Here is a 72,089-nt window from a genome sequence, read left to right as displayed (position 1 = left end):
CACCTATTGTCTATTGTCTATTACCTATTGTCTATTGTCTATTGTCTATTATCTATTGTCTATTACCTATTGTCTATTGTCTATTGTCAGCCTCCGATACTCACCACCCTGACTTGGAATGATACCTCTGTTCCTTCACTGTCACTGGGTCAAAATCCTGTAACTCCCTTCTTACCGGCACACTGTGGGTGTACCTGCACCACCAGGGCTTTAGCAGTTCAAGATGGCAGCTCCCCACCACCTCCTCCGAGATAACTGGGGATGGCCAATAAATGGTGGTCCAGCCAGCGTTGCCGTCACAAATTTAAAACAAAAGCCAATCTAATCCTTCAGCCATCGCCAGTCCAACACACGCCAGCATCTGCACAGACTTAATAGCCATTTCAGACTCCATTGAATTTACATGAAATTAAGTCATCCTCCATCTTGAGGCACTGCCAAAGATCAGTGAAATGGATAGTAGCCAAGATGACACACTTTCCTTTGTATCATAGAAACAGCCATTACATTAGAGAGCCTCTATTTTTCTACAGCAACAGTTGACGTGGCACCTTATCCATTGCCTTCTGGAAATCCAATCTACAATATGTCTACGACTCCCACCCCACCACCTTATCTACAGGGCGTATTACTCCTTCAAAGAACTCAAACAATTTGGTTTTACATGATTTCCCTTTTAAAAAGCCATGCTGACTCTTCCCAATTGTATTGAGTTTGTTTTTAAAAGTGTCCAGCTATATCTCTTCAACAGTCAATTCTAACACCTTTCCGAGGACAGCCATCAAAGGAACGAACCTATCATTTTCATGTCTCACTCCTTTCTCTGATGGAGGAGTTAAATTAGTTGTTTTTGAAGCTGATGGAAGCTCTCTTGAAATTTAGGGAATTTTGAATAATTAACATCAATACATCTACTGCTTTATTTGCATCTTTTTTAAGACATTAGGAAGAAGTCAATCTGGACCCAGAGAATTGCCACATCACAGTTCCAACCAGTTTGCTCAGTATCATTTCCATAAGATCATAAGGCGAGAGGAAAGAGATTTTTAAAAAAGACATGAGGGGCAATTCTTTTACACAAGAGGGTGGTTCGTGTGTGGAATGAACCTCCTGAGAAAGTGGGCACAATTGCAACTTTTAAAAGACATTTGGATGAATGGGAAAGGTTTGGAGGGAAATGGGCTGGGAGCAACCAGGCAGGACTAGTTTAGTTTGGGATTACATTTGGCATGGACTGGTAAGAACAAAGGGCCTGTTTCCGTGCTGCGTGACTCTATGATTCTACATAGGAGTAGAATCAGGCCATTTGGCCCATTGGGTCTGCTCCAACATTCGATCATGGCTGATATCCCCATTCTCCTGCCTTTTCCTATAACTTTTGATCCCTTTTACTAATCAAGAACCTCTTTCTGAAAGATACTCAATGCCTTGGTCTCCACAGCCTTCTGTGACAATAAGTTCCACAGATTTATCACCCTCTGGCTGAAGAAATTCCTCCTCATCTCAGTTCTAAAGAGTCGTCCCTTCCCTCTGAGGCTGTGCCCTCAGGTCCTAGTCTCTCCTGCGAAGTTGGTACATCTTCTTCACATCCACTCTATCCAAATAAAAACTGAAAGAACTGTAGATGCTGCAAATCAGAAACAAATATTAGGAAGGGTCACTCTGATTTCTCTCCACAGATGCTGCCAGACCTCAAGCATGAGCTTTTCTAGCAATTTCTATTGATGTTTCACTCTATCCAGTTCTCTCAGTATTCTGTAAGGTTCATTGAGCTTTCTCCACCTCCTTCTCAACTTCATTGAGTACAGACCCAGAGTCCTCAATCACTCTTCATGTGACAATTCCTTCATCCCCAGGATCTTTCTTGTAAACATCCTCCAGAAATCTTCCAACACCAGCACATCCTTTCAGTACCTGTCCCTCCACACCTCTTTGTGTCATCTCTAATCTTAGCAACAATGGCCTCAGTGCCTTCATCCAGATCGTTAATGTGTAACATGAACAGAACTTCACTAGTCACTGGCTGCCAACTGAAAAAGTCCCCTTTATTGCCATTCTGCCTTCTACCAGCAAGCCAATCATCTATCCATGCCACAAATGCCATGGGATCTTGTCTTATTTTGCTTCAAATCGTGACCCCACTCCATTCCTTCCCTTTCTTTTAGCTTTACTTGTTACATTCTCTGTCACCGTGTCCTCTGAGGTGTTCTTTGAAACATTCCGCAAGTAGGCGGCCTGTTTCCCCACTTGGGGAACGTTTCAGAGAACACTCTGGGACACCCCAACCAACCCAACCGAGGCTGAACACTTTAACTCCCCCTCTCACTCCGCCAAGAACATGCAGGTCCTTGGCCTCCTCCATCGCCAGACCATGGCAACATGACGCCTGGAGGAAGAGCTCCTCATCTTCTGCCTAGGAACCCTCCAACCACAAGGGATGAATGCAGATTTCTCCAGCTTCCTCATTTCGCCTCCCCCCACCTTATCTCAGTCCCAACCCTCGGACTCAGCACCGCCCTCTTGACCTGCAATCTTCTTCCCGACCTCTCCACCCCCACCCCCTCTCCGGCCTATCACCTTCACCCTCACCTCCTTCCACCTATCGCATTTGCAACGCCCCTCCTCCAAGTTCCTCCTCCCTACCTTTTATCTTAGCCTGTGTGGCACACTGTCCTCATTCCTGAAGAAGGGCTTATGCCTGAAACTTCGATTGTCCTGCTCCTTGGATGCTGCGTGACTTGCTGTGCTTTTCCAGAAAAACATTTTTCAGCTCTGATCTCCAGCATCTGCAGTCCTCACTTTCTCCTTTCCAAATACATGTTCATCCTGTCCCTCAGGATTCCTCCAAAACTTGCCAACCACCAATGTCAGGCTCACCGGTCTATAGTTCCCTGGCTTGTCCTTACCACCCTTCTTAAACAGTGGCACCACATTAGCCAACCTCCAGTCTTCTGGCACCTCACCTGTGATTATCGATGATACAAATATCTCAGCAAGGGGCTCAACAATCACTTCTCTAGCTTCCCACAGAGTTCTAGGGACCTGATCAGGTCCTGGACATTTATCCTCTTTTATGCGTTTCAAGACATCCAGCACTTCCTCCTCTGTAATCTGGACGTTTTGCAAGATATCACCATCTATTGCCCTACAGTCTATATCTTCCATATCCTTTTCCACAGTAAAGACTGATGCAAAATACTCATTCAGTATCTCCCCCATTTTCTGTGGCTCCACTCAAAGGCCGCCTTGCTGATCTTTGAGGGGCCCTATTCTCTCCCTAGTTACCCTTTTGTCCTGTATGCATTTGTAAAAACTCTTTGGATTCTCCTTAATTCTATTTGCCAAAGCTATTTCATGTCCCCTTTTTGCCCTCCTGATTTCCCTCTTAAGTATACTCCTATTGCCTTTATACTCGTCTAAGGATTCACTCAATCTATCCTGTCTATACCTTACATATGCTTCCTTCTTTTCATTAACCATTTAACAAAGCACCCATTCCCTGACCAGGAATTGAACCCAGGCCACGGCGGTGAAAGCACAGAATCCTAACCACTCGGACCACCGGGGAGTGTTTGTGCGGCTATAACACAAGTTTTGTCAGCATGAATTCACTGTAACGCAATTGACGAGTTGGGGATACTGTTTCTAAAGCATTAACTTTTTTAAAAGTGTTTCAGCTGTAACACGATTATGTCACAACATTTTAAGCATTTTTTCTAAAGTGCGATTTTTCTAAAACGTGGGATTGTACAAGAATGCAACCATTGCATTATAGAAGAACTGACTGTAGGTGTATTATCTTTCAATTGTTCATTAGCTTTCCCTAAGGGTGCCTCACCTTTTTAGGAAGGTCTTAGTTACCTCTCGCAGAAAAACCTGGAGCCCTCACCTTTGAATAAAGGAAGAGAGGAAGCTAACCAGGAAGATAAACATGAATAGCAAGAGCAAATACAGGTATTTTAAAGTTAAAAATCACACAACACCAGGTTATAGTCCAACCGGTTTAATTGGAAGCACTAGCTTTCGGAGCGCTGCTCCTTCATCAGGTGGTTGCAGAGTACACAATTGTAAGACACAGAGTTTATAGCAAAAATTTACAGTGTGATGTAACTGAAATTATACACTGAAAAATACCTGGATTGTTTGTTGAGTCTTTGATCTGTTTGAATACCATGGTAGTTTCACTTCTTTCATATGTAAATCACAAAACACTTCCGTAAAAGTTGCATTCTCAGGTTAACTGTGACAATTGGTGATAGCTAGACAATATATTGAAGGTGTTAGCCCCCTGTGTGCTCTGTCTGTGCCATGGTGTTTGGATTGATTCTAATCTAAAAAGTGAGATAACAGGGTCTTACATGAATTCATGCAGTTTTTGAGCAAAGTACAATGTAACTCTGCAAGTACAAATTCACCTCACATACATATATGTATATGTGGGTCTTTGTGTGTGTGTGTGTCTGTCTGGGTTGAGGGGTTGTGAATGTGAAAGAGAGTGTATATGTGTGTGTGTATGTGAGTGTAGAATGTCTTAAGTCTGTGAGAGGGTGCATGTGCGGGTGTGGGAGTGTGTGTGGCTGTAAGGGTGTGTGTGAGTGTCTGTGTGCGTGAATGTGTATATGTGTGTCCGTGTGTATAGGAGTGCCTGTATGTGTGTGTGTGTGTAGGAGTGTCTGTGTATGTGTATATTGCAATGGTGGCCACCTGTAGTGTGACATGAACCCCAGGCCCTCCCTATAGGTACGGAACTTCGCTATCAGCCTCTGCGCAGCTACTTGGGTGGCACAGTGGTTAGCACTGCTACCTCACAGCACCAGAGACCTGGGTTCAATTCCCACCTCAGGCAACTGTCTGTGTAGAGTTTGCACATTCTCCCCATGTCTGCATGGTTTCCTCCCACAGTCCAAAAACAATGTGCAGGTTAGGTGAATTGGCCTTGCTAAATTGCCCATAATGTTAAATGCATTAGTCAGGGGTGAATGTAGTGGAAGGGGTGTGGGTGGGTTGCTCTTCAGAGGGTCGGTGTGGACGTGTTGGGCTGAAGGGCCTGTTTCCACACTGTAGGGAATCTAATCTAATAATTTACTATGGGTCTGGAGTCACATGTAGGCCAGACTAGGTAAGGACAGTAGGTTGCCTTCCCTCAAGAACATTGGTGAACCAGATGAGTTTTCACAATAATTGGCAATGATTACATCGCCATCATTCAAGTAACTTTCTTCCCCTCCCCCTAGTCTCTTTTGAATTGAATTCAAATGTCACCCATTTGCTACAATGGGAGTTGACTTCATGCACCTGGGGTTGAAGACTAGTAAACCAGTGATATTGTCAATTTGCCAACACCTCCTCTGTTGCCAACCAGACTCATGGTGCTAAGTAATGTGAAACTGTTTTCACTGGCTAAAAGATTAATCAGTAAATTTGCAGATGGCGGTGCTGTTGATAGTGAGGAGGATGATCTGGGATGGAAAATTTAAGTTACAAGGAAAGGTTGGTTAGGCCTCCGTTATTTTCATTGGAGCTGAGATGATTGAGAGGCTATCTGAATGAGGTGTACAAGATTATGAAGGGCGTGGATAGAGGGGATAAGGAGCAGCTGTTCCCCATTATTGAAGGGTCAGTCATGAGGGAATAGAGGTTCAGGGTGAGGGGTAGGAGGTTTAGGACAGTGTATTCCAGATGGCCACGACCCTCTAGGATAAAAGCTTTTTGTAACAAACATTTCTATATAATACACCTGTTTAACGTAATTATTTTAGGAGAAAGTGAGGACTGCAGATGCTGGAAATCAGAGCTGAAAATGTGTTGCTGGAAAAGCGCAGCAGGTCAGGCAGCATCCAAGGAGCAGGAGAATTGACGTTTCGGGCATGAGCCCTTCTTCAGGAATGAGGAAAGTGTGTCAAGCAGGCTAAGATAAAAGGTAGGGAGGAGGGACTTGGGGGAGGGGCGTTGGAAATGCGATAGGTGGAAGGAGGTTAAGGTGAGGGTGATAAGGTGAGGGTGATAGGCCGGAGTGGGGGTGGTGGTGGAGTGGTCAGGAAGAAGATTGCAGGTTAGGAAGGTGGTGCTGAGTTCGAGGGATTTGACTGAGACAAGGTGAGGGGTGGGGAAATGAGGAAACTGGAGAAAACTGAGTTCATCCCTTGTAGTTGGAGGGTTCCTAGGCGGAAGATGAGGCGCTCTTCCTCCAGCCGTCGTGTTGCCATGGTCTGGCGATGGAGGAGTCCAAGGACCTGCATGTCCTTGGTGGAGTGGGAGGGGGAGTGGTTGGGTTGGTTGGTCCGGGTGTCCCAGAGGTGTTCTCTGAATGTTCCGCAAGTAGGCGGCCTGTCTCCCCATAATAGAGGAAGCCACATCGGGTGCAGCGGATGCAGTAAATGATGTGTGTGGAGGTGCAGGTGAATTTGTGGCGGATATGGAAGGATCCCTTGGGGCCTTGGAGGGAAGTAAGAGGGGAGGTGTGGGTGCAAGTTTTGAACTTCTTGCGGTTGCAGGGGAAGGTGCCAGAAGTGGAGGTTGGGTTGGTGGGGGGTGTGAACCTGACGAGGAAGTCACGGAGGGAGTGGTCTTTTCGGAACGCTGATAGAGGAGGGGAGGGAAATACATCCCTGGTGGTGGGTAACGTAATTATTTTACCCAACTAGTTGCTAGGATCTTGAATGCGTTGTCTGTAAGGGTGGTGAAAGCAGATATAATAAGAACGTTTGAAGGGAATCGCACAGGCACTTGAGAAAGTACAAGCTGTTGAGCAATATTGAAGGAGCAGGCAAGTCGCATTATTGGACAGCTGTTTCTGTTGTGTAAGGGCTTCAAGATCCTGGAGCAACCTTGTGATGATGTCGCAGACCTGCACATCACTGGGCATAAATATGTGTGGGTGGAGTTAGAAAGCACTAGTAGGGTACATTCTGGAAGAAACACAGATGGCGAATGAACTTTTTCTTTACAGATTCATAGGATGAGAGCATCGGTGGCTGTACCAATATTTAATACCCATCCTTAAATACCCAGAGGGCGGGTATCACATTGCTGTGGATCAGGGAGTCACAAGTAGGCCAGACCAGTTAGGGATGGCAGTTTCCTTCCCTAAGGGTCATGAGTGAACCAGATTGGGTCTTCCCCCAACAACAGCAATGGATTCAGACACTAATTCATGATTTTTATTGAACTCAAATTCCACTATTTGCCATGGCAAGATTCAAAGCCTGGTCCCCAGAACATTACACTGGATTAAAAGTCCACCAATGATACTACTAGGCTATCATCTTCCCTAACCATAAGCACACAAAGAAGATACATTAGTCCTTACTTAAAGTAACTATAAATCAGAGCTTGATGGATCAAGGATGACCTTGTTTAGTAGTATTTACTAATAAACAGTGTTACTTTGAAGAATAAGCCGAGAGGCAGTTCTTGATTTTGCCTTCTGTAAAGAACCCAAACTCATTGTGCAACATCCAACCACACAATTGAAGAGTTTCTAGAGGCTAATATGAAAGGCAAAATGATCTCCGTTTAATTCTCACTCCAAATGATGAGTCCCTAGGCAGCTAAGTGCCTGAAGTGATCCAGAGAAGCTGAATAAATTTTCCTTTTAATTGTAATTCCCTCTCAGGCCATGGTAGCAGAGCTGTAAGAAGCAATTACAAACTCTTACAGACCATTGAGCCTAATCAGTTCATGACAAATGTTATGGCCCACCCCAGCCTCCTCCCCTTCATTTCTCTATCAGGTTCTTATCTAACTTTCCCGTAAATTACAGCATTGCTGCTTATCACAACCACACTCTCTGATAGCAAATTCCATATTCAGTAAACACATAGAATCCATACAGTGTGGAAGCAGGCCATTCAGCTCATTAAGTCCACACCAACCCTCCAAAGAGCATCTAACACAGACCTACCCGCTAACCCTGAATTTCCCAAGGCTAATCATCTAGCCTGAACATCCCTGTGCACTATAACATGGTAAAAAAAAATCTAATCTGCACATCTTTGGGAGGAAACCAGAGCACCTAGAGGGAACACATAGAGAATGCGCAAACACCACACAGATAGTCACCTGGTGGTGGAATTGAACCTGAGTCCCTATCTCTGTGAGGCAGCAGTGCTAACCACAGAGCCACCATGCTACACCATTTCTCCTGAAATCTTTCCTAATCTGTTTAGTGACGGTCTTATTTTTACAAACCCATAGATTCTTAGAATGGTCACATCATGAAAAAAGGTTTCACCAACCTTCTCTGACACCTCACTAAAAATACTGCACCAATTTAGTTCCTTATGATTTGCCATGAATGCTGGCTTTCCTGAATTAATCTGCATTGGTCCAAATAACTGCTAATTTTGGCCCAGGTCTTCATTTCTAAGTAACACCAGGGGCCCGAACATTTTAGACCACTGCTAGACCACTGTGAAAGATGCCTACTGCTCCATTCCCCACCCTCGTTCCGGGAACTCCGACCACAATGTCGTGTTTCTTCTCCCGGCTTACAGGCAAAAGCTCAAGCAGGAGACCCCCTCGTGGATACAGGTCCAGTGCTGGTCGGAGGAGGTAGAGGATCAACTCCGGCACTGTCTGGAATCAGCTGATTGGACCATGTTCAATCAGTTTGCAGATACCTTGGACGAGTACGCCACCACCGTCACAGACTTTATCAGCAAGTGCGTGGAGGACTGCATGCCGAGGAAGTCAGTCCGGATATTCCCAGTAGGAAACTCCTGGATGAGTCAAGACATACAGAACCTGCTAAAAACCAGGCATGAGGCCTTCAGATCAGAAGACCCACTCAAATATAAGGAATCCAAGTATGACTTTGGCAGACCCATTAAGACAGCCAAGGACCAATACCAATCCAAATTAGAGACCCAGACAGACACCCAGCGACTATGGCAAGGACTGAATGACGTCACAGGTTCTAAAAAGAGACAGTGCAAGATAGCAGATGATGACACATCCCTCCCAGATTGTCTCAATCCCTTCTATGCTTGCTTTGAGCAGAATTTCGGCGGAGAGGTAGTACCTATTCCGACAAGACCTGATGAACCTATCCCAACAGTCACTGCATCAGAGATCAGATCAGTTTTCTTTTGTGTGAATCCAAGGAAAGTGATGAAACCAGATGGAGTACCAGGCCATGCACTCAGAGCATGCACCGAGAAACTGACAGAGGTCTTTTTGGACATCTTCAACCTCTCCCTGCAGCAGGCCACTGTCCCTGCCTGTTTCAAGAGGGCTAACATCATCCCTGTGCCTAAGAAGGCTCATGCAGCATTTCTCAATGACTACGCCCAGTGGCCCTAACTTTGGTGGTCATGAAGTGATTTGAAAAGCTGGTCATGGCATTAATCATCTCAAGCCTCCCTCCTACTGTTGACCCACTCCAATTTGCCTATCAGACAACTGATCCATGTCAGATGCCATATCAGTTCCCCTTCACTCCCCCAGAACATCTTGACACCAAGAACAGCGATGTAAGAATCCTATAATTGACTACAGTTCAGCCGTTAACACTATTATCCTCTCAAGACTGATTATTAAACTCAGTGATCTCGGACTAAGCGCTACTCTCTGAAACTGGATCCTCAGTTTCCTGACCCACAGGCCACAATCAGTGAAGATTGGGGACAATATTTCATCACCATTAACACTCAACACTGGAGTCCCCCAGGGGTGCGTACTCAGCCCCCTACTGTACTCACTGTATACCTATGACTGAGCTGCCAGAGGATGTGGTGGAGGCTGGTACAATTGCAACATTTAAGAGGCATTTGGATGGGTATATGAATAGGAAGGGTTTGGAGGGATATGGGCTGGGTGCTGGCAGGTGGTACTAGATTGGGTTGGGATGTCTGGTTGGCATGGACGGGTTGACCAAAGGGTCTGTTTCCATGCTGTACATCTCTATGACTCTATGACTGCATCGCCAAAGCCACATAAATGCCATTTACTAGTTCACTGACGAACCACCATAGTCAGTTGAATCTCAGATGGCGACGAAACAGACTACACACGGGAGGTGGAAGATCTAAAAAAATGGTGCACTAAGAACAACTTAGCTCTCAATGCTGGCAAAACCAAGGAACCTATTATTGGTTTCGACAGGATGTTACTCATGCCCACCTACACATTTACAGCACAGAGGTGGAACGAGTGGAGAGTGTCAAGCTCATGGGAGTGGTCATCCACAACAAACTTTCCAAACTCTTCATGTGGATGCACTGGTTACAAAGGCCCACAACCAGATCTTCTTCCTCAGACAGCTGAGGAAATTTGGCATAACGGCGAATACCCTTGCCAACTTTTAAGGTGCGCCATCGAGAGCATTCTGTTTGGATGTATCACTACCTGGTCTGGTAACTGTACCATTCGAGATCGGAGACGGTTACAGAGAGTGTTGAACTTGGCCCGGACAATCAGAAAGGCCAACCTCCCATCTATAGAATCCATCTACCAGGCCCGCTGTCAAGGAAAGGCCGCCAGCATTCTCAAAGATCCATCCCACCCTGGCAATGTTTTTCTACAACCTCTATCGTCGGGGAGAAGGTACAGAAGCCTGAACACATGCACCAGCTAGTTTCGAAACAGTTTCTATCATACTGTTGTTAGAATACTGAATGGACTCACAAACTCTTAACATTCACCTGTACCTGTGTTTTTGTTTTTGCCACTGTTTACCTATGATTTACTATCTATGCCACTTAACTCTGTGATCTGCCTGTATTACTCACAAGACAAAGCTTTTCACTGTGCCTCGGTACACATGACAATAAATTCAGTCCACTCCACTCCACTTCACTAACAGTGATGCATTTTCATCCACCACTGAGTTGGGAAGGGGGAGTAGCATAATTTGGGAAACAAATCCCATAGAAAGTACCATTTCTGCTCCAAGTCAGATGGACAGCTGACTCCGAGATCAGAGCATTCACAAGGCTACCTAGTCCCAAGTTGGGGTATTTAACATAGAGTCATAGAGATGTACAGCACGGAAACAGACCCTTCGGTCCAACTTGTCCATGCTGACCAGTTATCCTAACTAATCTAGTCCCATTTGCCAGCACTTGGCCCATATCCCACTAAACCCTTCCTATTCATATAGCCATCCAGATGCCTTTTCAATGTTATAATTGTACCAGCCTCCACCACCTCCTCTGGCAGCTCATTCTATACACCTACCACCCTCTGTATGAAAAAGTTGCCTTCTCACCCTAAGCCTATACCCCCTAGTTCTGGACTCACCCACTCTGGGGAAAGACATTGTCTATTTATCGTATTCATGCCCCTCATGATTTTATAAACCTCTATAAGTTCACCCCTCAGCCTCCGATGCTCCAGGCTAAACAGCCATAACTTATTCAAACTCTCCCTATAGCTCAAATCTTCCAACCCTGGCAACATCCTTGTAAATCTTTTCTGAACCCGTTCATGTTTCACAACATCTTTCCGATAGGAAGGAGACCAGAATTGCACTCAATATTCCAACAGTAGCCTAACCAAACTGCTGGCTTTTCCTGAACTATTTACTCAGGAGTGCATGATATTCATTCAAGGCCGAATACTGCAGATGGTGGAGGTCTGAAATTGGTTTTAAAAAAGGGATAGAAACATAGAAAATAGGTGCAGATACAGGCCATTCGGCCCTTAGAGCCTGCACCATCATTCAATATCATGCAACTTGTGTATCCCACTCCTGCGTTCTCCCCATACCCCTTGACCCCTTTCGCCTCAAGAACCACATCCAGCTCCCTCTTGAAAGTATCTAACAATCTGCCCCCAGCAGCTTTCTGTGGGAGAGAATTCCACAACTCTCCGAGTGAAGAAATCCTTCCTCATCTCAGTCCTGAATGGCTTACCCCTTATTCTTTGACTGTGACCCTTAGTTCTGGACTTGCCCAACAGCAGGAACATTCTTCCCGCATCCAACCTGTCCAGTCCCTTCAGGATTTTATAAGTTTCTATGAGATCCCCCTCATTCTTCTAAATTCCAGTGAGTACAAGCCCAGTCAATGCAGTCTTTCTTCATATGTCAGTGCTGACATCCCAGGAATCAGTCTGGTGACCTTTCACTAGATTCCCTCAATGGCAAGAATGTCCTTCCTCAGTCTAGGAGACCAAAACTGTAATACTCAGGGTGTGGCCTCAGCAAGGGCCAGTAGCACTGCAGCAAGACATCCCTCCTCTGATAGAATACAATATCCCTTACTGTCACATGTACTCAAGTACAGGAGTGCAGTGCAAGTTTACAATGTCTCCTTTTATGGCACCATCTTAAGCACAAAGTACTGGAATACAAATCTTAGACACAAAAGGAGGAATAAAGCAAAAAAATGTTGCATTACCTTACAGTAGTACATAGTATAAGTTAGAAATAAGACATAATTAAAAGGATAAACGTTACAGTAGATAAACATATTACAGATAAACATTACGTTGCAGTAGCTCAGAGCAGGGGCTTCCATATATGGTCTGACCACCCACACCAGACCCCAGTCCAACAACCGTGCCCATTCCGCTCCTGGACTCCAACCCGCTCTGCTCCATGTTTCAGTCACTCCTGGACTCCAACCCGCTCTGCTCCACGTTTCAGTCACTCCAGGACTCCAGCCCGCTCCACTCCAGGTTTCAGTCACTCCAGGACTCCAGCCCGCTCCGCACACACTGAAGAATGACTTGATTCGAAGTGTTAACTCTGTTTTTCTCTCTCCGCAGGTTCTGCCAGGCCTGCTGAATTTCTCCAGCACTTCCTGCTTTTATTTTCGATCTAATCCTGTCCCCTATGGAGCTAGGGGACAGTTGTCTTCCCAATTCCCAGGTGGTAAATCACACCTGCAGCTCACCAGCCTTATTTTTTGCAGAATTGGAAATTGCTGGAAAACTTCAGTGGGTCTGGCATCATTTTGGAGAGAAGGCAGTGTTAACGGTGACTGCAAAGATCTGAACCTTCTTTTGTGCATTTGCACCCTTGCAGAGTAAACCTACGTTATACACTTTTAGTCTGATCTCACCTATTAACCTTAGATTTAAAAGGCATCTGGATGGGTTTATGGATAGGGAGGATTTAGAGGGATATGGGCCAAATTCTGGTAAATAGGACTAGATAAAATTTCGATATCTGGTCGGCATGGACAAGTTGGACCGAAGGGTCTGTTCCCATGTTGTTTAGCTCTATGACTCTCTCTGAATTTTTTTTCACCTTATTTCTTCATGTTCATTTCTTGTGAATTGAATTGAGTTTATTGTCAGTTTAGTTTAAACCTTTTCCAACCGCACGAGTGACCTTCCTGCGAAACATTGATTCTGGTTCTGTTGAAGTCCATTCCATCAGGAATTTACAAGGCCCACCTCTTACAAAACCGAACCTCCCCTCCCCCAGGAATCTCAAGCCCTCCTTCCTGCATACCCCTAGAGCTACTTTCCATCAGTCCTGACTGATGTGAAGAGCAGTTTTCATATTGCAATAATTCCAATCATTCGTAGATTTGATCTTCTCATGTGTAGATTTTGTCATTTATATAAATGATTTGGCTGTGAACATAGGAGGTATTGTTAGTAAATTTGCAGATGACACCAAAATTGGAGGTGTACTGTACAGACAAGAAGGTAAGGCAGCATCCGTGGTACTGGAAAATCGATGTTTCGGGCAAAAGCTCTTCATCAGGAATGAGGCTGGGACCCTCCGGGATGGAGAGATAAATGGGAGGGGGTGGGGCTGGGGAGAAGGTAGCTAAGAGTGCAATAGGTGGATGGAGGTGGGGATGAAGGTGATAGGTCATAGAGGAGGGTGGAGCGGACAGATGGGAAGGAAGATTGGCAGGTAGGACAGGTCATGAGGATGGTGCTGAGCTGGCAGGTTGGAAGTGGGGTAAGGTGGGGGAAGGTGAAATGAGGAAACTGGTGAAGTCCACATTGATGCCCTGGGGTTGAAGTGTTCCAAGGCGGAAGATGAGGCGTTCTTCCTCCAGGCGTCGGGTGGTGAGGGAGCGGCGGTGAAGGAGGCCCAGGACCTCCATGTCCTTGGCAGAGTGGGAGGGGGAGTTGAAATGTTGGGCCACGGGGCGGTGTGGTTGATTTGTGCAGGTGTCCCAGAGATGTTCCCTAAAGGGCTCTGCTAGGAGGTGTCCAGTCTCCCCAATGTAAAGGAGACCGCAACAGGCCCTAAAGTGCTCTGCGAGAAGGCGTCCAGTTCCAACCTGCCAGCTCAGAACCATCCTCATAACCTGTCCTACCTACCAATCTTCCTTCCCATCTATCCGCTCCACCCTCTTCTCAAACCTATCACCTTCATTCCCACCTCCATCCACCTATTGCACTCATAGCTACCTTCTCCCCAGCCCCACCCCCCTCCCATTTATCTGTCCACTCCACAGGCTCCTAGTCTCAATCCTGATGAAGGGTTTTTGCCCGAAACGTCGATTTTTCTGCTCCTCAGATGCTGCCTGACCTGCTGTGCTTTTCCAGCATCACTCTAGTCTTGACTCTGATCTCCAGCATCTGCAGTCCTCACTTTCACCTGTACAGACAAGAAGCTTACCTCAGAGTACAATTGGATCTTGATCAGATGGGTCAGTAGGCCGGGAATAGCAGATGGAGTTTAATTTAGATAAATGCGAGGTGCTCTTTTTTGGGAAAGCAAACCTTAGCAGGATTTATACAGGTCATTGGTTAGGCCACTGTTGGAATATCATGTGCAGTTCTGGTCTCCGTCCTATTGGAAAGATGAAAGGATGTGAAACTTGAAAGGGTTCACAAAAAAATTACAAGGATGTTGCTAGGGTTGGAGGATTTGAGCTATAGGGAGAAGCTGAACAGGCTGGGGCTGTTTTCCCTGGAGTGTCCAAGGCTGAGGGGTGACCTTCCAGAGGTTTTTAAACCCTGAGGGGCATGGATAGGGTGAATAGACAAGGCCTTTTCCCCAGGATGGGGGAGTCAGGAACTAGAGGGCAGAGGTTTAGGTTAAAAGGGGAAAGATTTAAAAGGGACCTAAGGGGTAACCTTTTCACACAGACGTTGGTGAGTGTGTGGAATGAGCTGCCAGAGGAAGTGGTGGAGATTGGTACAATTACAACATTTAAAAGGCATCTTGATGGCTCTATGAATAGGAAGGGTTTACAGCTATATGGACCAAGTGGTGGCAAATAGGATTAGATTAGTTTAGGATAACTGGTCAGCAAGGACAAGTTGGACCGAAGGGTCTGTTTCCGTGCTGTACATCTCTATGACTCTATGACCTGTGCTTACCCTATTACCCTTTCATGATTTCAAAGGTATGACTCAGCTTCCTCTTCTACAGTCACAGAGTCATAGACCTGTACAGCACAAAAACAGACCATTCGATCTAACTCATCCATGCCAACCAGATGTTCTAAACTAATCTAATCCCATTTGCCAGAATTTGGCCCATATTGCTCTAAATTCTTCCTATTCATATACCCATCCAGATGCCTTTTTAATGTTGTAATTGTACCAGCCTCCACCACTTCCTTTTGCAGCTCATTCCACACATGCACCACCCTCTCTGAGAAAACATTACCCCTGAGGTGCTTTTCATATCTTTCAGCTCTCACCTTAAACCTATATCCTCAAGTTTTGAACTCACCTAACCTGGGAAAACGACTTTAATTGTTCACTCTATCCATGCCCCTCATGATTTTATAAACCTCTCTAAGGTCAGCCCTCAACCTCTGATGCTTCAGGAAAAATACTTCCAGCCTGTTCACCCTCTCCCTTCAGATCAAATCCTCCAACCCCAGCATCATTCTTGTCATCTTTTCTGGACCATTTTAAGTTTCACAACATATTTCCTACAGCAGGGAGACCAGAATTGAATGCAATGTTCTAAAAGTGGCCTAACCAATGCCCTGTACAACTACAACATGACATCCCAACTCCTGTACTCATGCACTGCCCAGTAAAGACGAGTGAACCAAATGTCTTCCGGATCAAGGGGCCTGAGCCCTGTTCAATGTTTCCTGAGGTCAATAACCAGTCATTTATGGTATTCTGGAGAAGACTTATATCAGACTCATAACTTCAAAATCACTTCTTGTCTTTTCAATTCTGCTCAGACCTTTTTGTTGTCTTGCTGAAAGGGTTAATACTAATTAGTAGCTTAAGCAACACCCACTCTTAAGATGCCAGATAAATTAGGTGAGAGAACAGCTTAGAATCTGTATGCCCTCCATTCCATATATACATCATGGATTCAATAACAATATATATTAGGGTAATAGGTATTTCATTACTAACATTCAATAAACTACATCTTAGAGTCATAGAGATGTACAGCACGGAAACAAACCCTTTGGTCCAACCTGTCCATGCCGACCAGATATCCCAACCCAATCTAGTCCCACCTGCCAGCACCCGGCCCATATCCCTCCAAACCCTTCCTATTCATATACCCATCCAAATGCCTCTTAAATGTTGCAATTGTAACAGCCTCCACCACATCCTCTGGCAGCTCATTCCATACACGTACCAGCCTCTGCGTGAAAAGATTGCCCCTTAGGTCTCTTTTATATCTTTCCCCTCTCACCCTAAACCTATGGACTCTAGTTCTGGACTCCCCGACCCCAGGAAAAAGACTTTGCCTATTTATCCTATCCATGCCCCTCATAATTTTGTAAACCTCTATAAGGTCACCCCTCAGCCTCCGACGCTCCGAGGAAAAAAACCCCAGACTGTTCAGCCTTTCCCTGTAGCTCAGATCCTCCAACCCTGGCAACATCTTTTCTGAACCCTTCCAAGTTTCACAACATCCTAACCAATGTCTTGTATAGCCGCAACATGACCTCCCAACTCCTGTACTCAATACTCTGACCAATAAAGGAAAGCATACCAAACACCTTCTTCACTATCCTATCTACCTGCGACTCCACTTTCAAGGAGCTATGAACCTGCACTCCAAGGTCTCTTTGTTCAGCAACACTCCCTAGGACCTTACCATTAAGTGTCTAAGTCCTGCTAAGATTTGCTTTCCCAAAATGCAGCACCTTGCATTTATCTGAATTTAACTCCATCTGCCACTTCTCAGCCCATTGGCCCATCTGGTCAAGATCCTGTTGTAATCTGAGGTAACCCTCTTCGCTGCCCACTACACCTCCAATTTTGGTGTCATCTGCAAACTTACTAACTGTACCTCTTATGCTCGCATCCAAATCATTTATGTAAATGACAAAAAGTAGAGGGCCCAGCACCGATCCTTGTGGCACTCCACTGGTCACAGGCCTCCAGTCTGAAAAACAACCCTCCACCACCTCCCTCTGTCTTCTACCTTTGAGCCAGTTCTGTATCCAAATGGCTAGTTCTCCCTGTATTCCATGAGATCTAACCTTGCTAATCAGTCTCCCATGGGGAACCTTGTCGAATGCCTTACTAAAGTCCATATAGATCTCATCTACTGCTCTGCCCTCATCAATCCTCTTTGTTACTTCATCACAAAACTCAATCGAGTTTGTGAGACATGAGGTATAAAGCCATGTTGACTATCCCAAATCAGTCCTTGCCTTTCCAAATACATGTACATTCTGTCCCTCAGGATTCCCTCCAACAACTTGCCCACCACCAAGGTCAGGCTCACTGGTCTATAGTTCCCTGGCTTGTCCTTACCACCCTTCTTAAACAGTGGCACCACGTTTGCCAACCTCCAGTCTTCCGGCTGTGTCTATCAATGATACAAATATCTCAGCAAGAGACCCAGCAATCACTTCTCTAGCTTCCCACAGAGTTCTCAGGTAAACCTGATCAGGTCCTGGGGATTTATCCACCTTTAACCATTTCAAGACATCCAGCACTTCCTCCTCTGAAATCTGGACATTTTGCACCATCTATTTCCCTCCTGTCTATATCTTGTTTTAGTTAAGAGCCTCTTTTCATTAGATTAGATTTTTTTCCCTCTACCAGAAACCTAAATGACAGTGGTCTATGGTGAGGATTGCTCGTGCAGCACTTTTATAATCCAGCACTCCTAGCTGCTAAGGAAAAGAAATACGTCACTAGAGGAGAAGCAGAGGGGATGGGAGAAAGTTTTATTTTCATCCCTCGTGATGCCAAGTGAACAGTGACAATTGTAGGAAACACTTGTCAGGAAATTGTCAATCCTCAATCCCTAACTTTTCACGAATGAGGGCTGAGAAAGCTTCACCTTCAGTTTAACTCACAAAATCAGTTTACATCAGAGTAGACTTACCAGTTATACAGAGTCAGAGAGATGTACAGCACAGAAACAGAACCTTCGGTGCATCTCGTCCATGCCGACTAGATATCCTGAACTAATCCAGTCCCATTTGCCAGCATTAGGCCCCATATCCCTCTAAACCCTTCCTATTCATATACCCATCCAGATGCCTTTTAAATGTTGCAATTCTACTAGACACCACCATTTCCTCAGGCAGCTTATCCCATAAGCCTACCATCCTCTGTGTGATTGCCCTGATCTGGAGTTGGCAGGATCCTGCTCCAAACAATTCAAAAGAAAATAAAGGTGCAATGAACAAACTGACAAACTTTTTTTAAAAAACAGAGTCCTTTTATTAGTCATAAATGTATTGGAGAGGATGAGGGAGGGAATTTATTTTTAACAACAAGTCATTTGATAACCTCATCTGTTCACATGTAGTTCCAGTTAGCATGAGAAACTGGGGGAGAACATGTTCAGCAACTCTTGCAGGAGATGGGCCCGAAGCAGGAAGACTTGCAAATGTGACAGCTCCAGGAATATGACCAATGAAGTTGCACATGATGTGATGGTGCTGATGTTGGACTGGGGTGGACAAAGTTAAAAATCAGTCAAAATTAGAGTGGCACTGGCAAAGTACAGCAGATCAGGCAGCATCGGAGGAGCAGAAAAATGGACAAACGTCCCTCAATCAGGAGAGTTAAAAATCACATAACACAAGATTATGAAGTTGGAGGCATATGCATGTGTACTTTGGGATATGAAGGACGCACTCTGCACAAATCAGCTCTTGACTATGTGTCTCTTATGAAGTTGAAGAGAAGTTTTACGAGGAATTAAACTCAGACCTCTCGTTGCCTATATTTGCTTCGTCACTCTGGGGGCAAAAGGCTAATGCAGCTTTTATACAGTATTTCAATCGCAAACATCGCGCACAGAAGGGTGGGTCACCATCTCTCCGCCCTCTGCCAGATAAAGAAAATAAGTGCCGTGGGTGGGGAGAGTGACATGTCCTTCTAAATTAGGCCATCCGTGCGAGCAACGCCTGCACTTCGCGAAGGGGGTCAAAGGAGGGCTATTGTAGTTCCCAGCCTCCGCGCGGCCGCTGACTTTCAATGGGGACCGGGCTCCAAATGGACTACAAGTCCCAGAGCGCGGGGCGGTGAGCATGCGTATTGGAGCCACCGCCCTCCCGATGATTGACAGGCGATTCCTGGGCAGGGGTTCTATTACATTTGGCTGCGCTGCGCTGGGGAGACGCGGCTTCCCTACAGGCGGTGGCAATGGCTGGGTGCAGTTCGTTTTCCCCGGCTCTCCTGCACCGAATCGGCAAACAGTGTTGGAGGCAGCGTTTTCAGTGCGGCGGTCTCTCCTCCTCTGTCCGGGAAAAATGCATGGCCAGCGACCCGCTGCCGGAGCCGGCACCGGCACCGGCACCCAATGGGGAGGCTGCAGGAGTGAGTTTGCAAAGTTTTGTTTTCTATTTATAATCCTTCTCTCGTGTGTATTATTGGGTCAGGGGTTGGATTGCCCTCTCCCCTTTGATCTGCGTCCCTCTTAGCCCTTTAAATGCACAGCTCCGAGACTCTGCTGCTCCAATAGACAGACATATAGTTGAGTATCTCAACCAAACAGAAAACAAAAAAGGCAACGCGTTGGAGAGAGAAACAAGAGTTAGTGTTTGGGGTTGTTGAGGAGCTGGAGTAACAGATCAAGTTGTGACAAATGCGAAGCTCGTCCAAAGGTAGGAGGCTGCAGGGCAAAAAGAAAGGGAAAGGTATGTGATAAGTGGGAGAGAATCAACTGATTAAAGAGTCAAAGTGCAACCAACATATTGTAATGGTATGTGACAGTAAATGAGTCCAGAAGAGCAATAGAGTTGGACAGCACGGAAACCGACCCTTTGGGTCAATTCGACCTGCCGACCAGATAGCCCAATCCGACCCCGTCCCATTTCAGAATCACGACCCTAGTATGTAAACAGGCCATTCGGCCAAATAGGTCCACACGAACTCTGAACAGCATCCCACTCTCACCCGGCCCATATCCCTCCAAACGCTTCCTCTGGCAGCTCATTCCATACACACACCACCCTCTGTGTGGAAAAAGTTGCCCTTTAGGTCCCTTTTATACCTTTTCCCTCTCATTTTACACCTCTACCCTCTAGTTTTGAACTCCCCCACCCTAAGAAAAAGAACTTGCCTATTAACTCTGTCCATGCCCCTCATGATTTTGTAAACCTTTTAGAAGGTCACCCCTCAGTGTCGGGGGGAGGGGGGGGGAAACAGCCCCGGCCTATTCAGCCTCTCCCTGTCTAAACAGCCTCAAACTGTCCAGCCCCGGCGATATGTTTCTAAATCTTTCCTGCATCCTTTCGAGTTGAACAACATCCTTCCTATACAAGGGTGACCAGAATTGTATGCAGTGTTCCAAAAGTGGCCTAACCATTGTCCTGTACAGGTGCAACATGACTCCCAGCTCCTATACTCGATGTTATGACCAATGAAGGCAAGCGTTCCAAACTCCTTTTTATCATCCTGTCTACTTGCAACTCTACTGTCAATGAACTATGGTCCTAATCCCCTCGGTCTCTTTGTTTGGCAACTCTCCCCAGGGCCCTAGCATTTACTGTATAAGCCCTGCCCTGATTCGCCTTTCCAAAATGCAGCACCTCACATTTATCTAAATTAAACTCCATCTGCCTCTCCTCAGCCCATCTGATCAATATCCTGTTGAAAACCACCTTCACTGTCCACTATCTCACCTATTTTGGTGTCATCTACAAACTTACTAATTATATCTCCTATAATATCACCCACAATCATTTAAATAAATAATGAAAAGCAGTGGACTCAGCACTAATCCTTGTAGCACATCACTGGCCACAGACCTGCAGTCTGAAACACATCTCCTCTGCACCACCCTCTGTCTCCTACCTTCAAACCAATTTTGTATCCAGTTGGCTAGCTCTCCCTGTATTCCTTGTGAGCTAACCTTGCTAACCAGTCTAGCATGTGGAAACTTTGCTGAAATCAATCTTCTTTGATTTTTTTTTAAAAGCAAGTGACAATCATGTTAGTGAGACATAGTTTCCCGTGTACAAAGCCATGCTGACTATCTCTAATCAGTCCTTGCCTTTCCAAAAAAATGTAAGTCTTATCCCTCGCAAACCTCTCCAGACACCTACCATCCACTGCTGTAAGGCTCACCTGCCTATAGTTCTTTGGCTGTTCATTATTGTCTTTCTTTATTAATGGCACCGTATTAACCAACCTCCAATCCTCCACCACCTCACCTGTGACTATCGCTGATACAAATATCTCAGCAAGGGGCCAGCAATCACTTCCCTAGCTTCCCACAGAGGTCTGGGGTACACCTGATCAGGTCTTGGAGAATTATTCACTGTGTGCATTTTAAGACTACCAGCACCTCCTCTTCTGTAATAGACACTTTTCAAGATATCACTATTTATTTCCCCATGTTCTCTTGCTTCCATGTCCTTCTCTACAGTAAGTACTAATGCAAAATACTTGTTTAATATATCACCTATCTTCTGTGGTTCCACACATAGGATAAAGATCAAAGAGATCATCTGTTCTCTCCCTAGTTACTGTTTCACCCTTAATATATTTGTAGAAACTTTTTGGATTCTCCTTAGCTCTTACTTGCCAAAGCTATCACATGTCCCCTTTCTGCGCTCCTGATTTCCCTCTTGAGTATACTCCTACTGCCCTTATACTCTTCTAAGGATTCACTCGATCTCAGCTGATAAATGTGTCCTTTTTCTTGATTTCGAGCATTGGTTTCTCTAGTCTTCCAGAATTCCGTGTTCCTGCCAGCCTTGCTCGTGACCCTAGAGTTATAGAGATGTACAGCACAGAAACAGCCCCCGACCAGATATCTGAAATAAATCTATTCCCATTTGCCAGCATTTGGCCCATATCCCTCCAAGCCCTTCCTATTCGTATACCCATTTGGATGCCTTTTAAATGTTGTCATTGTACCAGCCTCCTCCACTTCCTCTGGCAGTTCATTCCATACACGCACCACCCTCTGTAAGAAAAAGTTGTGCCTTAGGTCTCTTTAATATCTTTCCCCTCTCACTTTAAACCTATGCCCTCTACTTTTGGACACTCTCACCCCAGGGAAAAAAACCTTGTCTATTTACCCTATCCATGTTCCTCATGATTTTATAAACCTCCAAGGTCACCCCTCAGCCTCCGACTCTCTAGGGAAAACAGCCCCAGCGTATTTAGCCTCTCCCTGTAGCTCAAGCCCTCCGACCTAACAGGAACATACTCATTATCTCGTTCTTAAAGGGTCCTACTTTCCAACCGTCCCTTTATCTGCAAACAGCTTCCCACAATCAACATTTGAAAATTCCCATCTAATACTGTCGAAATTGTCCTTACTCCAATTTAGAACTTTAACTAAAGTGAGTGGCACGGTGGTTAGCACTGTTGCCTCACAGTGCCAGAGACCCGGGTTCAATTCCCACCTCGGGTGACTCCCTGTGTGGAGTTTGCACATTCTCTCTGTGCCTGCGTGGGTTTCCCTTGGGTGCTCCGGTTTCCTCCCACAATCCAAAAATGTGTAGATTAGGTGAATTGGCCATGCTAAATTGCATGTAGTGTTAGGTGAAGGGGTAAATGTAGGGGAATGGGTCTGGGTGGGTTGCGCTTCAGCGGGTCGGTGTGGACTTGTTGGGCCGAAGGGCCTGTTTCCACACTGTAAGTAATCTAATCTAGAGTTACATTTTATAATCCTGAAACTCCTTCCTGAAAAGCAGAGTGGGTGAAACTACATCCCAAGGACAGCAGCAGTTCAAAATGTCATTACCCCACTTCCTGGCCTGGAAGGACTGATTTATGGAGAACAATCTACATCAGTCAGAAGGCTAGAACAGTCAGGGGAAATTTTATAGGAATCTATAAAATTCTGACTGGACTACACATGGTAATTGCGGAAAGGATATTCCTGATGACCAGGGAGTCCAGGACCAGGAGTCAGAACCTAAGCGTATCAGGGAAGCCTCTCAGGCCGAGATGAGGAGAAATTTCTTCACCCAGAGAGTGGTGGGTCTGTGGAAGGTCCTGCCACAGAAAATGGCTGAGGTGAAAACATTGAATGTTTTCAGGAAGGAGTTGAATATCATTCTTAGAGCTAAAGGGATCAAAGAATATTGGGAGAAAACCAGAACAGGGGACGGAGTCGGATGCTAAAATAAAACAAAGAATTACAGGTGATGGAGATTGGAAACAAAAACAGAAACAGAAATTTCTGACTTGGCTGTGATCATATTGAATGGTGGAGAAGACTTGATGGGCCGAATGGTCTGCTGCTGCTCCTATTTCCTGTTTCTCAAGGGGCACATGGGCATGGGCAATAACTGCTGGCACATAAGCATGGCAATAACTGCCACATCCTGAAATGTCTGAAAGCCCTCAAAAGCAAAGTGCTTTGAGAGTGTTGTTGCCATGGGGGCAGGTGGGTGTCGCCACGGGGACGTGGGGGATGTGCAGATGTTGCCACGGCGACGGGGGAATGTGGGGTTGTCACCACGGTGACGGGGTTGGGTTGTCAATGTGACAGCAGCATCAGCAACATCTCCCGCTGGAGATGCAAAACAGGGACCGGGAGACAGAGCCTGAACTTGACCAGGAGAGTGTGAAGCACCTGATCAAAGATGGAGTGCTTTACCTCAAGATTGCGCTTGTGTTTCACTGATGGCTGAAGTCAGAGTGGGAAGGATAGTTTGAATTCCCCGGCACTGGGAACCTTTACTACAGACTGAACACGCTCATTCCACAAAGCTGTTCCTCAATCTGTCTGTAAGCTCTAAAATGGTGTCATGTTCAACACCACATTGTGGGCCGAAGGGCCTGTACTGTACAGCCCTACATAGGGGAGGCCACACTGTGAACAGGTGTTCCAGAAGAAGGGCTCATTGCCCGAAACGTCGATTCTCCTGCTCCTTGGATGCTGCCTGACCTGCTGCGCTTTTCCAGCAACACATTTTCAGCTCTTTCACAGTAAACACTGTGAATAGAGAATGCTAAATTGAAAGAAGGGCAAATGAGCCATCTTTCTACTTGGAAGGATTTTTTTTTGGTGGGGGGCTTCAGGGAGGAGAGAGAGACAGCGGGTTAAAACAAAAAAATAGGTGTTGCATGTCCTGCAATTGCATGGAAAACTGCTGGGGGAGAAGGGGCTGATTTAAGGAATGGGGAAGTGTGATGTGTAAGGAACAGGAACACTGAAAGGGGAAGGGTATGCTTGATTGAGGAATTTCTGTGGGACGGACTCGCGTTATGGAATAGATGGGGCGGAGAAGCCGGGAGAATGAAACGGGAAGGCATGTTTTTAATCAGTAAGGGAATCGAGGTTTATGGGGAAAAGAGGAGTTGAGGATTATCGGGTCAGTCTCCTTCCATGGCGGAGCAGACTCGATGGGCTGATTGGCCTATTTCTACATCTGGTGGAATCCTCAGTGATCATGAGGCCACTGTAAGAATTGGCCGCAGCCACAGAGCAGGCGGGAAACTGTTGGCAGCGAGATCTGGGAACAGAAAATGCTTTGGAAACTCCCACGTACTTGGAAGTCATGTCAGAATAACATTGTTCAATTCCCTTGGCAATATATTCTTCAGAAACTTGCATCAGGACATCTCAGCTCTGCACAGCGACTGAAGTGTATCTTGGCATTGTCTGTTTGGGCATGCTGACGTCAGTCCTCGCACAGCACGCTCCCACAGACAGCAAAGTGAAAACTGACATGATCATCTGTTTCTCAGTGGGGTTAGTTTGAGGGATGGTGTCAATGGGACTGGAGGAACCTCCCTGTTTTCTCGTGGGGGTGGGAGAGTGGAAATCTAGAATGTCCTGCCTGGGAGGCAGAAGAAACAGGAAATGTGTACATGGTTAATTAAGTATTTGTACTGCCGTAACATGGTGGCTATGAGCCAAGTGGGATTAGTGTAGACAGGTCAGCGCAACCTCGCTGGGCTGAAGGGCCTCTTTTATGTTGTATGAGACTGAGCTGCAGTGCTGTGCGATTCTTTATGACCTCCTGAGGGCCATCCACTTTGTTTAGAAGGTGTAGATTATATTTAAATGGAGAGAGACTGCTGAGTTTACTTGTACACCAATCATAAAAGGGCGGCCTCTGTTGCAAACAGATAAGGGTCTAAAAATGGGGGAATCTTGCTACAATTGTACATAGAACATAGAACATTACAGCGCAGTACAGGCCCTTCGGCCCTCAATGTTGCGCCGACCTGTCATACCAATCTGAAGCCCATCTAACTTAGACTATTCCATTCCCGTCCATATGCTTATCCAATGACCATTTAAATGCCCTTTAAGTTGGCGAGTTTATTACTGTTGCAGGCAGTGTATTCACACCCCTACTGCTGTCTGAATAAAGAAACTACCTCTGACATCTATCACCCCTCAATTTAAAGCTATGTCCACTCATGCTGGCTATCACCATCCAAGGAAAAAGGCTCTCACTATCTAAACCAGGATTTAGATGAGACTGATCTGGAGTACTGTGTACAAGTTGTTACCCTTTTCGAAAGCATATGCTGTCATTTACATCACCTGACCTGATCAAAATACATTTTTGCATTTTTTTGTTCAGGATGGAAGGATGCCAGTCATATTGGAAACAAGGCTGTTTCCCAAGGGCAGCACAGTGACTCAGCGGTTAGCATGGCTGCCTCACAGCGCCACGAACCCCTGGGTTCGATTCCAGCCCCGGAGTGGAGTTCACACTTTCTCCCTGTGTCTATGTGGGTTTCCTCCCACAGTCCCACGACGTGCAGGTTAGGTGCACTGGCCGTGTTAAATTGTCCACAGAGTCCAAGGATATGGTAGGCTTAGGTGTGTTAGCCATGGGAAATGCAGGGTCACAGGAATAGTTGTGGTGGGTGTGTGGGGGGGTGGGGGGTGGTTTGGGGTGGGGGGGTGTGTTGGGGAGGTGTTGGTTCTTGGGTGGGATGCTCTCCAGAGTGTCAGTGTGGACTGGATGGGCCAAATGAATTCAGTGACTTTGAGAAAAAGTTGGGCCGATGTTCATGACAAGTTTCAAGAATGTAGGGCGATCTTATGAGCAATCTATCGGGGGCTGGGCGTTCTGAGAGAATGTTACCCCGCTGGGGGATAATCTCCAAGTCTGGGTATAGTTTCACAATAAGGTGTCTCCCATTTAAGACAGAGATGGCTAGGTATTCACCTTCTGAGTCAAGTTGGAGAATGCCAAAGTCTTTTCTGGAAAGTAGTTGAGGTAATGTCATTAAATATCCCCCAGTGCTGAGGTGGACAGATCGCCAACCGATTCCAGGGCTATTGGTGTTGGAGTTGGGGCTGTGGTCAAATCAATCATCGAGTGGCACAGAGTCTGGCTGAATGGGTCTCCAGCTTTTCCGATGTCGTCTTCTGATTATGTAGGTGCCTCAGTTTGACGATTCATTCAAGAACTGGGAGGATTCCTTCAGTATTAGACTGGGAGTGCCGGCCTGGATTGCACGTGCAAGTCTCTGGGAGGAAGCTGAAGTTTCAAACGCTCCCCTCCCCCCACCAACTCCCGAGGTGGGAATGTGCCCCTTACAAAACTCTCTCCTCTTGGGTCTTGGTTCTACTTGAACATGTTGCTTCTGTGGTGTTGTACGGAGGGAATTCGAATAAAGGTTTTGTTTTGGTTTTCCTGAGTAGAGAATTGCCTCCGAGAGGGTGGAGTTGGCAAGAGCTGGGGAAGAGCTCCTCAATGCAGAGCGACTCCGTGACTAGGCCATTATTGACTGTAAACAGACTGTGTGCAAGGACTGGGAGTGTTTTTTGCTTAGTGTTTGATAGTGACTGCCAGGGATTGTTGAGGTTTTGATGAGTAAGCGTTTCCCAGCAGTATGTTGCCAGCTCTTGCCAAGAGTTCTGAGAATTGTCAATATTGGCTCAGGAGATTTCAATTTTTTTTTGTCATTTGCCTGAAGATAATGTCAGGAGTTCCCTAGTGTTTTAGCAGGAGAGCACCTCTGAAGGTGAGATGAAATCAGTTGGCCACTTTGTAATGAGGGTGAATTCCCTTGCCTCCTACTTCAAGGGAAACTGATACATTCCGTTGCATAGCAGTAGTTTAATGATTTCTGTTTGGTTTGGGAGGGTATGGAGATCTGTGCATTTGAACTGTTTCCTCGTCCACAGAAGAAAGTGGAGGACCACATTTTGGGTGAACTAGCCGAGTGTTTTAAAGTACTGGGTAAAGCTCTAAAAGACAGTGAGAGTATTCACCATCTTGGCGTTCAGTGAAACACTGAGCTGAGCTTACGGTTGCATCCGTTACAAACAGCATTGACGTCCATCTTGGCGACACCATCAGCTCCCGAAAACCACCTCCATGTCTCCCCCACGTCCCTAATGGGTCTATTCTCAGGCTCACTTATTGGCCTTAGCCATGAGCTGGATTGTCCAAATCCCTGCTACTCCAAATTTGTAATGCCCTTACTGGACCCTTCCCTCCATTCCTCCACTCCCCACCCCCTTTCCTCCTCCCCTCCTTCCACCTTGCCCTTCTCTCCTTCCTCCTTCCACCTCCACTCCCCCTCCTTATTCCACCTCCTCCCCCGCCTTATGACCTGACAATTTGACCAAGGTTTTGGTTGTGTGATCTAAGATTGTCTCTGTCTCTGTCTTTGTTGTTTTTTGAGATAGCCTCAAAGGAAGACATTTTGGAATCGTAAAGGTGTCATCTAAATGCTCGCGTGAGCGCTGAGCAGACCGTGGCTGTGGGGGTGTCACATTGGGTTGAAGTAACAATGCAGGTTGTTGAGTTTGAGCAGAAAGAGGAAATGTTAATATTGGAATCGAAGCAGCATATAATGGAAGGACAGGGCATGGACATGGACCTCTGAGAGGGAAGAATTGTGTTCACACTCTGATCGGGATCAGGATGGGCATTGGCAGTTTTGTCAAAGTGGTGTGTGTTTCTGCACAGTGTGTTGGTCAGATAGTTTGTGGTGGAATTAAATCTGTTGAGTCTCTCTTGCTTGGAGCGAGATTAGCTAAGTGGGAGATGTCGTTACACCACACCGGTGACTCTATCCTAGAGAAAATTCATTGGGAGCATAGCATGATGACATTTGGAAAGTTGGGATCAATGAAAGCCAGCCTTTGACTCTCTGTCTCTCTCGTGTAGGAGTTTGATGGATAAGTTGTCATTGCACCAATCTGAGGCAGCAAAATGGACAATGTATAGGAATCTCACTCTACAGTGTCATCTCTTAGGAGTTTCTTCCCTTTTTTCTTCTGTACTAATTTGCATAATTTTAATCACTGCGTTGAGGAGCTGTGTCCTCATGCCTAAATCTTTAGTTCCTTCTGAAGCGTCCCCCTCCACTTTTCCTTCACCTTTTCCCTTGAGGAAGCTTGTCACCGCAGCTTAGACCATGGATTGAGGTTTTTGGTCACCTGATGTAACCCTCACGTTTGAGTAGCCTCCTGTGCAGAGTCCTTTCTGATGTGTGGGGGCCATGCAAATGCACATTATTGGCAGAGTTGTTGAGGACGTGGGGGTGGAGGGAGACAGTGGGGAAGATGGTTTAGTGGACAGGAAATAAGCTTCATTTCTAGTGATAGCTGTTTTTGGGAAATGGGTCGATTAAACAGTGTGTCAGGATTGGCTACGGTTTGTACAATTTGTAAGATGCGTTCCCGGAAATGTTTGTGAACCAAGCGTAGCATGGCCAAAGGGTCCCTCTTCAGACTAGCTTTCGGTAATCTGGTCAGGTCACGGTGTTCCTAACTTCCACTTTCCCTCTTGTTCCTGGATGAGTCCAAAGTCTGATACTCTGGTGAGGTCATTTGGTCACCACGGCGACCAGTCCTAAATCTGAACCTTCTCGCATGGTAAATCTCTTGTGTAGTATTACTGCCACAGGGAAATATGTGTCAGCTTACTCTCTCCAAAGCAGTGTGTGTGTTCCCTTGGGAGTGTTGCTGAACAAAGAGACCTTGGAGTGCCGGTTCATAGCTCCTGGAAAGTGGAGTCACAGGTCGATATAATAGTGAAGAAGGTGTTTGGGATGCTTTCCATCATATCGACCTGTGACTCCACTTTCCAGGAGCTTTGAACCTGCACTCCAAGGTCTCTTTGTTCAGCAACACTCCCTAGGACCTTACCATTGTGCATAAGTCCTGCTAAGATTTGCTTTCCCAAAATGCAGCACCTCGTATTTATCTGAATTAAACTCCATCTGCCACTTCTCAGCCTGAATGAATCCAGTCCCATTTGCCAGCACTTGGCCCATATCCCTCTAAACCCTTCCTATTCATATGCCCATCCAGATACTTTGTAATTGTACCAGCCTCCACCACATCCTCTGGCAGCTCGTTCACACACGTACCACCCTCTGTGTGGAAAAGGTTATCCCTTAGGTCCCTTTTAAATCTTTCCCCACTGACACTAAAGCTATGCCCACTAGTTTTGGACACCTCCACCCCAGGGAAAAGTCCTTGTTGATTCACCCTATCCATGCCCCTCATAATTTTGTAAACCTCGATGAGGTCACCCCTCAGCCTCCGATGCTCCAGGGAAAACAGCCAATAAAGGAAAGCATACCAAACGCTGCCTTCACTTTTATTGGTCAGAGTATTGATACAGGAGTTGGGAGGTCATGTTGCAGCTTACAGGACATTGGATAGGATAAATAGACAAAGTCTTTTCCCTGGGGTCAGGGAGTCCAGAACTAGAGGGCATAGGTTGAGGGTGAGAGGGGAAAGATATAGAAGAGACCTAAGGGGCAACGTTTTCACGCGGAGGGTGGTGCGTGTATGGAATGAGCTGCCAGAGGATGTGGTGGAGGGTGGTACAATTGTGACATTTAAGAGGCATTTGGATGGGTATATGAATAGGAAGGGTTTGGAGGGATATGGGCCAAGTGCTGGCAGGTGGGACTAGATTGGGTTGGGATATCTGGTCGTCATGGACAGGTTGGACCGAAGGGTCTGTCTCCATGCTGTACATCTCTATGACTCTAAGTCTCATCGGCATGGGTGAGTTGGACCAAAAGGTCTGTTTCTGTGCTGTACATCTCTATGATTCTGTGACCAGAAGTTGAGTCTGCAGCATTGGCGAAGTGAAAGCTAGTTTGTTCCTCACTCCTTCTCCCTCCTTCATTTCAGGGTCGGTTGGGATTTGTGAAAAGCCGTGGTTTTATCCGTGAGCCGCCGCTGCCGTTCTCTGCCTTTCTGACGGACAGCTTTGGGAGACAGCACAGCTATCTCCGGATCTCCCTGACGGAAAAGTGTAATCTCCGCTGTAAGTCTGACGACCGTGAGAGTCTGTGTCCAATACTAGAAGCGGAGGGGGGGGGGGGTCTGACTGCATCAACTCACCGATTGACTTTAGCGCTGCAGAGTGAGCCATTTTGTTCATTTCCTAAGCCGACCTTTTAAGCTCACCTTACCCTGTACCGTGTCAGGATTCCCAAACTGCGCGGCCACCCCAACGGGATTTTGAGGGAAACTGGTTCGGAGCCAGCAATGGTTGGCATGGAATTCTGGGATATGTTCGCCCAATCGAGAGGCTCCTCAAAATCTTCCCGTCTTTTCTTGTTACTCGCTCACAGGATGTGGGCATCATTTATTACCCAGAGGGCAGCTCAGAGTTCCGTAAGAGATCGGAGCAGGAGTTAGGTAGGCCATTCAGCCCATCGAGTCTGCTTCCCCATTCAATCGTGGCTGATAAGTTTCTCATCCCCATTCTCCCTCCGTCTCCCTGTAACCCTTGATACCCCTTTGACAATCAAGAACCTATCTCTGTCTTAAGTAAACTCAATGATCTGGCCTCCACAGCCTTCTGTAGCAGTGAGTTCCATAGATTTGCCACTCTCCGGCTGAAGAAGTTTCTCTTTATCTCCATTCTAAGCAGTCTTCCCTTTACTCTAAGGCTGTGCCTTTGGGTCCTAGTCTCTCCTACCAATGGAAATATCTTCCCAACATCCACTTTGCCCAAGCCATTCAGTATTCTGTAAGTTATCCACGTTGCTGTGGGTCTGGAGTCAACATGTAGGCCAGACCTGGTAAGGATGGCAGATTCCTGTCGGAAAAGACATTAGTGAACCAGCTGGGTTTTTACAGCAGTTGATGAGATCTAATTCACGGTCAACATCAGACTGTTTTCTTGAATTCAGATTTCACCATCAGCCATGGTGGGATTTGAACCGGGGTCCCCAAAAGGTTGCTTTGTCTTTGTTTTTAAAAATTCATTCATGAGATGAGAGCATCACTGGCCAGCATTTTTTGCCCATCCCTATTTGCCCAGAGGGCAGTTAAGAGTCAACCACATTGCTGTGGGTCTGGAGTTACATGTAGGCCGGACCACGTGAGGAAGGCAGATTGCTTCCCTAAAGGGCATTGGTGAACCGGATGGGTTTTTCTGACAATCAACAATGGGTTCATGGTCATCAGTAGACCCATAATTCCAGAGTTTTATTGAATTCAAATTCCACCATCGACCAGGGCAGGATTTGAACCCAGGTGTCCAAAACATTACTCTGGATTAACAGTCTAGCGATAATACTATTGTCTGCCCCAGGCTTCCTAGCTTAACCATCCAGCAAAATAATTCTTGCCTCCTGCTCCCCTATTGGTGGGGGTAGCCTGGTGGACAGATGCCTGAGGAGTGATTGGTCGGGTAGCTATGAGAAGGGAATAGATATTTTGTTTTTTTCTTAACTCGAAAAGCCCCTGCAGTTGAAATGATTCCCTGCCCCTCGTTTCCCCTGCTCTCCAACCCTGTCCATATCACCAGGAGCCACTCCCTGTGGATTTACACTTGGGCTTGTGCCTTTAAAGCTGCACTCCTAATACGTAGCATCCAGACCTTGGGTGCCAGGATCGGACTGTGCCGAAAATGGAAGGGGGTTGGGGGTGGTGGGTGGTGGAGTCTGCCCTCCCCTGAGTGTGCGGAGTTGGTGGGTGGGGGGGGGGGGGGTGGTGTTGCTGGACCAGGACTGAGCGAGATACTGAGGCTGGGAGCCTGAAGTCAGCGATGAACTAAAACAAGGTCGCTCACTTGAGGATGCACAAAACAAAAAGCACAGAATGTTCTGGAAGTCTGAAACTAACGCAGGGAACACTGGAGAACCTTCAGCAGTATCTACAGAGAGACAGCGAGAAACTGAGTAAACTTCTCGAGTGCGGCTCCAGGTCAGGATTAAGCAAATTCTGAGGAAGCGTCATGCCAGAATTCATAGAATTCCTACAGTGTGGGGGCAAGCCATTTGGCCCATCGAAACCGCACCGATCCTCTGAACAGTATCCCACCCAGACCCCTACCCTTCCCCTGTAACCCAGCATTTCCCGCAGCCAATTCATCTGACCTTGCCCATCTTTTAGACTGTGGGAGGAAACTGGAGCACCCGGAGGAAACCCACGCAGACACGAGGAGAATGTGCAAACTCCACACAGACTGTCGCCCGAGGCTGGGATCGAACCCAGGTTCCTGGTGCTCTGAGGCGGCAGTGCAATGTGAAGCATCACTGTGTCTGTGCAGATGCTGCCACCACTTTGCTGACTTTCTCCAGCATCCTCTGTCAGTAATCATGAAGCTTTTCTCTGTAAAAGAAAATGTTAAAATCCCACCTGATCATGTGCACGATGTGGTAGGCCAGAAACAGGCTACATTTTGCCATTGTGGTGGTATCGCCACTTACATCCACCCCAGAGGGATCTGACCACCAATGACCCTGGCACTGCACAGCGGGCACTGACTGATTTGGATTGTGCCACCACGGTTTTGGGGGGTGGGGGGGTGGGGATGCTGGGTAAGCAAGTACCTGAGTCAACTGCAAATCTGGACAGATGCCCTGGACTGATTGACTGACTTCTGCATTGCTCTGTCCACCTCATCCCTGGTCTGCCGCGGACTGATTGACCGACTGTTCCTGCATTGCTCTCTTTCCCCCTCCCTATCCCCCGGCCTGCTCCAGACTGATTTGACCAATTTCTGCATTGCTCTGTCCCCTTCCCCTTCCCTTGGCCTGGACTGACTGACCAATTTTTGCATTGCTCTGTCCTCCTCCCCATCCCCAGACTCATTGACCACTTTCTGCATTGCTCTCTCCCTCCCCATTCCATCGCCCCCTACAGGTCAGTACTGCATGCCTGAGGAAGGGGTAAAGTTGACCCCGAAGCCGCAGCTGTTGACCACCGAGGAGGTCGTGACCCTGGCTCGACTGTTCGTCCGGGAGGGCGTCGATAAGATCCGGCTGACGGGAGGGGAACCCCTCATCAGGCCTGATGTGGTGTCCATCGTCTGTAAGTCACACAGAGCTGTCTGTGAGGGGAGGGGGCTCGAATCGCAGTAATACTGCTTCCCATGGCAGGGGGAGGGGTCAACCATCCAGGCTCCACGGCACGCCTAAAGGCCCTTCAGCCCATCGAGTCTGTGCTGGGTAAAAACAACCACCTCACTGTTCGAGCCCCATTCTCCAGCCTTTTTCCACGCGTTGAAAAAGTTTCTTCTTTTAACGAGTGTCCCGGGCAGATTCCCACCCCTCTCTGGGTGAAAACAGTTTTCCTCACATCCACTCCGAACCTCTCACTCCCTGACTTAAATCGATACCTCCTGGTCATTGACCCCTCTCCCCTCCACCAAGAGGAAATGTGCCTTCCTGACTCTGCCCCTCATCAGTTTATGCATCTCAATCGTGTGCTCCCTCCATCTCCTCTGCTCTCAGGGCAATCCCCCAATCTGTCCGGTCTGTCTTCATCACTGAAACTCTCCAGCCCAGGCAACATCCCAGTAAATCTCCTTTGCGCCCTCTGCAGTGCTATCACATCCCTCTCCGGGTGTACCCTAACTCCCTTGGGTTTTATACAGTTTCCCCCATCACCTCCCTGCCCTTAACCACTCTGCCTCGGGTAATAAAGGAAAGTGTGCTAGCTGCTGTCTTACCCATTGTATCCACCCTAAAGGACCAGTGAACATGCACACCAATGTCCCTCTGAACTTGCCAAGCTCCTACCCTCCTTCGTGTATTCCTTCATCGTCTTTGTCCTTCCCAAGTGCGTCACCTCTCCATTACCCTGACTGAATTCATTTGCGTCTGCTCAGCCCTACTTACTTCTGCATCATTTTTTCTTTTTATCGCAGTGTACGTTTATCGATCGACCCTCTGATTTTCACACCCCACTGATTATCGCAAAAAGGGATTGTGGGATACCAAGCTCCATAGTCAGAGTCCCGCCTGCCGCCATGATTGTGTTGAACGTAGGACCGATGGGCTGAATGGCCTACTCCTTGCTCCTATCCCATCAGTCCATGTGTACGACGCTGTCGCCTTCTGATTTGGACTGAGGGCCAAATGTCAGTCACGGCATTTCTCCCCCCCCCCCCCCCCCCCCTGTCCGTCCTTGAAATAGCAGCGGGCACGCTCGGCGGGGAGCCAACTGCTTAACCCAAAGTTGGCATCTATGGCAACGCAGCCCTCCCTCAGGGCACTGTACATGGGGCTGGATAGTCAGTTTGCTGTTTCTTGCTCCTGTCTCTGGGTCAGGTGGTCGAGAGTTGGAACTGTGTGACTGGGGAATGCGCAGGCCATTTTCATTCCATAACCAAAAAAAAACAGCCCATAACAGTAAGAATCCTCCATACACTCAGAGTTTAAAGTTAAGAATACGGGGAGAATTAGGATAGCGACAAAGGAAAATCAGCCTCCAACACTCCAGGGAAAACAGCCCCAGCCTGTTCAGCCTCTCCCTGTAGCTCAAATCCTCCAACCTTGGCAACATTCTTGTACATCTTTTCTGAATCCTTTCAAGTTTAATAGCATCTTTCCTATAGCAAGGCAACCAGAATTGCACAGAATATTCCAACAGTGGCCTAACCAATGTCCTGTACAGCTGCAACATAACCTTCCAATTCCTATGCTCAGTACTCTGACCAATAAAGGAAAGCATACCAAACGCCGCCTTCACTATCCTATCTACCGGCAACTCCACTTTCAAGGAGCTACGAACCTGCACTCCAAGGTCTCGTTGTTCAGCAACACTCCCTAGGACCTTACCATTAAGTGTATAAGTCCTGCCCTGATTTGCCTTTCCAAAATGTAGCACCTCACGTTTATCGAAATTAAACTCCATCTGCTGCTTCTCAGCCCATTGGCCCATCTGATCAAGGTCCCACTGCACTCTGAAGTCATCTATCTTGCTGTCCACTACATCCCTGATTCTAGCACCATCAGCAAACTTCCTCCTATCTTCACATCCAAGGCGCTCAGGAGGTTACGAAAGTGAGTGCCACTTGTGAGGTCTGAGTGGGGTACAGATGCAGACCTGCTGTCCCTGGGAGTGTTTGGGGACAGTGTCAAGGGGACTGTACTTCCAGGTCAGAGTGGAGAGCGTCTGACTCTGTATTTAACCCTGTGCTGTCCCTGTCCCTGGGAGGGTTTGAGGGGGAGCTTTTATTACCTGTTCCCTTTCAGTTATACAAGAGTAGAGGGAGCTTTGTTTCAGGAGAGGGAACATTGCATTCAGTTTAAGAGTCCAGGCAGGCCTGCTTGGGTTGTAATCTCTTCCCCTTCCCCGTTAGAGCTGTTTTTTTTTCTTAATCAAAAATATTATGGGATACAATTCTGTTCTCCCTGCTCGAGAATCATAAAATCCCTACAGTGTGGAAACAGGCCATTTGGCCCAACAAGTCCACACGACCCTCTGAAGAGTATCCCACTCAGACCCATTCCCTTACCCTATTACTTTACATTTACCCCTGACTAATGCACCTAGCCGACACATTAAACACCATGGGCAATTTAGCATGGCCAATTCACCTGACCTGCCCATCTTTGGACTGTGGGAGGAAACCGGAGCACCCGGAGGAAACCCACGCAGACACGGGGAGAATGTGAAAACTCCACACAGACAGTCGTCCGATGCTGGAATCGAACCTGGGTCCCTCGTGTTGTGAGGCAGCAGTGCTAACCACTGAGCCACTGTATAGGAAAAGATGTTGGTAAATTTGAAGTGGTGCAGGAAAGATGGGATGCTTGGCCACAGATCAGACATATCTCGATGAATGGAGGAACAGGTTGGAGGAGCTGAATGGCCTCCTCTTGTTCCCATGTTCCTCGATGGGTCTGTTTCTGTGCTGTACGACTGTGTGTGACTTGTCTGAACAGCAGCAAGTCAGTCTGCCAGGGTGCGTCTGTTTGCAGCCTTTCCACCAGATGGCAGCATCGAACAGGTGATAGACCCTTGTACCTTGTGCAGGTCAGGGTGGATTGGTCATGCTAAGTTGCCCATAGTCTGGCTGTCAGTTCAGAAATGATCTTGATGTATGGTAACGTGGCTAGTCCTTTGGGTTGTGGCATGTCCTCATTCCGTTGTCTTTCCCTTAGGCATCTGTTGATGAAGTTGCGGGGGTATCCATTTTTGGCGAATACTTTGTAGAGATGTTCTTCTTCCTCCTTTTGCAGTTCTGGTGTGCTGCGGACCTTTTGAACAGCGTCTTGATGCAACTTTGTTTGTGTGTGTCGGGGTGGTTGCTTTCGTACTTCAGTTTTTCTGTATCGCCTCTGTCCCTCCATCAAATCCAACTCGACCTGTTTCAAGTCTTCCTTAAAGCCTACAACAAGGCCAGGTTTTGGTTGGGACCGTCCTGGGGCGTGCTGTTTGGCCTCGATTCTGTCACATTCCCCTGTGGGGCAGGCCTTATGTAATTGCAGGTGGTTAATGTTGATGGGGTGGGGGTTTAAAACTGGGCCTTGGTCATTCGTTCTCATTCCCCACCGCAGTGTTTACCTTCTCTCTCTCACTCTCTCTTTCCCTCTCGGTCTCGCCCGATTGCAAACAGCCCAACTGCGGGAGCTGGATGGTCTGAAAACCATCGCGGTCACCACTAATGGCATCAACCTGGCCCGCCAGCTACCGAGTCTGAAGGAAGCCGGTCTCGACCTCATCAACGTCAGCCTGGACACGCTGGTCCCCGCCAAGTTCGAGTTCATCGCCCGGAGGAGAGGTAGGGCTGTGTGTCGCTACCCCACCCCGTTCCAGCCTCCCTTGCCCCTCGTTCCATCTATTCCACACCCTCTTTCCCCCACATTCCTCTGTCTTGCCCCCTCCCCACTCCCATGGGAGATTCACTTGACAGGGACTTGATAGATTCTGGATTAGTGGTGCTGGAAGAGCACAGCAGTTCAGGCAGCATCCAAGGAGCAGCCTGAACTGCTGTGCTCTTCCAACACCACTAATCCAGAATCTGGTTTTCACATCTGCAGTCATTGTTTTTACCTCAGGGACTTGATAGAGCAAGTGTGGAAAGGTTCTTTTTGCCTCATGGGAGAGTCTAGAACCTGAGGGCAGCACGGTGGTTCAGTGGTTAGCACTGCTGCCTCACAGTGCCAAGGATCCGGGTTCGATCCCAGCCTCGGGTGACTGTCTGTGTGGAGTTTGCAAATTCTCCCCGTGTCTGCCTGGATTTCCTTCTACAGTCCAAAGATGTGCCGGTTAGATGGATTGGCCATGTTAAATTGCCAGCTGTGTCCAGGGGTGTGTAGGTTAGGTGCATTAGTCAGGGATATGTATAGGGTAATGGGGTAGGGGAGTGTCGGTGATGAACCCTTTGCGGTGTCCTGATCGCTGACATCTCAGTCTCATTCTGTCAGTCCTTCGCTGCTGTGATCGTGCTGCAGTTACAAGTCATTGCCACACTGTGGTGCTATAGGCCCAGCAATGACAGTCTGACTGTGTCTAAACGGGCTAAATGAGCTACGTTTTCTCTGTCTCCGTGTAGCTCTAACGGCTCAATGTGGAGGATGGGGTAAGCAAGCCCGCCCCTTCTGTAGCGCGTCCTGCCTCCCTCTTGAGGGACTCAACCAGCCACTGCCATTCACTGCTTTCCCATCGGACAAATATTCATCAGTCTCTGGCCTGATCACTGCTCCTCCATCACTGAAACCCTCTCGTCATCCCATCCTCTTCCCCAGCCCCACAACACCACCCCACTGCCTTCAGTCTCTTTCCCCCCCCCCCCCCCCCCCACCCTTTCGGGTCTGACGTTTGACCTGTGGGAGAGTTGTTTTTTTTTTCCCTCTATCACCTTTGCTTCATTTGCACATCATGTTAAATCTATGCCCTTCCGCTCCTGCTCCTTGATGGTGCAGAGAGCAGAATGAGGAATCGGTAACATTGTAATTGTGGAGTCATGGGTTACCGGGCTGTGTAAAAACAGCCAGTGGCACTGGGCGCTTCCTGGTCATCACCCATCGCTGTCACTGAGGTTTGATTTTCATCTCTGATTTATTTAATTGCCTGAGTTTAAACTCCCCTGGAGGGGTTTGACCCCTTGTCTCTGAATCACCGTCACGGCAGAGTGCAGTGTTACAGCCGCTCTGCCCTGGAGTTTTGGACCAAGCTTCTGTTGGTCGCTCCCGGCCCGGTATCTATAACATTGCCATTCGGAGCTCAGTACCCTGCAATGTTCCATCCTGTTGTAGGTGCCGTAAAGCTACAGCGTTTGTAACATCGTTTAATTTTTTTTTTCTCTATTGATCCAGGTTTTCACAAAGTGATGGAGGGTATAAACAAAGCTCTCGATGCAGGCTATAACCCAGTCAAGGCAAGTACTTCCTCTGCTCTCTGATCTGCTGTGGTCCTCTCGTCGGCTTTGTTGGGGGTCATGCACTACCTCACTTCATCAGTCATTGGGATGGATCTCATCAATGAGCCGGCGATAATCTCGGTGCACTGATTTCTGGGCTGGTTATTCCTGCGTTTGCTCTCCTGGTGTGAGGCCAAATTGGACGCCACCATCTCCCATGTGACTTTTTTTTTATTGATGCAGTTTACATGTATCTTCGCTGCACTGTTGTACTATCCTTACATGGATCAAAGTCACGGTAACTGATCGTTTATTGTTACTGGGGTCAGTAGCACCAACATAGTCAAGGTTCATGGCAGATAGAATGTGGCTCCCTGGATGGTAGGCATCCTCTTCTGACCTTTCACCTTGGGCTTCTCAGTCATAACGAATAAAGAATAAGGTGCCTTATTCTTCTGTTCAGTAAAGCGCATACATACCTAGTGCTGAATGATCAGGACGTCAGCCTGAATGATTTCTGTTACCAGGTCAGGTCTCCTGGACTGAGCCAGTTCCCCGGACACTGGTCTGCTGGGGTGTGTCTGAGCTGCCAACCAGTCTGGAAAACCAGCTCAGTCTTTGCTCTTCCAGTTGATCTAGATGTTTCTGGATTCAGCAGCTACTGACGTACTGGGACTTGAGGCTTTGTTATTGGACAACCCAGTATCCTTTCAATGTGTCACTCTGTGTGAACAGGGCACAAAACCATTGAATGTTAAAAGATGATTGAACTAAAACATAACATGAGAACTAGGAGCAGGAGTAGGCTGTCTGGCTCATCGAGCCTGCTCCGCCATTCAGTCAGATCATTGCTGACCTTTTAGTGACCCCGGCTCCACCTACCCACCTCCTCACTGTAACCCTTAATTCCTTTACTGTTCAAAAACCTATCGACCTTAGCCTTAAAAATGTTCAGTGAGGTAGCCTCAACTGCTTCATAAACTATTCAAAAAAAAAATAGGTTAACCAAAAACTTTAATACAGAAGCCCTCAGACGGACTCTGCCCCTCCCCCATCAACATCAACAACAACTGACCTCTCCTCTTTAACCTTGGACTCAGGTGAACTGTGTCGTCATGAGGGGCTTGAATGAAGATGAGCTCTCGGACTTTGTGAGGCTGACAGAGAAGAAGCCTGTGGACGTGCGGTTTATTGAGTACATGCCGTTTGACGGTGAGTGTTAAACGCCACATCGAATGTTAGCGTCGAGTGTGGAGGATGGGGGTCAGGTCTCGGATCAAAAGGATCCCACTTACCTGCCCCTCCCGCTTCCAAAACATGTGGAGGCTACTTTTCCACCAAGGCTGGGGCCTGATTTCCCTGGACCGTCGGAGGCTGAGGGTGAACTTAGAGGCTTATAAAATAGGGTAAATAGGATAGGGTAAAATAGGCCCGGGGTGGGGGAGTCCAGAACTAGAGCGCATAGGTTTAGGGTGAGTGGGGAAACGTTTCATAGAGACCTAAGGGGCAACTTTTTCACAGAGGGTCGTGCATGTATGGAATGAGCTGCCAGAGGAAGTGGTGTGGGCCGATACAATTGCAACATTTAAAAAGCATCTGAATGGGTATATGAATAGGAAGGGTTTAGAGGGATATGGGCCAAATGCTGGCATATGGGACTAGGTTAGCTTAGGATATCTGGCCAGATGGATGAGTTGGACTGAAGGATCTGTTTCTGTCCTGTACATCTCTGTGACTGGACTGTCCACCAGTGCATCATTGTCCCATTTGAATGCTGTAATCTGCTGACCTTCAGTCTTCAGCCAATTCAGTTCACTCCACATGATACCAAGAAACGGTTGGAGACACTGGATACTGCAAAGGCAATGGGCCCTGAAAATATTCCGGCAGTAGTACTGAAGGCATGTGCTCCAGAACTCACCACTCCCCTTGCCAAGCTGTTCCAGTACAGTTACAACACAATAATTTACCCAATAATGTGGGAAATTGCCCAGGTATGTACTGTACATAAAAATCAAGACAAATACAACTCAGCCAATTACCGAACCCGTCAGTCTACACTCGATCATCAGGAAGGTGATGGAAGGTGTCATGAACAGTGCTATCAAACAGCACCTGCTCAGCAATAATCTGCTCAGTGAAGCCCAGTTTGGGTTCCCCCCAGGGCCACCCAGCTTCTGACCTCATTACAGCCACGGTTCAAACATGGACAAAAGAGCTGGCTTCCAGAGGGGAGGGGAGAGTGACAGGCCTTAACATCATGGCTGCATCCAACTGAGTGAGGCATCAAGGAGCCCTAACAAACTGGAGCCAATAGGTATCAAGGGCAAACTCTCTCTCGAGGTTGGAGCCATATCTGGCATGTAAGAAGATGGTTGTGGTCGTTGGCGGGTCAGTCATCTCAGCTCCAGGACATCTGTGCAGGAGTCCCTCAGGGTAGTGTCCTAGGCCTGACCATCTTCAGCTGCTTCAGTAATGACCTTCCCTCCATCACACCATCAGAAGTGGGGATGTTTGCTGATGATTCCACAATGTTCAGCACCATTCGCGACCCCTCAGAAACTGAAAGATCCATGTTCAAATGCAACAAGATCTGAACAATGTTCAGGCTTAGGCTGATCAGTGGCAAGTAACATGTGCCAAGCAATAATCATCTCCAACAAGAGAGAATCTAATGACCCGTGACATTCAATGGCATCACCATCACTGAATCCTCCACTCAACATCCTGGAGGTTAACACTGAACTGATCATAAAATGTGGCACCAAAAGTATCTCCGAGGTATGGCATCCTCGGTCATCTCCCAATTCCCCACTTGCCTGGATGGGTGCAGCTCCAACAACACTGGAGGAAGTTGACACCATCCAGGACAAAGCAGCCCACTTGATTTGCACCACATCCACTCCCTCCACCGCCAATGCTCAGTACACACTGCTGCTGCAGAAATTTGCCAAGATTCCTCAGACAGCACCTTTCCAACCCACGACCCCTTCCATCTAGAAGGACAAGGCCAGCAGATGCTTGGGAACACCATCACTACCGTCAAGTTGCCCTCCAGTCCAGTCAGCATCCTGACTTGGAAGTGTATCTCCATTCCTTCAATGTCGCTCGGTCAAAATCCTGGAATTCCCTCCCTCAAGGCATTGTGGGTCTTCCTACAGCGCACGGTTCAAGATGGCAGCTTACCGCCAGCTACTCTAGGGCAGCTGGGGCTGGGGTAAAAATGCCCATGTTCTTAGAATAAATAAGAAAAGAAAGCTGTTTTATTTTTTTAAAAATAAAATGCGCAGGTGAGATGTTGAGAGGAAGCGATGAGGTGGTGTTCAATGTCATCAATGTACACCCGAAAAGACTGCTGTGCCTTCAGATGGTGGCACTGAGGGGCAGTATGCCATTGAGAAATGGAACATGGTGTGTTGGCAAATGTGGAGGACACAAGAGGTAACTGTGTAGGAGCTGGAAGAGGAGCCTTTGGAAGTGGTTTTTATGATGAGAGCAGTGCTGCTGAGCTGGGCCATATGGGAGACGCGAGAGAGGCGGCTGGTTTGGTCAGCCATGTCAATGGCTATGGGTGGGTCAAGGGTGAGGGAGGGGAAATGCTTCCTTCTGTCACAGCTAAATAGGATGTAACTTGTTGCACTATTTCAAAAGGCCATTGAGTAACTAACTGGAAGGGAAATATTTACAGACTTTTGGGGCAATGTGCAGGAGAGTGGAATGAATTGGGTGGCACTGTGAAAGAGTTGGCACGCTGTCAATGGGCTGAATGGCCTCCTCTGCTGTGACTTTGGTCTGGGAATGGAATATTCCAAAGAGAGCTGGTGGGGGTAGGCAGTGGTGAGAGATGGGATAGATGATATGCACAACGACCCAATACCTGCTTCTGGACAGTGAGTGTGGGATAGTTGAAGATTGGTTACGTGGACAGCCAAATAGGAGAATGAGGAGGAAGCAATAGGCAGGTGTTGGAAATGTGTGTGGAGCCGCGTTATCAGGTGGGGCAGGGCAGGAGACAGAGCCAGGAAAGGCTGACAGTACTTTGCCCAGAATCAATCTAGCCACTGCCTGACTTCACCGTTCTCCCTGCTCCCTGTGGCTCTAGGTAACAAGTGGAACTTTAAGAAGCTGGTGAGCTACCAGGAGATGCTGGGCACCATTAAGCAGAGATGGCCTGAGCTGGAGGCATTGCCCTCAGGAGCCTCCGACACAGCAAAGGTAATTCCGCGACTTTCAGATGATGCAGGAAGGGAAGCAGGGTCACTGGAGCTGTGGGGGGAAAAGGCCGAAACGTATAGGTGATTTGTGACACCTTGCAAGTTTAGTTGCACCTTGCCACAATGGAGACCTCTGAGTACAAAGATGGAGGGTTCAAGACTCACTCCAGGTACTCTAGTCCAAAATCTACATTGCCTCTCGAGTGCAGTGCTGCAGGAGTGCTGCGGTGTTAGAGGAACTGAACTATTGGGTGAGACGTCAGTTTCTCAGAGGATGGGCCAGCTCCCACTGCATCAATTCTGTGATCCACAGGCTAGCTGTCTTCAATGACTCCAGTTATTATTTAACCCTTAACCATCTCTTAACAGGGAACAGCTGATCTGGTTTTTTGTTTGTTTGTCCCATGGCTGTCTGTAAGAACTTGCAGTGCATGCGTCTCTTGCATGTTTCCTGAATCACAAATCAGAATGTAAAAAAAAAGCAGTAGGCCATTCAGCCCTTCGAGCCTGCTCCAACATTCGGTACGATGGTGGCTTATCATCTGACTCAGTCCCCTGATCCTGCTTTCTCCACCCACCCTTTAACCCCAAGACTTTACCCAACTCCTTCTTGAAAACATTCAATATTTTGACCTCATCAGTTTTCTGTGGCAGCGAATTCCACCCACTCTCAGGAATCAGAAATTTACCTTGAAGGCTGTGACCCCTGGTTCTTGACTCTCTGGTCATTTGGAAACTTCCTTCCTGTGCTGATCTGGTCTAGTCCTGTCCGTAGGCCTCTGAAGTTGACCCTCCAGTAATAGCGTCCTAACTGATCCCATCGGTCCATCCAGTTGGCAGTGGGTTTAAGGCTAAATCTCTCTCTTGCTCAAATCCTTCCAAGACCTTGCCCCTCCTCCAGTACAGACTTCAATCGAATCAATGCGTGAATTAGGAGCTGGAGTAGGCCATTCGGCCCTTCAGTCCTACTTCGATGACTGCTCTGTTTACGTTCCACCTGCCCCGATGACCTTTGACCCTTTTTGCTTAATAAATATTCCATACGAGAGCTGCTTATTATTGGATAGTGATTGATTTCAAGGGCTACGGAGATAGGGTTAGGGTTAACATGATGGGCTGTGCGTGTCTGTACTGTAAACTTCTCTGATTCTATCAGAATCAATCCACCTTTGCCCTAAAAATGTTCAATGACTTGCCCTCCAGTTTTCTGAGACAGTGTTGTCCAACCCTGTGAGAGGATAAAGTTTTATTCTTGCCTCTTTCTTGGAAGTGTGGCCGCTGATGTATAAACCATCCCTCCTGGTTGTGGATTGACCTTGAGGAGAAACTTCCTTTCCCATATCCACCTTGTCAAGATCATTCCGGATTTTTACGCACTTCAGTAAGGTGTCTCCTCATCTTCGAAATTCTAGTGGAAACGAGCCCTGCCCTTCCAACTTACCCTCAATAGTCAAACCCCTTTAATCTAGGTTATCATCTCACATGAAGCCTCCAGCACAAAGCAGTCCACTTGGTACCACATCCACAAACAGCCCCACCTCCCCCCAACACCGATGCTCAGTAGCAGCATAGAACATAGAAAAGTACAGCACAGAACAGGCCCTTTGGCCCACGATGTTGTGCCGAGATTTAATCCTAATGTAAAATATAGTAACAGCCTACACACCCCTCAACTCACTGCTATCCATGTGCATGTCCAGCAGTCACTTAAATGTCCCCAATGACCCTGCTTCCACCACCACCGCTGGTAATACATTCCATGCATCCACAACTCTCTGTGTAAAAAACCTACCTCTGACATCTCCTTTATACCTTCCTCCTAATTTCTTCAAACTATGACTTCTCGTACCAGTCAAACCTGCCCTGGGGAAAAGTCTCTGGCTATTGACTCTATCTATTCCTCTCATTATTTTGTACACCTTGATCAGGTCTCCTCTCTTCCTCCTTCTCTCCAGAGAGAAAAGTCAGAGCTTCTTCAACCTCTCTTCATAAGGCAAGCCCTCCAGTCTAGGCAGCATCCTGATAAAACCTTCTTTGTCCCTTTCCAAATCCTCTGTACCTTTCCTATAATAGGGCGACCAGAACTGGACACAATATTCCAAATGTGGTCTCACCAGAGACTTGTAGAGCTGCAGCAAAACCTCGTGGCTCTTAAACTCGCCCCTTGCTAATGAAAGCCAAAACACCATATGCTTTCTTAACCACCCTATCCACTTGGATGGCAACATTGAGGGATCTATGTACTTGCACACCCAAATCCCTCTCTTCCTCCACACTGCCAAGCAGTGTGTACTATCGCTATGTAGAATCGCTGCAGACATTCACCAAAGGCCCTTAGATGACACCTTCCTGAACACACAACCGCTACCATCCAGAAGGACAAGGGCAACAGATACAGGGGGAACACCCGTGAGTCACCAACTTGGAAATATAGCACTCTTCCTTCACTGTCGCTGGGACAAAATCCTGGATCTCCCTCCCTTCCAAAATTGTGCATCTGTCGACAACACATGGTTCCAGAAGGCAGCTTGTCACCACTTTCTCAAGGGCAACTAGGGACGGCCAACAAATACTGTCCCAACCACGTCTTAAGAGCCAATAGAAATAACCTTTGGTGAGCTATCTCCAATGCATCTCCATCCTTCCTTCAGTAAGGAATATAAACTGTGAACAGTATTCAAGATGTAGTCTCTCAATGCCCTCCTTATAGTTGAAGCAGAACATACTTAATTTTATGTTCACTTCTTCTTGTATTATATAGGATTCCTGTACCTGCGCACTAACGTGGTGTGACTCATTCATAGGAGCTCAGAATTCTGCAGTCATTCTCTGTCAAAATAATACTCTGCTTCTGTATATAAAAATGAAGACCTTCCACATTTTCCCCACGTTGCGCACTGTGTGCCAGATTTTTGTCCACCCATTCACCGAACATGTCTACAGCAGCTTGCATTCCTGTTTTGTGCCACCTTCCCAATATATTCCTCTAATGATCTGTAAGTTTAGACAGTGTGCCTTTGCTCCCCTCTCCAGTCCTGTTGCTCACTCCTGGTGCCTCGTGTTTGCAGTGACCAGTTTGCACCGTCACGTGTTCGGGCCTGGTCAGTAAGAGACCACCTCCCCACCCCCACCACCACCCCCCCCCCCCCCCCCGCCACCTTTTCCCCCATATCCAGTACTGAACTGAAGTCTCCTTCCTTGGGGCGATAGATCTAAGGCCTGTGGCTGAGCGCAGGAAGGATCTGTGGAAGGGACACAGGGCAGCTCTTGCTTTGTGCGTTTCAGAGGCTTATGGAGCAGGCCTCAAGCCTCCCCTCCATATTTTATCGCACTGCCTCTTCCTTTTGGGTCCAAGAGTGAGCCAGGACTCAAAGTGTTAGGCTCGAAAGCAGATGGTAGCCGGGATCTGACTTTTGAGTGCTCGTAGTGGTTGAGAATTCACCTGTAGGTTTTCTCTCCCTTTTAGGCCTACAAGGTCCCTGACTTCCAGGGCCAGATTGGATTTATCACCTCCATGTCCGAACATTTCTGCGGCTCTTGTAACCGACTGAGGATCACAGCCGATGGCAATCTGAAGGTAAAGCGGGGCGGGGGCAATCGATGGGCCTTTTGAGTCTCCCCACCCTGGATTTGGTGTCGAGATCTGTGTCAAATGTTTCTCCCCCCCCCCCACAAACTCCTAAACCTAACCCCCATTCTGGTCGTGAAAATTGTGGAACATGGCTGCACACCCACAGACAGCGGGGAGCAACTGTGTGGGATAGTTCATCATGTCAATGGGTCAGAGGTTGTGTCCCATGGCGATCGGTGCTGGGATTGCTGTTGGGCGACATTGGCATGTTGGCCAACCCTATCTCCAGTCAGTAGTTGGTGAGCCAAAGGACATCTCTGGACACTATGGGCAGTTTGGCACAGCCAGTCCACCTAACCCGCACATCTTTTGGATTGTGGGAGGAAGAATCAAAAATTGTGGTGATTAAAAAGCACAGCCGGTCAGGCATCATCCAAGGAGCGTCAACGTTTCAGGCATGGGGAGGGGGAAGGGGGCTGAGAGATAAATAGTGGGGTGAGGGTGGGGGAAATTATCTTGGAAGGTGATAGATGGATGTAGGAAACCAGAGGAAACCCACGCAGACACGGGGAGAATGTGCAAACTCCACACAGACAGTCACCTGAGGCTGGAATTGAACCTGGAACCCTGGTGCTGTGAGGCAGCAGTGCTAACCACTGAGCCATCGTGCCACCCTGCATCTCCTCCACCTGAATCTCCAAGGAAAGGGCCTGGATTTGAGAGCAGTCCTGCTGTTCAGCTGCTGGTTCTGTCTCTAATGCACAGGTGTGCCTCTTCGGGAACACTGAGGTATCTCTGAGGGACGTCCTGAGATCTGGAGCCACGGACGAGGAAATCCTGGAGATTATCGGAGCTGCCGTGGGCAGGAAGAAAAAGCAACATGCCGGTAAGATCGCGCCACGCCGCTTCTTGTTCCGGGATGGTCGGGGTGGGGGGGGTTTCAAACTTACATTTGAATGATGAAACCATTCACAGCGAAAGCAGGATCAATTTTCAGCTGATGCAGATTTGAAGCAATTTGCAAAATAGAACCGTAGGGGAGGTCAGTGTCTCGAGTTTTGACGGAATGCATTAGCTGAAAGAGTGATCCAAGTCGATCATAAAACGGAGTTGTGCAGCACGGAAGAGGCCTTTCGGCCCATCGAGCCCATGCTAACCTCTCCTCGCTGATCCCACTTGCCAGCCTTTGGCATGTAAGCCTTGGCTACTCTGGCATTTCAAGTGCACATCCAAGTATTTTTATTTTAAAGGGTTATGAGACTGCTCTCCCAGGCAGAGCATTCCAGATCCGCACCACCCTCTAGGTGAAGTTTTTTTTAGCAGGGATTTTAGAAAATCCTTCCTTGTTAAAGCGATGCCCCCCCCAGTTATTGACCTTTCAAATATAAGGTGTGGGTGGGAGGGGGCATCTGCCCCTCACGATCTTATGCACCACAATCCGGTTCCTCTCCAAAAACCAGCGTATCCAGCCTCCCGTCAGAGCCGGAATTCTCTATCGCTGGGTGAATCTCCTCCTGCACCCCCTCCCTCTGCAATCCTATCCTTCCCTCCACTAACTTCCAAAGGGGGGGTACGGATCAATATTTGAAGCTTGGAAGTGGGGCCTGTTGCAGGACTGTGAAGGTAGGCAATTAAGTCTAGTTCCAGGGTTCTGTCAAAGGCACCTCACCCAAGAGGGGAACACCTCCCGCAACTAACCACCTCCCGCCTTTCGAGCCGCAAGCAGGAGATTAAGGGCAACGTGAGCAGCTGCTATTTTGAAAAGAGACATCTGTCCTTTCGTGGGCGGAGGCCTGAATGCTGAATTCTCAGCCTGGAGTCCCTGACGTTGCGTAGGGCGTGGGCTGTGGAGTGTGACCAATTGGGATAGTTTTCACAAAGGACCAACAGGAGTAGGAAGGACAGAATGGCCTCTTCCTCCTGCGCTGAGAGAGTCTTAAGCGAGAGGGTGGCTCCCTCGTTTCTAAACTGTTTTCTGCGTGATGATTGAGTGGCTGGTCGGGATGATATATTTTGGGGACAGTTCTGGATTGTCAGGCCGTTTCACATGTTACCGGATGGTTCCTTTCCAGGGATGTTTAACATATCGCAGATGAAGAACAGACCCATGATTCTGATCGGTGGGTGATGGAGCAGTACGTACGATTGACTTTTTATTAAACACGCAGACTTCCTCTTCCTGTCTCGTCATGACTCCTTCACCTCCACTCCTTCTCTCCGCGAGGGGGATCTTCGCGAGCTTCCTCATTCCAGACGACCATTCCTGTTTCTGTGATAAGATGCAGATCATTCCCATCACCTTTCCCTTCCCATTGCCCTTGAGAGGAAATCTGATTGAAGTGTGCGAGATGCGAAAGGGGATTACCAAAGTGCAGGTAGAAAGGATGTTCCTTGTGTGAGGCAATCCAGAAACGAGAGGTGGGTGGAAGATTTAAAAGCAATGGAGAGAAGTTACTACTCTCAAAGGTTCATAACTTGGGAGAATTCAGTACCCCAGAGTGCGGTGGGCACTGAATAAATGTAAAGAAGCGAAAGACAGACAGCTGTTTAATTAGTAATGGGTTGAAGGGTGATGTGGAGCAGACAGGAAATTAGATTAGATTACTTACAATGTGGAAACAGGCCCTTCAGCCCAACAAGCCCATACCGACCCGCCAAAGCGCAACCTACCCAGACCCCTACATTTACCCCTTACCTAACACTACGGGCAATTTAGCATAGCCAATTCACCTAACCTGCACATCTTTGGACTGTGGGAGGAAACCGGAGCACCCGGAGGAAACCCACGCAGACACTGGGAGAACGTGCAAACTCCACACAGTCAGTCGCCTGAGGCGGGAAATGAACCCGGGTCTCTGGCGCTGTGAGGCAGCAGTGCTAACCACTGTACCACCGTGCCGCACTCTCACGGCAAGACACCCTGGCTCTGAGGTAGATACACACAGCCAAGGTGAAACCAGCCATGATTGAACTAAATGGGAGATCAGGCTCGAGGGGCTGAATTGCCTACTCCTGCTCCTGGTACTCACCACGCTGTGTTTAGTGGGAGCTTGCTCAGTGACGATTGGCTGTCCATGTTACAGCCAGCGCATTACGTTTGGAAAGCACTCCGTTATTAGACAAAAGTGCGATATAAGTCTAAGTCACGGATGCTTCCTGAAATCAGCCAGGTGGATGATAAAAGTAGTCTCCAAGCCAGTTGCAACTTACTTAACAAAACCCAGAAATTGCCAGGAAAAGCTCAGCAGGTCTGGCAGCATCTGTGGAGAGAAATCAGAGTTAACGTTCGGAAGGGTCACCGAACCGGTAGCGTGAACTCTGATTTCCCTCCACAGATGTAGCCAGACCTGCTGAGCTTTTCCCAGAAATTTCTGAGTTCCCAGAAATTTCTTTTGGTTTTAAACACCTTATTTAATGTAGCGTTTGGAGTGCGGAAACGCTTTGGCGAAGGTGTGTTCCTGACCATCGTCCCTCCCTTACAACTCCAGCAATGGTAGATCCGAGCAGTGTGTAGCACCAGTGAAAGGCTTGGGGGAGCTGTCAGTGTAATTTGGAATCGTGTGTCGTGTCTCATCAGGAGTACTGTTGCTGGAACTTGGCCGCTCTAATGCTTCTCAGCAGGTGAAGCCTGGCCTGGATCCCGGGAATTTTCTGCCTTTTTTTCTTCCCTCCTCTGAGGCAGGAAATAATTTTGGGATCCAACAGAAATTTGTCCATATGCTTAAACCCCAGGTGGACGCTCTCTTCCAGGCTCCACAATATCTGGCCAAATGTTTTTATTTATTATTATTTTTTACTTGAGGATGTGAGGGGGGAATGTGAAATGCTGGCTTGGCTAGTTACATGTATTTTTTTTCGATATAAATTTTGTTTTAAAGTTTCTGCGGGGATGAACAAATGAATCAATGGCTCTGGCACAAGTGGATCGCGTGGCTTTTTCAACTTAGTGTCCAACTGCTCGCTCCCCACACGAACCTCCCAACCCATTTGGCCCCCTGTTACGGAGCCCACAGGAAACATGCAGGGCTTTTGAACCCGTGATCACTCACTACCCAAACACTAATTGCTTTCACATGCTGCCTGAGCTTATGGCCATTCAGCCCACTTGTGTGTCTGCTTTGGAATGGGCCCAGTGCATCTTCAGTACACACATCACTTTACTGATCTCCTCAGCTCCTGCAGCTTATTGGCTGTTTGTGTCTACCTCCGAGCCAGAGTGTCTTGCCGTGAGAGTGCGACACGGAGGTGTCAGACCTGACGTCCAACAGGGTGCCTTTGGCAATATATTAACTGACATTGGAGTTCCTGCCAATCCTTCCTGCGTCTAGTCTGTCCAGCCCTGTTAAGAATTCTACGCGGTTCAATCGGATCCCCCTCTCGTCCCTCTAAACATTAGCAAATACAGGTCTAGTTGAACCAATCCAGAAATGAGAGGCTGTGGTTTTAGGGAAATGGGTGGAAGATTTAAAAACAGGAGAAGGGGAAGCTAGGAAATGGTCACCCACTCATTGGGAAGCCAGCACCCGTAAAGCTGCCGATCTGATCGTATCGGGTCGATGTTCCCAGGAGATTGCTTCGCATTAAGCTGATTGAAACCTGCGTGATTGCGGGACACCGAACATCGGCCGCAGAGTGCTCGGGGGGGCAATTCTGAACTTGCAGAAGGCCCTATAGAAATGCAGGTACTTGTGCTGAGTGGGAGCCCGGCCAGTGAAGGTCACCGAGCTCCAGTAGGAAGCCTGGCTCTCTTTTCTCCCCCCCCCCCCCCCCCCAGCGTGCCCACGTCCGGTCACGTGTTCAGCCAGACAGCAAGCTATTGGACAGGCAGCTAGATTGGGGAAGTCTAACCAGCAGAGACCTCCCCTTAACCCCCCACGGCTGGGTCAGTTCCAGTGTGAGGCAGATTTAAAAACCAAAAATAAAGCCATCTGTAATAAAGGAAGCAATACCCATTTAAATACTTCTCTAAACCTCCTCTTCTTCCCCCGCCCCCCAACCTTTCCTAACTTCCCCTCCAACTGTTCTTCAATCTTCCACCCGTTTCCCTAAAACAGCAACCTTGCTTCTGAATTGGTTCAACTGGACGTGTATTCGCTAGTGTTCAGAGGGACGAGGGGAAATCTGATTGGAATGTGTAGAATTCTTAACAGGGCTGGGCAGACTAGATGTAGGAAGGATACTTTGCCTGGTTGGGGAATCTAGGACCGGGGTGGGATGTTATAGATTCAGGACTCAGGTGAGATGAGAAGACATTCCCTACCATAGGGAACAAAGTCATTAATCCAGAGATGTGCAGTTTAGGTGGATTGGCCATGCTAAATTGCTGATAGTGTTCAGGGGTGTGCAGGTTAGGTGGATTAGTCTGGAGTAAATGTAGAGTAATAGGGGAATGGGTCTGGGTGGAAAACCTTTGAGGGTTGGTGTAGACTTGTTGGGCTGAAGGGCCTTTTTCACCCTGTAGGGATTCTATGAATATTAAAGAAAAAGTTGCATTTTTAGCTATTGAAGGCATCAAGGGATACAGTGGAAATGTGGTGTTGAGATAGAAGATCAGCACAGAGTTATAGAGATTTACAGCACAGAAACAGACCCTTCGGTCCAACTCGTCCATGCTGACCAGATATCCCAACCCAATCTAGTCCCATATACCAGTACTTGGCCCGTATCCCTCTAAACCTCTTGAATGGTAGAACAGACTAGAAGGGCCAAATGGCATGCTCCTGTTCTTATTTTGCATGTTTCCTGTTTCTGGTGTTTTATTTGGCCTTCCCTGTCTCGCCTCAGCTTTATATTTCTGCTTCTCAGGGAGAGATCCTGCTCCTTCCGGCACAGCGCATGGTGTCGTCAATTTGGTCCGACCACATTGGAATGGCTCGGCAACCGTCCTGGTGGGAAGAACATTCTGGAACAACGTGTTGACCTGGGAGAAAGGCCTGTTTATCTTTGGAGTGGGACCTGCCGCGGGCCGACCTGCCCTCCGAGTGTACCACACTGACCGTCGCAGACCCGGCAAGAGTGGATCCAGGCAGGAAGGTGAAGAGGAGGAGGAGGAGGAGGCTCCAAGCCTGACTCACCTCGACGCCCAGGGGGCGGCAGTCATGGTGGATGTCGGGGGGAAGCCGGACACTCAGCGCACGGCCCAGGCCCGGGCGGTGGTGCGTCTGGGTGAGCGGGCCTTCCGGCTGCTCAAGGCCCAGCGGCTGCAGAAGGGGGACGCCCTGGCGGCCGCCCGCCTGGCGGGCATCTGTGGTGCCAAGATGACCGCCCAGCTCATCCCTCTGTGCCACCCGGTCGGGCTGCACTGGGCCGACGTGCAGCTGGAGCTGGACGAGGCTCGGTGGGCAACAGTCGTCACGGCAACCTGCAGCACCCACGGCAAGACTGGTGTGGAGATGGAGGCCCTGGTGGCGGCCAGCGTGGCGGCTCTGACCGTCTATGACATGTGCAAGTCTGTCACTCACGACATCATCATCGAGGACGTCAAGCTGCTGAGCAAGACAGGCGGGAAGCGAGGGGACTTCCACAGGGCTGACTGAGGGGGTGCACGAGATGGTGCTCGTCCTCGCTCATTTGTCACTGCATCAGAACCCACCCCCTTCCCCAGCCAAGTCCTGGAGTTAATATTTCAGACCCCCCTCACTCTCTCTTCACTCAACGGTCAAATACAAAGCCCCTCACCATTTTTTTTAACCTTTTTGGGTTTTAATTGCACTGTCTCTCAGCAGCCTGTCTCTTGTGAAAGAAGCAGGCGAGAGAGAAATCGGGGTCAAGGTGGACGCAGGAAATAACCTGCTCCAGCAGCATACAAAAATGCTTCTTATTGAGTCCAGAGGTGCTCTTGCAAGCCACCAAAAGGCTGTTACAAATTTCTCCCCATCGCCCCATCACCTACAGCATTTTCTTCGTCTCTTCACCCCCAACCCACCCTGTAAATAACGCATGTTTTTCTGATGATTAATGGCCGTCATTGCCTTTAATGGCCCATACGTCAAAAGTGAGGGAGAGGGTTTGAGCTAAATCCAAGTGGGATCAGAATCCGAGATGAAGCGTTTTACCTCCTGCGCTGCCCATCTTTCTTCACAGCCGCTGAGAGCATTTACAGCACCTGTTATAAACGCACATTATACACCAAACCTGAGGCATTTTTCAACAGAGAAACAGCAGAGCAGCAGACTTGGGGCCAAGTGGGGCTAGGTGACAGAGAGCAAAATCGCCATACGCAATGGATCGTGTCCTTTTCGAGATTTTAACGCCGCTCGTTGACGTGTGAATGCCCCTATCCAGCGAAACCATAGCCGGATGATCTTAAGGGAATAGTAAAATATATTGTGAATCAGAATCTCGGTGAGGCAAGGGGGATGAGCTGGGCTTATCAACCGTTAGACTAGGCAACCGCTCATCACTTGTGTGAAGTGTACTCTTTAATTTTTAACACCCCAATCTACCCACCACCTTTTTAAGTAAGTGATCTAACACTGTATTAATAAAGCTGTTAAAAAATTTTTAAATCATTAATTAAAACTATTAAAATATCTAAAACTTATTTAAACCTTATTAAATAACGTCAATAGGAGAAATTAAGAGTCCGTAAAAGTTCAAGGGTCAAAGACAAAACAAGGGTTGTGATCTTCTGTGCAAAAGATTTAAATTTCGAGAACCCAAAGTCTTTCATCAACTCGGTGTTCTTTTCGAGCCACTTCCCTCGGGCTCCTATCACAAAACCATAAAAGGATATCGTTCCTCCACCAATAAGGTCCATTATCTCTCTTCCTAGATGTTTATATTTGTTTATCTTCTTTTCCCACGTCGATTCAAACGAGTTGATCTGAAGGTCTGTTCTAATAGTCACATGCACAACAACAACCTGGTGTTCTTTCTTTAAAAATTAGATCCGGTATCCAAAGTTTCCCAGCATCATCCTTAATTCTCGGTTCTGTATATACTGTCCACCCGTTCTTCCTTACATACTTAACTAATTCCTCTGCAACTCTATTATGCCTTTTGATCCTCATGCTTTTAACATAAGGGCACCACCCCGAGATATGCGCAAACATTTCTGACATATCATTACACCTTCTGCAATTCTTGATATTACATGGCCTTCCATACGACATTGACGCTCTTGTTGGATATAAATTTGTTCTCAGTAAAATCGAATTAATAACTTTAGACGCCTTCTTATATTGTACTTTGGTCAACCAACCATTGGATATACTATCATTCTTATACTAATGAACCCCAGCCCCGTGACAGGGGAGGGCCATCCATCTCTGTATCTCGATACCTCTCCAGTTAGCATAGTTGGTCCCACTAAACTCTCCCATCTCATCTTCACTATCTTCCCTGATAGTATCCTCTTCGCCCAATCGCCGATTAATATTCAGGTTCCAGATGTTTTCCATCACTTTAAGTTTACTCAATTTATACATTTTTGCTGCCACACTATCACCCTCGAACCGAAATGATCCATGCAAAATTTCGTCCTCGGATTTCTGTCGCATCCCGTACTTCCTCATTATCGAGATTGGAATAAAGGTTGACAGTCTATTTAAGGCAAGGCCACCATCCTGGGACTTGGCATATAATATTCCATCCGTGATGGATTACGGGAGGTGTAAAATTTCTTTAACTGAGCTTTTTATTTTATTATCTAATTTATTAAGATAATTAATAGAGACTTCAGATAAAAATAATAATATAGTCTAGGAATAAAATATATTCTTAAAATTTCTACTTTTTGAACTGGTTTTAAGGGGGATAGAACATAAAACATAGAACAATACAGCACAGAACAGGCCCTTCGGCCCACGATGTTGTGCCGAACTTCTATCCTAAATTAAGCACCCATCCATGTACCTATCCAAATGCCGCTTAAAGGTTGCCAATGATTCTGAGTCTACCACTCCCACGGGCAGCACATTCCATGCCCCCACCACTCCCTGGGTAAAGAACCCACCCCTGACATCTCCCCTATACCTTCCACCCTTCACCTTAAATTTATGTCCCCTTGTAACACTCTGTTGTACCCGGGGAAAAAGTTTCTGACTGTCTACTCTATCTATTCCTCTGATCATCTTATAAACCTCTATCAAGTCACCCCTCATCCTTCGCCGTTCCAACGAGAAAAGGCCGAGAACTCTCAACCTATCCACGTACGACCTATTCTCCATTCCAGGCAACATCCTGGTAAATCTTCTCTGCACCCTCTCCAAAGCTTCTACATCTTTCCTAAAGTGAGGCGACCAGAACTGCACACAGTACTCCAAATGTGGCCTAACCAAAGTCCTGTACAGCTGCAACATCACTTCATGACTCTTGAATTCAATCCCTCTGCTAATGAACGATAATACTCCATAGGCCTTCTTACAAGCTCTATCCACCTGAGTGGCAACTTTCAAAGATCTATGTACATAGACCCCAAGATCCCTCTGTTCCTCCACCTGACTAAGAACCCTACCATTAACCCTGTATTCCGCATTCTTATTTGTTCTTCCAAAATGGACAACCTCACACTTGGCAGGGTTGAACTCCATCTGCCACTCCTCAGCCCAGCTCTGCATCATATCTAAGTCCCTTTGCAAACAGCAAATGCCCTCCTCACTGTCCGCAACTCCACCAATCTTCGTATCATCTGCAAATTTGCTGACCCACCCTTCAACTCCCTCATCCAAGTCATTAATAAAAATTACAAACAGCAGAGGACCCAGAACTGATCCCTGTGGAACTCCACTTGTAACTGGGCTCCAGGCTGAATATTTACCATCTACCACCACTCTCTGACTTCGACCAATTAGCCAGTTTTCTATCCAATTGGCCAAATTTCCCTCTATCCCATGCCTCCTGACTTTCCGCATAAGCCTACCATGGGGAACCTTATCAAATGCCTTACTAAAATCCATGTACACTACATCCACTGCTCTACCCTCATCCACATGCTTGGACACCTCCTTGAAGAATCCAATAAGACTTGTAAGGCAAGACCTACCCTTCACAAATTCGTGCTGGCTGTCCCTAATCAAGCAGTGTCTTTCCAGATACTCGTAAATCCTATCCCTCAGTACCCTTTCCATTACTTTGCCTACCACAGAAGTAAGACTAACTGGCCTGTAATTCCCGGGGTTATCCCTATTCCCTTTTTTTGAACAGGGGCACAACATTCGCTACTCTCCAGTCCCCTGGTACCACCCCCGTTGACAGTGAAGACGAGAAGATCATTGCCAACGGTACTGCAATTTCCTCTCTTGCTTCCCACATAATCCTAGGATATATCCCGTCAGGCCCGGGGGACTTGTCTATCCTCAAGTTGTTCAAAATGTCCAACACATCTTCCTTCCTAACAGGTATCTCTTCTAGCTTATCAGTCCGTTTCACACTCTCCTCTTCAACAATACGGTCCCTCTCGTTCGTAAATACTGAAGAGAAGTACTTGTTCAAGACCTCTCCTATCTCTTCCGACTCAATACACAATCTCCCACTACTGTCCTTGATCGGACCTACCCTCGTTCTCGTCATTCTCAGGTTTCTCACATACGCATAAAATGCCTTGGGGTTATCCTTGATCCTATCCGACAAGGATTTTTCATGTCCTCTCTTAGCTCTCCTAATCCCTTTCTTCAGGCTCCCTCCTGGCTATCCTGTATCCCTCCAATGCTCTGACTGAACCCTGTTTCCTCAACCTTATGTAAGCCTCCTTCTTCCTCTTTACTAGACATTCAACCTCCCTCGTCAACCAAGGCTCCCTCACACGACCATTTCTTTCCTGCCTGATAGGTACATACATATCGAGGACACGTCGTATCTGCTCCTTGAAAAAGTTCCACATTTCCACCACATCCTTCCCTGACAGCCTATGCTCCCAACTTACGCACCTCAAATCCTGTCTTACAGCATCGTAATTTCCCTTCCCCCAATTGTAAAATCTACCTTGTTGTGCGCACCTATCTCTCTCCATAACCAAGGTGAAAGTCACAGAATTGTGGTCACCATCACCAAAATGTTCACCCACTAACAAGCCCATCACTTGTCCCGGTTCATTACCGAGTACCAAATCCAATATGGCCTCCCCTCTGGTTGGACAATCTACATACTGAGTTAGAAAAGCTTCCTGGACACACTGCACAAACACCGCCCCATCCAATCTACTTGATCTAAAGAGCTTCCAATCAATATTTGGGAAGTTGAAGTCGCCCATGACTACGACCCTGTGGCTTCTGCACCTTTCCAAAATCTGTTTCCCAATCTGTTTCTCCACATCTCTGCTGCTATTGGGGGGCCTATAGTAAACACCCAACAAGGTGACTGCACCTTTCCTATTTCTGACTTCAGCCCATACTACCTCCAAAGGCAGATCCCCCTCAAACTTCCTTTCTGCAGCAGTTATACCATTTCTAATTAGCAATGCCACCCCCCCTCCTTTTTTACCACCCTCCCTAATCTTACTGAAACATCTGTAACCAGGAACCTCCAACAGCCATTCCTGTCCCTCATCTATCCATGTTTCCGTGATGGCCACAACATCGTAGTCCCAGGTACCGATCCACGCCTTAAGTTCACCCACCTTATTTCTGATACTCCTTGCATTGAAGTATACGCACTTGAGCCCATCTCTGTGTCCGCAAGTAGTCCCTGTCAGTGCTACCTTCTCCACAGCCTCCCTACAGTCTTGGGCATCCTGACACACAGCTAGCTTACTTGCTGGACTACAAGTCCAGATCCCATCCCCCTGCCAAATTAGTTTAAACCCCCCCGAAGAGTGCTAGCAAACCTCCCCCCCCCCCCCCCCCCCCAGGATATTGGTGCCCTTCTGGTTCAGGTGCAACCCGTCCTGTTTGTACAGGTCCCACCTTCCCCAGCATGCAATCCAATTGTCCAAATACCTGAAGCCCTCCCTCCTACACCATCCTTGCAGCCACGTGTTCAACTGCACTCTCTCCCTATTCCTTGCCTCACTGTCACGTGGCACCAGCAACAACCCAGAGATGACGACTCTGTCTGTCCTAGCTTTTAGCTTCCAGCCTAACTCCCTGAGCTCTTGAATGACCTCCCCACCCCTCTTCCTACCTATGTCGTTGGTGCCAATGTGTACCACGACTTCTGGCTGCACACCCTCCCCCTTAAGGATTCTGAAGACACGGTCCGAGACGTCTCGGACCCTAGCACCCGGGAGGCAACAAACCACCCGAGAGTCTCGCCCATGTCCACAGAACCGCCTGTCTGTCCCTCTAACTAGAGAGTCTCCTATAACTAGCGCTCTCCCCCTTTCCCTTCTGAGTCTCAGAGCCAGACCTCACGCCACAGACCCCTTCACTGCAGCTTACACCTGCAAGTCTGTTTTCCCCCCCCCCCACCCTCCTCCAACAGTTTCCAAAGCTGTATTATTTAGGGGAACGACCACAGGGGAACCCTGCACTGCCTGCTTCTTCCCCTTCCCACCTCTAACTGTTACCCAGCTACCTCTGTTCTCCGGCGTAACTATGTCCCTGTAGCTTCTATCAATCAGCCTCTCGAATAATCCTCAGTTCTTCCAGTTCCCTAACTCGTTCGGTGAGGATCAGGATCTGACTGCATTTCCTGCAGACGACGTCGGCAGGAGTATCGGTGGTCACCCCTACCTCAAACATCCTGCAGGAGGAACATTCCACCGCCTGCGCTGCCATGACTGTACACTTTGTCTCCAAAACAAGAACACTGAGTCAATAACACTGAGTCGCTTACCTGTGGACTTTAAAGTTAGGTTAGAGTGGGAGGGAGGCCCTACAAAGTAGGGCCTGGGGTCTAGAACACACCCACTCAAATACTAATCACTTACCTTCCCGACCAGCTCTGCGCTCCAACCTCACTTCCGCCCAGCTCGCGCCGCTCTCTGCGGTGAAAAGTCTCCCGGGTTCGCTTTTACTCGGCCGCTGCTCCCACTCAAATGACCGTTGGTGTTAAAGGGTGAGTATTTATACTCACTGTTCTCCTTCCCGGCTGCCCCTCTGCTTGCCGTCACTTTTTAAATTTCCTAACCATATATCTAATTGGCTTTCCCAGTTTGATTGGCTTATGCCAATCCACGGATCTTTCTTAGCACCTAAATATTTATCCGTACTACCTGGCTCTATAAACTGTATGCTCCCTTCATTTAACTTCCAGTTAATTTTATCATTATATATAAAATTGTCTTATTTTTATGTGTAAAGTAAAATCCTTTTGTTTTCTTTATATCAATCTCCATTCCTGTATTTTTACAACATTTTTCTACAAGTTTAAGATTATAAACCATACCATCGTACGATTGACTAACCAACGCTATATCATCTGCTAATGTTGCGCAGTGATAGCTGTTCCTATCTATCCCTAAAAATATTCCTTTCTTCCTCTCTTCGATGGTTCTTATCAGAGGGTCTGTTACAATATTAAAAAGAATCGGCGACAATTGCTTAACCCCTCTTAAAATTTTAATTTTTCCAGTTTTACTTTTAAAACCTTCCCCTTGAGTAAAATTATTATCATATAAATTTGTAACCAAATTAATAAATATTGACAGAAGTTGGAGTCTCTTAAGAGCTGCTATAATTAATTTGTGGCCCACTGTGTCAAATGCTTTTGCTAAATCCATGAAAACTACCGCTAAATCTCTCTTATTCTTTTTAGCCCCATTAATAATATTTTCCAGGATTTTGATATTTTCCTCGCAACCTGCTACACCGGCCATAAAGCCCTTTTGTCTTTTAGTCAGATTTATTACTTTACTTCGTCTACTGGCTACAATATTAGTAAATATCCTGAGCATAATTGGCCCTATAGTTATTGGCCTCCAGTTATTAATATCCTTCAACCCTCCTTCATCGCTCACTTTGGGAATCAATACAGTTCTGCTTATTTTCATTTGATCCGGTATTTTACCTAATTTCATCCAAATAGTATATATTCTAGGAAGTACTGTATAGTCTTTATTAAATATCTTCATTGTCTCCTTCAGTGTTACCCTGTCTGGCCCTGTAGCAGTTTTTACGTCCATCGCCTTAATGGCATGATTCACGTCCTCTACTGTCACAGGACCTATCAGAGTCTCACTCACCGATCCCTCCCCTTACCTTTTATATTTGGCAAAACCTCTCAAGTTATTTTTAACATTAGAGTTAGTTAATCTTTCTTTATAGTAGTCTTCTAATTCTTCTTTACTTAGGGGGCATTCACACCTAACTGGGGCCCCCATTAGGGTTCTTGCCAGGTATTTCTCTTCATTTTATATAACACCTGCGTTTCTTTAAATTTACCTTTCTTTTTACTATACCTTCTCTTAGCCTTATTTACCTTCCTCTTCGTTCTTGGTCCACTATCCCTTTGCTTCAAACCTATTCGCTTAATATGAGTCTCCTTATCTTTATCACCTTCCTTACTCTTTCTTAATTTATCCATTATCCTACCCATTATATTCTCAAATTCCTTACTAATACCTTTATTTCTTCCCATATCATCCTCTGCTATTTTAATTAGTTCTGTTAGTGACCTAATCTTATAGTCTGCTTTATCCATAATATTGTTAATCACTTGATCACTCTTTTCATTTAATCTTTCTTCCCCTACTTCCCTGTCTATCTCCCGATCACTATTGTCCACTTCGTTACTATCACTCATAAAGAACTACTTCTTGATTTATACCTTTATCGTCATCGCGACTTTTACCTTTCTTATTTAATAACCTCCTTTTATCTGAGATTTGTTTTGCCGTTTTAGAACCTAATTTCTCAGCTATAACTTTATTAATATTTTTACAGCCACTAAGTTCTGCTTCTAATTGTTGCAACAATTCTACCTCTTCATAAGACCATGTTCCCCTCTTACTACCCTCCTTATTTTCTGTCTTATTCCTACTCTCTACCTTTCCTCTTTTCCTCTTCTCACTTCTTAAAATGGGATGAGCATGCCTTTCATGTTGCCCCAATCCTCTGGCAGTCTTAAATTTTAAAGGACATAATTCGCATTGGTATAGTTTCTCTACCTCTCCTTCCTTATTATTATTACTATTATTACTACTGGTATCATTACTATTACTATTACCATTATTGTCATTCTTAGAGCATTTAGGATAGTGACGTGCTACGGCTTGGTAATTCCCTCAAAGTTTGTGAGAAGATTTGTAGCTCGGGTGCTCGTTGTTGTGGTTCTGTTTGCCGAGCTAGCTGACATCCTCAGGGCTTAGGAGCCTCCTGTGAAGCGATTCTGTGATCTTTCCACCGGCATTTGTAGTGGTTTGAATCTGCCGCTTCCGGTTGTCGGTTCCAGCTGTCCGCTGCAGTGGCCGGTATATTGGGTCCAGGTCGATGTGCTTGTTGATTGAATCTGTGGATGAGTGCCATGCCTCTAGGAATTCCCTGGCTGTTCTCTGTTTGGCCTGTCCTATAATAGTAGTGTTGTCCCAGTCGAATTCATGTTGCTTGTCATCTGCGTGTGTGGCTACTAAGGATAGCTGGTCATGTCATTTCGTGGCTAGTTGGTGTTCATGGATGCGGATCATTGGCTGTCTTCCGGTTCTGGTGAGTTGTTGTCTGAGCGTGGCTGTTGGTTTGTGTGCTGTTCTGAGTCCCAGTGGTCACAGTAGTCTGGCTGTCAGTTCGGAAATGCTCTTGATGTATGGTAGTGTGGCTAGTCCTTGGGTTGTGACATGTCCTTGTTCCATTGTCTTTCCCTTAGGCATCTGTCGATGAAATTGCGGGGGTATCCGTTTTTGGCGAATACTTTGTATTGGTGTTCTTCTTCCTCCTTTTGCAGTTCTGGTGTACTGCAGTGTGTTGTGGCCCTTTTGAACAGTGTCTTGATGCAACTTCGTTTGTGTGTGTTGGGGTGGTTGCTTTCATAGTTTAGGACTTGGTCTGTGTGTGTCGCTTTCCTGTAAACCTTTGTGGTGGATTCTCCGTTCGGTGTTCTCTGTACCATCACGTCTAGGAATGGGAGATGGTTGTCCTTTTCTTCCTCTCTAGTGAATCGGATTCCTGTGAGTGTGGTGTTGATGATCCGGTGTGTGTTCTCTATTTCTGTGTTTTTAATGATTACAAAGGTGTCATCCACATATCTGACCCAGAGTTTGGGCTGAATTTGCAGTAAGACTGTTTGTTCTAACCTTTGCATTACCGCTTCTGCTAAGAGTCCAGAGATGGGTGAGCCCATGGGTGTGCCGTTGATTTGTTCATACATTTGGTTTTTGAATGTGAAATGTGTTGTGAAGCACAGGTCCAGTAGTTTGAGTATGCCGTCTTTGTTGATAGGTTCAACGTCCTGTTGTCTGTTCTGTATGTCCAGCAGGTTGGCTATTGCTTCTCTGGCTAGGGTTTTGTTGATAGAGGTGAACAGTGCCGTTACATCGAATGAGACCATAGTTTCTTCCTTATCTATGTGTATATTTCTGATGATGTCCAAGAATTCCTGTGTTGACTGTATAGAGTGTATGGATCCGTTGGTCAGGTGTTTCAGTTTCTGCTCTAGTTCTTAGCCAGTTTGTGTAATTCCCTTCCCACTCACACTTACTACATCTAACTCTAACTGATTTAATTCCCTTACATATCTTTAAATGCTTCCTAAACCTCCCTGTAGTATTATAAATCTTATTACAATAATTACAGTTAAAATTGTCTACCAGGTATTTAATTATTACCTCTATTTGAACAGTTTCCCTAATTATTGGGTGGATAATCCTACCTTCATACCTCTCCTCGCCTCTCTCTGATTCTCCGTATCGACTAAAATCAAATGGTCCGTTAAAATTCGAAGTAAAAGTTGTCCAGCTGTTAAATGAACCCGACTGCAGAGGGGCCTTCTCTACTAGTCGTTCCCTTCGAGTTGTGTCCTGATTGTTCTGGACGATATTAACGACTTCCTCGTGCCTGCCCGAGGACAGCCTTGCCGGAATAATCTTTATAGTCTCTTCCGTCTGCGTCAAGACGCATTGTCCAGTCCATTTTTGGCTTTCACATTTTGCGCATGGTGCCGTCAACAGCAACCGTGCGGGGCGGTTATTTTCCCAGTCTCCCACCCAACGGAATTTTTGGTAGTGGCCATAATCGCCGCTGCTGCCAAATTTTGTTTCTAATTTAGACCGAATGGTCACCAGCCGTCTCGTATTTTTTTCTGAGGTCGTATTCGCCGGCCTGGTCCGAGTACTGCTCAAACAACAAAGAGAAACAATAAAACTGCCAGTGGCGTATAGTACCGGTAAAACCAAGTATAAAATCGATGGTAAAACCACTGATAAAACCAGACTAAAATAACCTCTAAACAATTTAAAATTGCCTCCCTGTCAAAAGCTTTCTCTTACAGGCTGTTACTGGGCGGAACCACGAGGAGGTTCGACCTTACTTTGTAATCGATAAAATACGTACAAACGATCACGAAGGTGACTACACAGGCACCGGTCGGAGACCAACAACCTTAAAAACACTGTAGTCACATCCCAAACAGATAGGATTTTTATAGATGTTCCCTTTCAAAAGGGAGGTTAGGAGACAGGCGCTCGGATTACAAAAGGTCTTGAGATATCCCAGAGTCCTTCACAACTGATGGAAGCATCTTTGCTGTTATAGTCCAGGGAATGCTTATCCAGCGGTTTGAAGCCCAATTATGAGAGGGTAGGGATGCCATTTGGTGGGTGATGAGACAGTGACAGAGGGACCTGCAGAGGAGGATGGCATTGGAGGGCTGGGGCAGGAGAGGCTGCCCCCTGCTGGATGGGCAAGAGTGGGTCAAGGTGCTGCACTTCATTTGGTTGGCTCCCATACCCCCTTGGAAATGCGCCAAAGGCCCCAAGGAGATGCACAACTTAGAAGTTTTGGATTGTAGGAGGATAATGAGATAAAACTCAGGAGTTGCACTGGAAAGGTGGGATATTGTGCAGGGAATTTTGATTGGGCTTGGTAAGGGGGTAGAGAGTTAAAGGACCGTGAGATGCATGCACTCTCTGTTACTGGTTGAGGTGGGAAGGGAGAGACGAAGGGCAGTAGAGAGGTGGTTTTGGAGTGACTGAGTGGATTAGTCCCAGTTTTCCAGCTTCTCAAATCCCTCCTGTTGCTCCCAGTTGTGTGCGCTGTTCCCATGGTGATTGCTGCCCCTGCTAGAATTCAGCCTCCCACATCTTTCTAAGTCACAAATTCCACCTTCACTGAGCCAGTTCCCATCGTCCAACGAAGCCTGGGGCGCGGTAATTTTTGCGTCCTTGCTATGTCGGCATTAAATGCTGTGGTTCTGTCTACTTGCCTGTTGTGTCCAATCATGTTTGTAGTGTGTTCTAGTTTTGAGTGAGTGAAGTACGTTGTATGAACTTCCTCCACGGAGAAAGTGTTGATTCAGCAACAAGATGTTCAGCACTAGTTTTCCAAGGGAATGAATTTATCTTGGAAATCTGTATGGAGGATCCTCTGAGTGCATGTGGAAGTTTCCACCCCACCGTGATCCCATCGGAGTAAACTCTGAATGGAATATTGCTCACAAGAGTAAATCTGTGGAACTCTTTACTCGGCTGTAGAAGTTGAGTTAGCTGTGCTGTACTCCTCCTATGAATCATGTTTGTAATGTCCCAAGAAGTTGCTTCCCCTGGACACTATGTAACTAATAATAAGGAAGATAGACTGAGGCGGCAATTGAGACATGAAGGAGGAGGTTAGATGTAAGATTTTCACATATGTAGCTCATTATTAGAGCATCATTTCCTTTACTCTTGGCACCATTGTGGGTGAGAAGTTCACCACTGAGAGGAAATTTAAATAAGTATTTGAAAAGGAAGATTATAAAAGCTATATATGGAGCAGACAAGGCAAGTGAGATTGGAGGAGACAGCTGCAGTTGGAGCTGGAACTGCTTGGATAATGTGAAGGGCCACCTCCTGTGATGTGAATGGAAATAATTTGCAGCCTCTTCTTGGATTGAGGCCAACTGGGATTGGGGCATCAAACCCCAGGAGCAGGTCCAGAATTCTGTCAGGAAGGAGAAGCCATGACAACAATGCGCAAGGCAACTCTCTGAGGAGGCTGGTCGCAAAGTCCTGGAAAGGTCACCGCATTTGGGCAAACAAAGACACATTCTCCACGAGGGGAAAGTATGAGACCAAAGTGGCATTTGTTGGCAGCTGCGGTCGTCAGTTCATTCGGAAAGTTGAAGCAGAGTCTACGGGTTGACAGCAGGGGCCTGTGTTGTAGGGCTTTCCTGAGTACTCTGGTTTGATGAATGAGAGAGGGTAGTGGGGGGGAGCAGTGTAAGGAGAAGCCAGATGATCGAATGAGAGTGTGCAGTTGAAGGACAGCGAGGATTCTCACAGCAATCAGCAGGGCCTACGTACCAATGCAACCTGGATAAACATGATCATTTGTCCAAGGGCAGAGAGTTTGTTAAAATCATCAATGGGCAAGCAAGAATTGACATTTATGTTGAATTAGTTGTCATTGGAGGATGTGCTAAAGCTCTGCACTTCCATTGACACACTTTTGGAAGCACAGACACTGTTGCTGCAAATGGTGGCAGCTGTTTCACTCCTTGTAGTATCATGAAAGCACTGGATCCTCCAGAGACTATGGGCGCTGCCAACACCCTGGCAATGGGACTGAGTGCTCCAGAACCAGGTACACCTCTAACTAAGCTCTCTCTGTACAGCAACAACACTGGAACCTGCCCAACCAGCTGAACAACTGCTCAGATATGTACTGTGCAATAAAGCAGGGCAAGTCAAATGCAGTCAACTCCCATGCTCTCAGTCTACTCTTGAACATCAGCAAAGTGATAGAAGGGGTCATCCACAAGTGGCATTTACAAAGGAATAACTTGCTCAGTGACTTTGAATTCTGTCTGGGCCTGTCTGTTTTTGACCTCGTTGCAGCCTTGGTTCAAACATGGACAATTGCTGAAGTCCAGAGGTGAGAGTGACAGCCACTGATGTCAAGGCTTCTTCCAATGCAGGCCATTGGTCGAGGTAGACCCATAGTGCTGTTTGGGAGAGAATCCCAGGAATTTGACCCAGTGACACTGAAATAGCAGCAATCTATTTCCAAATCAGGATGGGTGCGTCGGTGATCAATAGTAACCCTCAGGATGCTGGCAATGGCTGTTCAATGATGTAATGCTGTTGCATCTTGAGACCATGGCTAGCTTCCCTCTTGCATGAGATGGTCATTGTCTGATACTTTAATGGCACAGATGTTACATACCACTTGTCAGCCTAAGCCTGGCTATAGTCCAGATCTTACTGCAGTTGAACATGGACTGCTTCAGTATCTGAGGAGTTGCAAATGCTACTGAACATTGTGCAATCATCAGTGAACCTCCCCACTTCAGACCTTGTGTGATGGAGGAAAGGTCGTTGATGAAGCAGCTGAAGATGCCCGAGGGGCTCTTGCAAAGATATCCTGGAGCTGGGGTGAGTGAACACCAGCTAACACAGCTATCTTCCTATGTGCCAGGCCTGACTCCAAACACCAGAGACTTTGCCCAATGATACCCATTGATTCCAGTTTTGCTTGGGCTCCTTGAAGTCAAGGGCTGTCACTTTTACCTCCTCTCTGGCATTCAGCTCTTTTATTTTGTCCATTTTGAACCGTGGCTGTGATGAGGTCAGGAGCTGAGTGCCCCTGGCAGAACCCAAACTGGGCGTCACTGAGCACGTGCTGCTTGATGACACTTGACTGATGATCGAGAGTAGGCTGGACGGTAATTGGCCGGGTTGCATTTGTTCTACTTTTTATGTACACACCTGGGCAATTTTCCACAATATTTGGCAGATGCCAGTGTTGTAACTTTACTGAAAGAGCTTGGCTAGGGGAGCAGCAAGTTCTGGAGCACAAGTCTTCATTATTATTGCTGGAATACTGTAGGGACCAATGGCCTTTGCTGTATCCAGTCTCTCCAAAGCTTGCTTGATATCACGTGGAGTGAATGGAATTGTCTGAAGCCTGGTATCTGTAATGCTGGGGACCACGGGAAGAGGCTGAGTTGGATCATCCACTTGGCACTTCTTGCTTCAGCCTTTTGCACCGATGCACTGGGCTCTTCTATCATTGAGGATGGGGGATATTTGTGAAGCTTCCTCCAGTCAGTTGTCTAATTGTCCACACCATTCCCGTCTGGATGTGGCAGGAGCTCAGAACTCAGTTCTGATCAGTTATTGGATCACAAAGCTCTATCACTTGCTGAGTGTACTGTTTGGTAGCTTCAAGCTCCACCTCATTTGAAGGTATGTCTGGTTCTGCTGCTGGCATTCTCTCTAGCACTTTACTGAACCAGGGTAGATCCCCTGGCTTCATAGTCATGGTTGAACAGGGAAAAGGCCAGGCCATGAGGTTACAGATTGTGCTGGAGTATAATTCTACTGCTGTTGTGGCCAATAGTGCCTCCTGCGTGCCCAGTCCCAAGTTGTTAGATCTGTTCGAAGTCTGTCCCATTTAGCACAGCGATAGTGCCATACAACATGGAGGCTGTCGTCAATGAGAATTCTGTCTCCATAAGGATGATGTGGTGATCACTCTTACTGATACTGTCATGGACAGATGCCTCTGCAGCCGGCAAGTAGTGTTTCAATGCAAGTAGCTGTGCCGCATAAACCAGTTACTAATGGACTCATTGAATATTTAGCTTTGTAATGAAGGTAGATAATCCCAACTGAAGCCAGCTATTGCTGAGATCAGTAACTCACGTGGATCAGCTCAAGGGTAGGCAGAGAGTTAAGCATTCAAAACTACTCTGCAAAAGCAATATTCGAGTCAGCGTGTTTTGGGTCAAAATCCTGGATTTGGCTCCCTTCCAGCACTGCGGCTGTACCTACACCATGTGGACTGCAGAGGTTAGTAACAGAAACTGGGCCAGGAGTAGGCCATTCAGCCTGCTCACTGCTGCCACCTTCAAGGCGATGGCTAATAATCGTTGGGCCAGGCCGTGAACAAAGTGGTTAATTAATTTGTGGGATTAGCCAACGTGATGATGGGAAAATGATCGTTTGAAGGCAAATTAGGCCAATACATCACAGGGATAATCTGTCCGCAATACAGAATTTGAGAGGTGATGGGTGGAGTGTAACATGTTTGACTGGCCCAAAGCTTTCACCCACCACTGCATTTCCTTGCTCTGGCTTTGAGATTGTGCATCGATGTTCACTGTTGTTTCTTCTCAATAGCCAGTCGGTAACACCGTAGCAGTTGTGCCATGTAGTTATCGGAATGGTGAAAGGCTAACGTAAACTTTGCTTCGTTTATTATGGCTGGAGCGCGCACCCTCAAAGAGAAAACTGATACCACTTCCTCGCAACAGAAAGGAGAAGCCAGTCCCAAACTGCATCAATTCCACCTTCACCTTACACTTGAAGATCTAATCAATTGTCCCTCGTTCCATCAGAAGAAAGTGACCCCTCTTTGGCAACATTCCACTCCAGCCTGTCTTCTAAAGTACCCTGGTACTTCTGCCACATCACTCACAGAACAATCTAGAACTCCGCCCTGGTAATTCCTGTGCATTCCACACAAACACGCGCACACACATACACGTACCTGGCCCTCTGAAACCGTACCTGATGAGCTATCCCTGCACTTGGAAAAAGTGTTAACCCATCTGACGTCCAAAGTTTCCCACGAGCAACTTCCAGCATTAAATGTCTTTGCTAAGTTGATTTGGGTAGGTATTGTGGTTCTATTTCCCAGCAATCCCTCTGAACCGGCAGCAATGTTTGTCACCTTGTCCCTGACCTTTCATCGCTGTATTGTAATACAAGGTAAAAGATAGAAAGTACTGTTGTGCCTTTCATAACTTCAGAGCATTCCAAAGCACGTGACACCTAATGAAATACAGGATTGATGACACTTCAGAAAGTAACACCAGGCAGCTAGCTTCTGCACAGGAAACATGTAGAAACAGGATCAGGTTGTGACCAGAGATTAGGTTTCTTCGCGATAGTGGATCTGGAATGCCCATTGGTCAGGTCACCAATTTCAAACGCTTGTTCTTTTACGCACGCTGGCAAAGGAAGATGCCACATCCTTTTTAATGCCTCATCTGAAACGTAGCATTTCTGACAGTGCAGCACTCCCTCGGTTCGCTCGTGGAAAGCAAAGATCTAAAGCACAAGTCTCTGGCTGGATCTGAACTCTTTCTCAGACTAAATGGTGTGCCACCATTGAATCACAGTGTTCTGACAGTATGGGGTCAAGTAGGAAACCTTCTCCCTTATGTGGCCAATATATGGCCAGTCGCCACAACATAGCCATTACTGGATCAGAGGGGTATAATTTCCAGAAATGAAGTGAATGGGTCCTAACAGTGGATCTGTCCTTAAAGGTCCTCTCCACACTGGCTCTATGTAAATGCAGCACACATTTTTCAGTCCACACAGTCCTTCCCTTTCCTCCGATGCTTTCAAATCCAGACTGGAGGCTTTTCAGAGGATACAGAAAAAGTTCACCAGGGTTTGGAGGGTATTAGCTACGAGGAGGGATTGGACAAACTTGATTTGTTTTCACCTGAGCGTCAGATGCTGAGGTGCAATCCGATGGAGGTTTACAAAATTTTGAGAGACGTGCATAGAATAGGTATTCGGAGACTTTTTCCCAGGGTTCAAGTGTTAATGATGAGGGGACATGGGTTGAAGTTAAAAAGGGTAAAATTTAAAGGAAATGTGAGAGGGTGAGTTACATTTTACACAGAATGTCTGGAATGTGCTGCCAAACTTTGGGTGGCGTTGGGGGGGGGGGGGGGGGGGGGAAGTGCGTAGAAGCAGATACAATAGCAACATTAAAGAGCTGTCCAGGAATAGGCAGGGAATAGAGGGATAGGCAAAAGTGAGGACTGCAGATACTGGAAACCAGAGTTTAGGTTAGAGTGGTGTTGGAAAAGCACAGCAGGCCAGGCAGCATCTGAGGAGCAGGAACATCGACGTTTTGGGCAAAAGCCCTTCATCAGGAATAGAGGCAGGGTGCCTGCAGAGTGGAGAGATAAATGAGAGGGGGGTGGGGGCTAGGGCGAAGGTAACCAAGAGTACAATAGGTGAATGGGGGTGGGGATGGAGGTGATAGGTCAGAGGGGAGGGTGGAGTGGATAGATGGGAAGGGAGATTGGCAGCTAGGACAGGTCATGGGGAAAGTGCTGAGCTGGAAGGATGGCATGATTGAAGAGGGATTAGGCAGCAAAAAGCATCATGGGACAGCTCCGTGGGCCAAATGGACTGTTTCAGTGCTGTATTGTTCTCTGTACACCTTGAATAGATCCCTATCTTACTAATATCCCTTGGCCAAGAATTACAACTGCAGCTCTTGTCCTAGACTTCTTCGGTAGTGAGTCATCGGAGGTATTAGTGGTCATTGGTGTCCAGGACGGTCAAATCAGTGCCTCTTCAGGATGGTTTAAGCAATGCAGTTAGCTGGAGGTAAGACAACCATCCCCTCTCAGGGTGCAGGTTTTGAGGAGCCAATGTGTGACATGGCAGGGAAATGCGAAGGCACGAGGTGGATGTGTTGGTGTGGGAGCAGGATAGACTGTCATCTGTGGCTGCTGAAAGAGCTTTTGTCATACATTGACAGCAGATTCCAGCAGCAATAATTATGGGTTACATTTCAGAAGACATTTTACAATGTGTGGGGGCTTTCACGCCACAGGGTCTGTCCATATACATCTTTTTGTGTGTGTGTGTGTGTGTGTGTGAGCCTCTGTATTCAAATATCTGTGCAGGTATGTGTGTACCTCAGTGGTAAGTCTGGACAGGATTTACCTCAACTATGACGCCCCTGCAGTCAAATACCTCAGTAATGCTCTGAGTAGCCCCTGCTATTGGTAATGATAAATGTATCCCAGGGAGAGGCAACACTTTGAATGGGGCAGGTGCATCCTTCTGGGTGTTTGACAACAGTGAAAGTAGCAGGCTGAGCTACATACAGTCACTGGTATTATTCCCAGCCTAACAGGCGCTGGACAGAGAACAGGGCCCTGATTTGCTCAGGCCACATCATGCATTATGAGTTGAAAAGCATCAGCCCTTGACTGGAGATTTAATCCAGTCCTGCAGCAAGTTCAGCTCAACAATTCATTCAGAATCAGCTGCAATCTGCGTTCAGCCAGCAGAGGGCAGTAGGCTCCAACCCAGCAAACCATGGCGAATCCCGAATTGCACTTGGACCAATGAAAGGCAGTAGAGTTTATAGCTCAGAAACAGCCCAATTGACTTTATTGGCCCAGGGTCCTCACACAAGGCTTGAGCTCACCTTGTCTGGGTTTAAATACTTTCCTCACCAACCTGTTCAGCAATTACATTGCATACCTGTGGAGGAAGGTGAAACTGGCATTCAAATCTCCTTGCTCAGAGGTAGGGACACTACCATTGTATCAGCTCAAGCCCACTTGTTAGACTCATCCCTTTATCCATTTCCTTCTCGGCTATGTTTATGAGCAACACCGACACCATGTGGCGCAGAGATCCCCAAGTGTGCCGAAATGTAATGATTACAGACTGGATGTTGGGAAGATGTTTCGGTTGGTTGGAAAAATGAGGACCCAAGGGCATAGCCTTAGAGAACAAGGAAGACCCTTTAGAAT

The 72,089-nt window shown here is 47.1% G+C and overlaps 1 protein-coding gene across 2 annotated transcripts; it reads left to right on the top strand.

Annotated features, from left to right (window-relative positions):
* Positions 1-19,405: 19,405 nt before the first annotated feature.
* mocs1 (molybdenum cofactor synthesis 1) lies at positions 19,406-54,098 on the top strand. 2 transcript variants are annotated; one of them, XM_072551105.1, is made up of 11 exons: positions 19,406-19,635; positions 30,356-30,491; positions 33,326-33,493; positions 37,029-37,193; positions 38,731-38,792; positions 39,875-39,986; positions 42,877-42,989; positions 46,455-46,565; positions 47,325-47,445; positions 48,632-48,679; positions 52,365-54,098. In XM_072551105.1, exons 1-11 carry the CDS (start codon positions 19,462-19,464, stop codon positions 53,093-53,095), a joined length of 1,941 nt encoding a protein of 646 aa, XP_072407206.1. In that variant the 5' UTR covers positions 19,406-19,461; the 3' UTR covers positions 53,096-54,098. The 2 variants fall into 2 exon arrangements, with proteins under 2 accessions (XP_072407206.1, XP_072407214.1); XM_072551113.1 differs by having other exon boundaries at positions 48,632-48,694; positions 52,365-52,514.
* Positions 54,099-72,089: the final 17,991 nt, after the last annotated feature.

The sequence above is a fragment of the Chiloscyllium punctatum genome, chromosome 3, assembly GCF_047496795.1.
Source record: "Chiloscyllium punctatum isolate Juve2018m chromosome 3, sChiPun1.3, whole genome shotgun sequence".
Lineage (NCBI taxonomy): Eukaryota > Metazoa > Chordata > Chondrichthyes > Orectolobiformes > Hemiscylliidae > Chiloscyllium > Chiloscyllium punctatum.
This window is presented reverse-complemented; position numbering and strand designations above follow the sequence as displayed.

What these genes read in the sequence shown, in the direction of transcription:
- mocs1 (XM_072551105.1), top strand. Translation starts at nt 19,462, where the DNA reads ATGGCTGGGTGCAGTTCGTTTTCCCCGGCTCTCCTGCACCGAATCGGC. An exon ending in CCAATGGGGAGGCTGCAGGA is followed by an intron (nt 19,636 to 30,355) that starts GTGAGTTTGCAA and finishes CCTTCATTTCAG; the next exon opens with GGTCGGTTGGGATTTGTGAA. An exon ending in CAGACCCATGATTCTGATCG is followed by an intron (nt 48,680 to 52,364) that starts GTGGGTGATGGA and finishes TCTGCTTCTCAG; the next exon opens with GGAGAGATCCTGCTCCTTCC.